We start from the raw sequence: 72,089 nt of genomic DNA on the forward strand, positions 1-72,089 counted from the left end.
CCTAGCATTCAGATTAGGGCCTAGGGGCATGTCTGGTTCAATCTTCTGTCTCTGGGGACATTTGTCTACATGTCTGAGTGGAGGTAGTTGCTCAGGATGTGTCAGAAATGCTTTAGTCCAGGGTGGACTATGCATTTGGGATGGCTTCGAGGACCTTGTAGGTTTCTCCTAATCTGTAGGGTTTTGGCAAATGGAATGGGCACAGATTCCTTCGAGGGAGTATACACAGTCCTGCAGTGTGGCCCCAGAAGCCCCAGCCTGAAGAATGTATGGGCCAGAGTTGTGTGGACAGAATTCTGAAAACAAAAACTCGGCTTAAGTTTGGGGCCAAGGATATGGCAAGCCCGATCTAAAGACTGCGAGGGGAGCTCCTTGGGATATGAAATAAGGGCGAGTGTGAGGCGGTATCTCAGTCTTTTTTCTCTGGATTTTGTGTCAAGGATGGCCATGGAGTGTAGGGGTGGCCTAGTGGGCCACGGACGATTCTCCCTCTCTGGGGATTTGGCCCAGCTTCCAATCGTTCTGGGTCATTCTGTGGTAAGGGAGGAGTCCTGTTTTCTGTCTCAAGGGTCCCTCCAAAAGAGGGATTCCAGAGAAGAGCCCCAGGTATGGGCGACCGGAAAACCCCACCTTTGGTTAAGATTGGGGCTAAGATAGTGTTCGGTTCAGGTCTGAGGTCATGCCAGTTCCAGTGTGCAGTGGATTATTTAAGATCTCAAGCACATGAGTAATGGTGAGTGTCAGAGGTTCACTCATGCTGGAGCTCGTGTTCATGACGGCCAACTAATGGAGGGGTGGCCTCATGAGGCCATGAAGGTTTTCCCCCACTGGGGCTTGTACGATGCTCCAAACAGCACGGTTTCCTTCTGTGGGAAAGTGGTAGTCTGGTTTGATAGCTCTAGCATCTCCAATATAGAAAGATTTTATAGCAGAGTTCTATGCAGGAATGCCCAGAAAGGCCAACTCACCTTATAATTGCAGCCTCGGAACATGACAGCTTACATCTGGTGGCTGTGGGGCGAAGTGCCAAGGGGGCTGAGTTGACATGGAGTCTCATGTTGATTGGTCACAATACTGGTTTGTGTCCAGGGAGACCTTGGAATGTGGCGATGGCTCAGGGGACATCCAGGATTCTCCTACCCTGAGGGTTTGACACAGCTCTTGCTCCCAAGAGCAAGGTTTCCTTCTGGGGACAGGAGATGTTCTGTTTTGTGGATCAGGGACCACATGTTGGAACATATGTTGGTATTTAAGAACAGGCTTCTGGGTACAGATGCCTAAAAACCCAAGCTAGGGTTCCGATGAGGTCTTAGCGGCATGTCTGGTTCAATCTTCTGACTCTAGGGCCATTTACCTCAGTGTCTGCCTGGAAATAGATACTCAGGGTGTGTCAGATTGCGCATTTTTGCTCAGAGCACCCTATGAAATTGGGGTGACATTTGGGGCCTTGCAGATTTTTCCTAATCTGGAAGCGTTGGGCAAATGTAAAGGACACAGTTTCCTTTGGCAGGCAGGCATAGTCCTGCTTTGGGGCTCTTCAGGCCCCAGCCTCGAAGGTGTGTGGGCCAGGGCTCTGGAGACAGAAGTCTGAAAACACAAACTCGGGTTAGGGTTAGGGCCGAGGGTATGGCAGGCCCGAACTGCAGACCCTGATTGTTGCTCTTCAGGATATGAAATTAGGGCGAATGTGAGGTGGTAGCTCAGGCTTTTGTCTCTGGTTTTGTGTCTCAGTTGGACCTGGAATGTAAGGATGGCCTGATGGGGCCATGGAAGATTCTCCCTCTCTGGGGATTTTGCCCTGCTCTCAAAATTTGGTGTCATTCTGGGGAAAGGGAGGAGTCTTGTTTTCTGTCTCAGGAGTCCCCCCAAAAGAGGGATTTCAGAGCAGGGTTCTAGGTACAAGTGCCTGAAAAACCACACTTTGGGTCATAATTTGGTCTAGGGCATGGCAAGCTCAGTATGTGGGCTTTGACCCAACTCCTGAGGGGTTTATTTGAAAATGGGACTCAGGCTGCAGGTCACTTGTGCCTTAGTAATCAAGGCGGCCCTCAAGAGTGGGCGTGGCCTCATGGACTTGCAAGTTTCTCCTACACTGAGGGTTTGACATTCATCCCAACAGCAAGTTTTCCTCCCACAGGGAAGGAGGAGTTCTGTTTTGGGCGGCCGATTACCATATATGCACGGATTTGAGATAAGGTCTGGGGACAGATGGCTGATAATTCAGGTTGGGTAGAGATCATGGTCTAAGGCCATGGCAGGTCCGATCTAATGGATACAGGTCAGCTCTCTGGGTGTGTGAGGGGAAGTCTGGGTTCAGGCCGTGTCAGACAGAGCATTAGTGCATGGGGCTGTCTATGAAACTGGATTGCCATCGAGGGTGGTGCAGTTTGATCCTCATTTGGGGTTTTTGATCAGCCCCATGGGACACTTTTTCCTTCTGGTGGGCAGGATTAGTGCTGCACCGTGGCTCCAAAATTCCGAATCTGGAGGGCTTGTGGGCCAGGAGTGTGAGGATGGAAGTCGGAAAACACAAGCTAGGGTTAGGGTTGGGGCCTAGGGCATGGCAGGACTGATTTGCAGAGGCTGAGGAGAGATCACAGGCATCTGAAATAAAACAAGTCTCAGACGGCTTCTCACGCTTGAGTTGTGTCCATGAGGGCCGCCTGATGCAGGGGTGGCCTCATGACGACATGGAGGTTTTCCTAATCTGGGGGTTGTGTTGTGCTCCAAATAGCAAGGTTTCCTTATTTGGGACCGGCGGAATGTTGTTTGATGGCTCAAGGGTACCCCGTATGGAAAGATTTGAGAGCAAAGTCTACATATGGATGCCTGAAAACCCCACCTAGGGTTTCCATTGCAGCCAAGGGACATGTCAGGTCCTATCTGCTGGCTCTGGGGCGAGCTACCCAGGGGGCTGAGTTGTAAAGGAGTCTCATGCTGAGGGTCACAATACAGGTTTGTGTTCCAGGTGACCTTTGAATGTGGTGGTGGCCTCAGGGCACAAGCAGGATTCTACTACCCTGAGGGTTTGACACAGCTCCAAATAGCAAGGTTTCCTTTGGGGCCGGGAGGCGTTGGGTTCTTTGGCTCAGGGATCCCCAAATATTGGTGTTCGTGTCCAGACCTCTGGGGACAGATACCTGAACACCTAAACTAGTCTACAGATGAGAGTCTAGGAGCATGTCAGGTTCTATCTACTCTCTCTGGATCCATCTACCTGGGTGTCTGATGGGACTTAGTTGGTCATGGTGTTTCAGACAGCACATTTTTGTCCAGGGCATCCTACAAAATTGGGGTGGCCTCAGGGGCCTTGCAGGTTTCTCCTATTCTTGAGGTTTCTTGAAGCTCTAAAGGGCCTAGCTTCCTTCTGGAGGGCAGGCATAGTCCTGTGGTGTGGCTATGGAATACCCAGGCTGGAGGGTTTGTGGGGAAGAACTCTGCTGACAGAAGTCTGAAAACACCATCTTGGCTTAGGATTAGGCCCAATGGTATGGCAGGCCCGACCTGCAGACCCTGAGATGATCTCCTCAGGATCTGAAATGAGGTTAAATGTCAGGCAGATTCTCAGGCTCTTGCCTCTGGTTTTTGTGTCTAGGATGGCCGTGGAATGTAATGATGGCCTCATGTTCCATGAAAGATTCTCCCTCTTTGTTGGGCACCGGCCCAAATCATGGTGTCATTGTGGGGGAAAGGAGGAATCCTGTTTTCTGATTCAGGGCTCCCCATAGGAGAGATTTGAGACCAGGGCTCTGGGTATGGGTGCCTGGGAAACCTATCCTTGGGTTAGGATTTGGGCCTACTGTCATGGCAGGCCTCACGTGCTGGCTGTAGGTCAACATACTGATGGGGCTTAGTTGAAAACGTGGCTCAGGCTGAGGGTCACAATGCAGGCTTGTGCCCAGGGTGGCCCTCAACAGTGGGCGGGACCTCATTTGCCACGCAGGTTTCTCCTACTCTGAGGGTTTTACACACATCCCAGTAGTAACTTTTCCTGCTGGGGGAAGGAGGACTTCATTTTCTGGATAAATAAATAAATAAAGGATGAACATCCTCCTTTATGCAGGGGTTGGAGACCAAGCCTCTGGGGACATGCCCATAAACCAAAGATGGGTAGAGATGATGGCCTAGTGCCACGGCAGGTCTGATAGTCAATAGGAGGCCAGCTACCTGGTTGGTTGACAGGAAGTCAGGGCTCAGGATGTGGCAGAGAGAACACTAGTGCACAGGGCGGCCTATGAAATTGTGGTGCCCTTGAGAGCTGTGCGGGTTGATACTCATTTGGGGTTTCTGTGCTGTCCCATAGGCCACTTCTGCCTTCTGAAAGGCAAGCAGAGTGCTGTGTTGGGGCTCCAGAATTCCCAATGTGGAGGGCTTGTGCACAAGGACTCTCGGTGTGGAAGAATGAAAACACAAGCTAGGGTTAGGGTTAGAGCCTAGAGCATGGCAGGCCCAATCTACAGAGGCTGAAGTTTGTTTCCTGGCTTCTGAGGTTAAGAGAGTGTCAGGCTTTCACTCAGACTATAATTGGTGTTCCCTAGGACCACTGTATGTTGAGGTGGCCTCCCGAGCCCATGGAGGTTTCTCCCGCTCTCGTGGTTTTGCGCAGTTGCAAATTGGAAGTTCTCATTCTGGGGAACAGGTGGAGTCCTGTTTTTTTCACCTAGGTTCCCCCATATTGAGGGATATGAGAGCACGGCTCTTGGTATGGATGCCTGAAAACTCAGCCTCGGGTTAGTCGTAGGACCTGGGGGGCATGGCAGGTCTGATCTGCTGACTCTGGGACCGGGTATGTGGCTGGATAACTGAATTTGGAGCTCGGGCTGAGGGACAGTATGTGTGTTAGTGTCCAGGGCTGGCTTCCGGAATTGGGGGTGGCTTCACAGTTTCATGCAGCTTCCTTGTAATATGTGGATTGCGTGCATCTCCATGGGACACATTTTCCATCTGGGGGGCAGCAGAGTCTTGTGGTGTGGCTCTGTTCTTCTGTATCCAGAGGATTATTTCCTATGATAATAATTACCTATTCATTTTTATTGAACTCACAGTGCCAATAAAAAAAATTTACACATTACTTGTGATGAAAAATGACCACCTACCATAATGGGGGACTCTAGAACAGGACCTTTGGTGAATATTCCTATGGCAAGTGGTATAAATGTCAGACAGTGAACAAGACAAATTATGGCAAATATAGCAAAAGTAATAGAAACAAAATGCTAATACAAATCTTTCCCTTGTATTTTGTACAGAATACTATTTAGAAATGTGTTTGCGAGATGGTTAATACAGCTAGACTTAATCGGGATGAAGTCTTATTAAGATAAATTTTTATTTATCAGCTGCAATTGTGACATACTTTAGTGCTGTTTATTAAAGTATTCCCAAATTTTTGTCTTCTAGGAACAAGTGAAAGTGGCAACCCCCTTGTTCTTTACTTTGGTCAATAAAACGTGAATGGCAGTGTCATGTTCATTCCTAGGGGCACTTCAAGACTCTCCCCCCACTGTCACAGTTAGCAGCAATTCTGCAAAGACTGGCCACTGTGCAGGCTTAAGTCCTTAATGAGAAGAATGCAGGGAATCATAGTGACAATGTTGTTTGAAGCCACCATGATGTGAGTTTGTTTTACTGCAGGTGATTTTGCTTGTACTGTTTGGTAGAGCAAGTGTTCAAAACAAAAGCAGCTCACGCTTGCAAAGCCTGACATGAATGAAGGATGTGGTAACGATGATATGATCAAGTTCTTCATGATGGTGGCTTCATGGCTTAAGAAAATGGCTCTCACCTGCAAACCTTAACTTTTCTACATATTATATATATATATATATATATGGTTGTTGTTGTTTTTGTTTGTTTATTTATTTTTATTTTTATTTTTTTCCATTTTATTTATTTATGTTTATTTATTTTTAATAAACATATAATGTATTTTTATCTCCAGGGGTACAGGTCTATGAATTGCCAGCTTTTTTTTTTTTAATTTTTTATTTCTTTGACAGAGAGAAATCACAACTAGGCAGAGAGGCAGGCAGAGAGAGAGGAGGAAGCAGGCTCCCTGCCAAGCAGAGAGCCCGATGCGGGGCTCGATCCCAGGACCCTGGGACCATGACCTGAGCTGAAGGCAGAGGCTTTAACTCACTGAGCCACCCAGGCGCCCCTGAATTGCCAGCTTTACAAACTTCACAGCACTCACCAAAGCACATACCCTCCCCAATGTCTATAACCCCCACCTTATAGGGGTGGGGTTATAGACACATATCTATCTATCTATCTATCTATCTATCTAGATATACCTGAGGCCAGAAAGACTCTTGGTAATGGAGGTTATTTGTACCTTAGCGGTCTTTTGGTGGGGTGCTTGGGGGAACACTACCCTCTGCACTGACGTCATCATGCAGCATCTTGGTTGGTGACAAACAGTAGGTTCCCAGATTTATGCAAAGGCTGAACTTCACACAACTCACACTTCTAAGCTGTGGGGTCTCTTAAATATAATTAAAAGCAGACATATGGAAAACACTGATTACTGAGGCATTCATAGCCTCAGCAATATTCTCTATGGAAAACCAAGGCTTAGTTTTTTTTTTTTTTTAAGGAGTATTTTTTATTTTGTTTTAAAAGAAGCTCATTGTCCATGCATATGAAACACAAATATTTAGCTCATTCTGAATTTTTTTCTTAGAAATTTCAGAAGCAGAACGATTTCACCAGAAAAGAGCATTTGGCAGATCACAGTAGGCACTGCACCATAGGCAGGTAAAGTTTTATGTCAGTGTTCATTCTGTAAACGTTTTCAGAGAACCTGCATTATGATGGACAGCTGTGTCAATTGCTGAGAATACAAATGTGAATGAGACATTTTCTCCAGTCAAGTGGGATTTAGAAACAACAAATCAGTGGAAACAGAGTGGTGCTCTAGTGGAGGCATACACATTGTTGCTCCAAAGCAAATTTATTGGCAAATTTTTAGGGATAAATTTGATGCCATGCTTGGGTTTTAATAAATGACCAAGAAAAACTGAAAATATCCTTAATTTCTGCTCATTTTAAAATTCTGTTCTTTACATCTACCGTATCATTTCCCTGATATGAAGAAGTGGAGATGCAACATGGGGGGTTTGGGGGGAAGGAAAAGAATAAATGAAACAAGATGGGATCAGGAGGGAGACAAACCATAAGTGACAATCTCACAAAACAAACTGAGGTTGCTGGGGGGAGGAGGTTCGGGAGGGGGTGGGGTTATAGACTTTGGGGAGGGTATGTGGTATGGTGAGTGCTGTGAAGTGTGTAAACCTGGCAATTCATAGACCTGTACCCCTGGAGATAAAATACATTATATGTTTATAAAAAAATAAATAACAACAACAACAACAACAACAAACTCCATTCTTTCATGTCTAGGTAGATGTGTGATAATTGGTTTATGGTAACTTCAAAGCCATCTGAGACCTAGATCTACATCCCCTCTCCCACCCCAAACGGTGGTAGTGCTGCCAATGGACCAAATGGGATATTAAGAAATAGAATACAGCCTGATCTTACTGTGGAGAATAAACATCTTCCAGTAGTGTTAAGTGGATATTAAATACACAAAGCTTATGATTTTCCTGAACTGGTGTCCTTCAGAGATTAAATTGTAGTCTATTTCCTGCCACTCACCTTTGTGTCAAGAATTCTCCAAGCAATGCAATCTAAGAACAGCAACCATGGTAAAGAGTATTCCTGCCATGCTGGTCCTTGAATATCTTTTTGGGGGACATGAAATATGTTGATAATTATTTCAAATGTCCACTTTCCTTTGCTGGTGTTGACCTGAAGAATGTATGGTTCTTTCCTCTAACATCTCAGTGGGTGTCTTTGAGAGCAGGAAACACTCATCTGTGGAATACAGAGCTGAAATGTTTATACTCTGAGTTGGGATAATTGTGCTGCAAGAGCTGCCTGAGCTAGGCTTCCCTCTGTTCAGGTTTATTTCCTGGAGGTGCTGACTAGGTGAGACCCCAACCAGAGTCATTGAAGTGAGTTCCCATTAAAGTGGGAACAACTAGATTGCTTCTCCAAGTATAATGGCTATCAAGAGGAAAGACAGTTCTTTGAAAGTTTAGAGGAAAGCAAACTGAACCCAGACTTCCATCTCAGAGAGAGGCCTCAGTCTATTCCCTTCTGAGTGGCCCAGAGCACATAGACTCCACCTCTGCCACCTTCCTCTGGCAGAGCACGGCCCCAGCCCTTTTCTCAGGTGTCACAGGAGCTCCGGCTTGTGTCTGCACCACAGTGCTACTAAAACTGCAAGCAATATTTGTCCAGGGACACTGCTTTCTATGAAGCCAGAATTACCCTGATCCCCAAACCAGGCAAAGACCCTAACAAAGAGGAGAATTTCAGACCAATAAACCTGATGAATATAGATGCTAAGATTCACAACAAGATCCCAATTAATAGGATCCAACAGGGGCGCTTGGGTGGCTCAGTGGGTTAAAGCCTCTGCCTTTGGCTCAGGTCATGATCTCAGGGTCCTGGGATCAGCCCACATCAGGCTCTCTGCTCCGCGGGGAGCCTGCTTCCTCCTCTCTCTCTGCCTGCCTCTCTGCCTCGTTGTGATTTCCCTCTGTTTAATAAATAAAATATTTAAAAAAATAAATAAAGGCTACGCTTTAAAAAAAATATTGGATCCAACAGTACACTGAGAGGATTATGCACCACGAACAGGTGGGATTCATCCCTGGGATACAGGGGTGGTTTGACATTTGCAAATCAATCATTGTGATACAACAAATCAACAAGAGAGGAGAGGAAAACTACTTGGTCCTCTCAGTTGATGCAGAAATAGCATTTGACAAAATACAGCATCCATTTCTTATTAAAACCATTAAAAGTATAGGGATAGAGGGAATATTCCTCAACTTCATCAAATCTATCTATGAAAAACCCACAGTAAATATCATTCTTAATGGGGAAGAGCTGACAGCCTTCCCTTTGAGATCAGGAACATGACAAGGATGCCCACGCTCACCACTATTGTTCAACATAGTATTAGAAGTCATAACAACAGCAATGAGACAATAAAGATAAATAAAAGATATTCAAATTGGCAAAGAATAAGTCAAACTCTCTTTCTTTGCAGATGACATGATACTTTATATGGAAAACCCAAACTATTAGAACTCTTACAGCAAATCAGCAAGTGCAGGATTCAAAATCAATGTACAGGGGTGCCTGGGTGGCCCACTGGCTTAAAGCCTATGCCCTCAGCTCAGGTCATGATCCCAGGGTCCTGGGATCGAGCCGCACATTTGGCTCTCTGCTCAGCCAGGAGCCTGCTTCCGCCTCTCTCTCTACCTGCTTCTCTGTCTACTTGTGATCTCCATCTGTCAAATAAATAAATAAAATCTTTAAAAAAATCAATGTACAGAAATCATTTGGTTTCTTATACACTAACAATGAAAATAAAGAAGGGAAAATTAGAGAATTGTTTCCTTTTACTATATCACCAAAAACCATAAGATACCTAGGAATACACCTAACCAAAGAGGTAAAGGATCTGTACTCGAGGAACTGCAGAACACTCATGAAAGAAACTGAAGAATACACAAAAAGATGGAAAAGCATTCCATGCTCATGGATCAGAAGAATAAACTTTGTTAAAATTCTTATACTGCCTAAAGCAATCTCTACTTCCAATACCATCCCGATCAAAACTCCACCAGCATTTTTCAAAGTGCTGGAATAACCATTCCTAAAATTTGTAGGGAGCCAGAAGAGACACCATACTTCTAAGGAAAGGTTGAAAAAGAAAAACAAACCTGGGATTTTCACCTTCCTGATTTCAAGCTTTACTACCAAACTGTGATCATCAAGACATCATGGTACTGGCACAAAAACAGACACATTGACCAGTGGAACAGAGTAGAGAGTACAGAAATGGACCCACAGCTCTATGGTCAAATAATATTTGACAAAACAGGAAAAATGTCTAGTGGAAAAAAGACAGTCTCTTCAATAGATGCTGCTGAGAAAATTGGACAGTTATGTGTAGAAGACACTTGAACATGCTCTTACACCATACACAAAGATAAACTCAAAATGATTAAAAGACCTCAACGTGTGTCAGGAATTCATCAGAATCCTAGAGGAGAACATAGACAGTAACCACTTCAACATGGGCCACAGAAACTTCTTTCAAGACATGTCTCCAAAGGCAAAGGAAACAAAATAAAAAATGAAATTTTGGGATTTCATCAAGATCAAAAGATTCCACACAGCAAAGGAAACAGACAACAAAACAGAGGCCACCCAGGGAGCCTGCTTACCCTCTGTCTCTGCCTGCCTCTCTGCCTACTTGTGATCTCTCTATCAAATAAATAAATAAAATCTTTAAAAAAAAAAACAGAGGCAACCTACGGAATGGGAAAATGTATTCGCAAATGACACTACAGACAATAAGCTGATATCTAAGATTTATAAAGAACACCTCAACCTCAACACTCAAGAAACAGATAATCACATTTTTATTAAAAAATGGGCAGAACACATTAATAGACACTTCTCCAAAGCAGACATACACATGGTAACAAACACATTAAAAAACAACAACAACAACAACTGTTCATCCTTATTAGCCATCAGGGAGATTTCATCAGGGAGTTAATCCAGTACAGATCCTTTACCTTTTTGGTAGGTTTATTCCCAGGTATCTTATGGATTTTGGTGTCATAGTAAATGTAATCTATTCTCCAATTTCCCTTTCTATATTTTCATTGCTAATGTATAGGAAACCAACTGATTTATGTACATTGATTTTGTATCCTGCACATTGCTGAATTGCTGTATGAGTTCTAGGAGTTTGCAGGTGGAGTCTTTTGGGTTTTCCATATAAAGTATCATGTTGTCTGTGAAGAAAGAGTGTTTGACTTCTTCATTGCCAATTTGAATACTTTTTATTTCTCTTTGTTGTCTGATTGTTGTTGCTAGGACTTTTAACACTATGTTGAACAAGTGGCGAGAGAGAGTATCCTTTTCCTGCTCCTGGTCTCAAAGGGAAGGCTGTTAGCTTTTCCCCATTGAATGATGTTCACTGTGGGTTTTTCATAGATTTGATGAAGTTGAGGAATGTTCCCTCTATCCCTATACTTTGAATGGTTTTAATCAGAAAGGGATGCTGTATTTTGTCAAATGCTATTTCTGCATCGATTGAGAGGACCATGTGGTTTTTCTCTCCTCTCTTATTGATTCGTTGTATCAAAATCATTTGCGAATGCTGAACCACCCCTGTGTCCCAGGGATAAACCCCACCTGATCATGGTGGATAATCTTTTTAATGTACTGTTCAATCCTAATAGCTAGGATCTTGTTGAGAACCTGGGCATCCATATTCATCAGGGATATTCATCTGAAATTCTCCTTTTTGATGGGGTCTTTTCCTGGTTTGGGGGATAAGGGTAATGCTGGCTTCATAGAACGAGTCTGGAAGTTTTCCTTCTGTTTATATTTTTTTTAAAGAATTTTCAAGAGAATTTGAAGAAAGAATATTCAAGAGAATCGGTATTATTTCTTCTGTGAATGTTTGGTAGAATCCCCAGGGTATCTGTTAGGTCCTGTGCTGTGGGATATCTTCCTATGGGTTCTACTTGCTGTCTAAAGTTGTCTTATTTCCATCTGAAGGATATACTATTTTTTGTGGCGATGTCTGTGGTCAGGAATTTTAGCAGATTTTGTTTATCTGGAAGTGTCTAATTTCTTTAATTGTTCCCTCAAAAATGAAGGACAATTTTGGTGATTATAAAATTCTCAGTTGACAGCATTCTTCTTTCAGCTATCTGAGCATACCATCCCACAGCCTTCAGAACTCCAAGTTTTCTCATATGAAATTGCCTGGCAATCTTCCTGAGGATCCCTTGCATATGATCACTCATTTCTCTTTTGCATCTTTCAAGATCCTCTCTTTGCCTTTGTTTTTTGGTAACTTCATTAGTGTGTTTCAGTGTGACTATCTTTGGGTTTATTCAACATGGAGTTTGTTGAACTTCTTATGCTTACATTATTTATGTCTTTAATCCAATTTGGAAAAAAAATTACATCATTTCTTCAAATGCTCTTTCTATCCCTTTATCTCTCTTGTCTTTTCCTAGGAGTCCCATAATTCTTACTCTGGCTTGGTTGGGACTGTCCCACACAAAATTGATTCTCTGTTTATTTTTCTGTTTTATTTTTCATCCTACTGAAAGTTTAAGGTACTCTCAGATCCTTTCTGAGCATACATCTTTTCTGGGCATGGACATGGTTTTCTAAATTCTCCCCTTATATGTGGTTGCTTTCGAATATCCTAATTTCCAAAAGAGTCACATCCCAGCTTCTCTGGGCCTTAGATGGTCTATTCTATATCTCCGCTTGTAATCTCTTGCTCCAGGCATCTGTGAGTATAGCGCTCCTAGCTTTCAGAAACAGTTCCCATTATTTTTCTTGCTTATGTTCCAAGTTATGCAAGATGGGAATGAATGCCTTACATTCTGAGAATTTTCAGATTACAGCAGATGTATAAAATAACTTGGAAAAAAAGTCTGTTCCTCTAATTTAAGGGGAAAACTGGGAACTAGGTTACTACCAGCTTAAGACCGAGACTATTACCAGGTCAGGCAGGGGATGGGGTTAAGATGACTATTGCTTGTTTTCTACAAACTTTTACTCTTTTCAGAGCTCTTACGAATTGATTCATACATCTTCTGGTGTGAGCATGTGTCTGCGTGTGTGTGTGTGTGTGTGTGTGTGTGTGTGTGTGTGTGTTATGTAGAAATCAGTCCTTGGGATTTTCTACTTTGCCATTTTGCTCATATCATTGCTATATTTTTTAAAACCTAAGAAATTTTTTACAGATAAAATATCTCTTTGAATATTTTTTTCTGCCCCATTTTAATTCCCTTCTATTTGGACTCTAACTGCACATATACTGGGAACTTTGGGTAAGTTCCACGTGTCTCTCCTGTTCTTTTCTATTCTTGGTTTTCTCTGTGTTATACCGTGGACATTTTCTATTGACCAGTTCAATAACCTTATTCTGTCCAATCCGTTCTTAAACCTATCCATAAGGTTCTTAATTTCACATACATTTTTTTTTTCAGTTATAAGCTATGGCTTTTGCTTTTATATAATGTCTAATTCTGTGGTAAAAATACTCATTCATTTTGTGTCTTTCTTCCTCTTTTTTTTCTTCAGCATATTAATCACAATTATTACAAGGTCTGCTAAGGTTATTTTCTGGATTATCTGTCAGACTTGTTTTTTTAGAGTTTTATTATCTTGTTTGTTTATTTCTTGTTGGTTTTAGCCATACTGTATTACCTCTTTGCATGTCTTGTAATTTTTAACTGCATGCAATATATTTCAGACAAAAGAACCTTTGAGGGTCCAGATGGTGTCTTCCATCACTTGTCCATCTCTCCCATTAGGCAAAAACAGTAAGTGGTTGGTAACCTCCATCTAATCACTAAGTTTCAGTTTAGGTAAGATTTTGTTTCCCTCTTTCATTCCTCCTTTTCAGATAGGGCACTCAATAGCTTCTAACTGAAAGATTCATAAGTCTTCCAACAACATAGCCTTAAAGTGGATATTCTAGAATTAAAAAGTACAATGTCTAAAATTAAAACACAGAAGGTGATTTTAAGAGACCCAGTTTTGTCTTCTGAAGATTTTCATCTCAGTCTTTAGTCTATCAGCCAACAGCTTCGACATTCAACAAGTGGAATTTCATCTGATTTTAGACTAGATATAGAGAGAGCTAGAAAGAGCATCACTTCCATCCTTAAAATAAGAAAAAAGGTATAAAGTTGAAAGTTGACTAATTTCTACGAGACCATGAAAGAACCGAAGTCACAGCTACAGAGACAGGTACCTGCAGGAAGAACAGCCCCAGAGCATTTGCTTCCCTGAGACAGAAGTGGCCAAATGTCATAGAAACAAGTAGAAATATAAACAAGAATATTTTTTAACAAGCTGTTGAAGCATGGACTTTACTGAGAGTGTGAAGCCCCTGAGGACCACTACTATAAACGAGGGATTTCACCCTTTTGCAGGTTTTTCCTCTAGGAAACCCACCTAACAACCGCAGGGAAGATGGGGAGAATGCTAAGAAAGTTAATGGCTGAAGGAGAAGCAACCTTGGCCAACGCTCCACACAGATCCATCCCCCCTTATTTTCCCTAAAACGCAATGGTCTTAGCCTACAGAAGAAAGATCAATTAAATCATAGTCTGGGTCCTGGGAAAAGGAAATGGAGACCTCCAGTGAAAATCTAATTTCCCCCATATCTTTCCAAGTGGATAAGAGCCCCAACCTTCAGAGGGCACAGTGGCAAATCCACAGGCTGGGGGTGCATAATGGAAACCCCTTCAATGTAAAGGAGGGAAAAATTAAGCTCTATTTCTGGAAAAAGGGTAGGAACAATAATGACATCCATATTCTTATGACCAAGGTTCCAACTCTTAAAAAAGAAAAGAAGGACCCTTAAAAAAATGTGATTGCCTGAAGCCGAGGTTTAATTAGAAAATCAGAGAATTTCACCATCACCCAAATTTCATCCCCAGCAGCACGTTAACTATCCCAGAGTAAAAATATCAATGGGTATAGCAGAAAGCACCATAGTATTGGTCTTTTGGGAAGTGAAAATTAAAAACACGATGAGATACCACAATCAGCACTGCTAAAACAAAAACAATAAATGTTTTACATGAAGCTTTATAATTGCCGTTCACAGTTGACAAAGAATGTAAACAGCCAAGATGTCCTTGAACAGATGAAAGGATAAACACGCTGTACACCTGTGCACTGGGCTGCTACTCAGAAAAAAGACAGGGTGAGCTGCCGAGTCACAAAACAGCACAGCCGAATTCTACATGCATTTTGTTAAGTGTTCAAATCTTTTCCGATTTTTCTGTCCCCCAGCAGACGCTCTCTGGTAAAAGCCCAGAATATGTTCGAAGAAAACACTGCTGTACTCCTCAGTATCAAATCATGACTCTCTCCATAACTTCCTCAGGTCTCCTTTATCTCCTGGTCCTCCTCACCTTAATTAGGCCAGGGGACGTGGAGGAATGCCTGCTTCCTAAGGATTGTGAGGTTAGTGGACCTTTTACTGCCTTTCAGGAGATTTTGGAATATGCCTTTTACTTTCTGGTGTAGAAACCATCAAATGCTTTCTGGGGTCCCCTATACTCTCCAATTTTATGATTCCAGCTCATGTGACTACTAAAATTTCTGTTAGTTTTATTTTCTTTCTGCATCCCAGCCTTTGCTGACAACAGGGGAAATAACAACTGCTTGTTAGTAGTTCTTTCCCAAAGTTTGCTGTCCTTGAAATTTTAACTCATTCAGTACTGCTGTTTCTATCTGTATCTCATGCCTTCAAACATGTAACTTTTTGTGGTTTATTCTACTTTTCCTAGTTGTGATTAGTGAAGGTCTGCCATGAGTAACTCTCTCACCCAGGAACATACATTTCTATCCTACTTATTTTCAAGAAAAGCTAAATTTTAAATCAAAACACAATCTGTATTTTGATTACAAAATTAAGTTTCCACATTTTTCCAGAGATTTGTAGCTATGATTTCTGTTTACAGATTTATAATATTAGAGAGAGAGAAAGTGTGTGCACAAGCAGGAGGAGGGGCAGAGGGAGAGGGAGAGACAGAATCATTAATCAGACTCCATGCTGAGCACAGAGGCCCAAGCAGAGCTCCAGCCCAGGACAATGAGACTATGACCTGAGCCAAAATCAAGAGTCAGATGCTCCATCAACTGAGCCACCCAGATGTCCCTGTAGCTATGAATTTTTTTAATAACTAAGGAAAATCTCCCTCATTCTCAAATATTTCTGAGGTTATGCTTCATTTTGACTGTTCCTTATTAAAATGGGTCTCTTATGCCTTGGACTCCTATGTTTCTCTCACATTTCAGAGCTTCTATCCTGGGAACAGGCAGGAGGAGAGTTTGAGGGGGTCATAGCCAACTCTTTCTGATCGTGGTTTCAAAGCCACTGCTCCACCACACCCTTGGGATCTTTTCAGCCTGAACTTCTGGTTTTATAAGTAAATTATTATTACATCCCTACGACTTGTGAACCACAAAAGCATAGATGCTTTCATTTTCTTAGAAATACATAGAAATTTTAAAATGTGAAAAGAACTCCCAAATTTATTGAGTTTCCTGTTTGTATTATTTTACTAGAATAAATTCAATGCACCATAGGTAACGGCTTAGAAAAGTTACGTATTCAGGGTAGCAAGTTACATACATGTTCATGGCTATACATGAAAAAGCAGATTGCACAAAATTCACACTGAAATGTAAAGAGAATAATTTTTTAAAAATTAATAATAATATTTTTGAAAAGTTGGTTATTCAGCATTATAGTGCCTTAAAATCATCAATCCATTCATTTATACAATTATTTATTGGATGCTTTTTTTCAGAACCTCACTTGATACCGTACTGTTTAGAGGACACAATTAATGGAGATTATAGTTGGTGGAAAAAGGGATTAGCAGCCATTTATTAAGGAATTTTGAAAATAGCATAGGGAGTTGTCTGAACTAGTTAAAGAATCCAAAATTGGGGAGAAGCAGGGTGACTCAGTTGGTTGTGTCTGACCCTTGATCTCAGCTCAGGTCTTGACCTCAAGGTGGTGAGTTCGAACCCCATCTTGGGCTCCACTGGGTGTGGAGTCTGGTTAAAAAGAAAAAAAAAGAATTAAAAATTGGACTATCTGAGCCAGGGAAAAAAGAGGATATTAAAAATGTAATATGAGCGGCTCACATCTCGAATTATTTCTGTTAAAGTCTAGCAAAAATAAGCCAAAAACAGTTTATCTACTTAATGTATCATAGAAATTGATTAACAAACAACTGCTCGGTGAAAAGCAAATATAAATAACGAGAAGGGGATCAATAATGCCAATATGTTCTCTATACTCACATATTTTTCTTGCTGTGAAGTACAGAAAAAATTTCTTTGATTTACTGTAAGAAAGATGATAAAACCTTGAGCAAAGGGGTAAACGACGTCTCTCGTGCTCGTCACTTGAACCTGCAGCAGGTGTCAGGCCACCTGTGCACTGGGGACATCCCGCTGGAAGGAACGCGCCAGCTGCAGGTGCGAGGGAGCCAGTGGAGTTTCTGCTGCAGCAAGCATGCAGGAGATGGGCTGTGTCTCCACAGAGCCTCGATATGGACTAGTTCCCTTACCCTCTTTGCTCTCATGTGACACCAGCACCCCTGCCATCGCTGTTCCTGGACCAGAACCTCCTGCGGGCCTGGCCCCTGCATGGGGCGAGTAACAGGGCGGTCCCACCTCCAGTAGTCTCTCTCCACCAACAAGTAAGGCATACTCAAGTCAGGACACGAATGTGGACTCGGGAAAACCTACCAAGTGGGATCTGGAATCCGTAGAGGGGGTCCAAGTTTCAGTCCTGCAAGTACCCGACGCTGGTACCTTGGCCACGGTGGAGTCTGGGACCTGTAAACTCTTATATGGCAAACAGTGAAATGTGCGCCCCATTCAGTCACAGGTGGGGACCTGGTCCCATCTGTCTGATTCGGCTTTTTGCTAAAAGATCAAGAACTCTGAAGTAACATGGAGTTTCCTCATCTATAATTTTTAAAACTTTGTTTTTGATTTTAAAAATTCTTCATGGTTATAGGAAAATATTTGGGAAATACAAAATGATTTAGGCAGAAACATATGCCCTTCAAAACCCCAACTCCAGTAAATGAGGAGTTAAAGTCTTAGCACTTTTCCTTCCAAAGTGCTTCAGTTTCATTTCTTTACCATGTTAGCACAGCTTTCTATATTGGACATACTTGTAATTAACACCACCAAAGTCTGAATGCGACAGCATTGAGAAGTGGGCATGGGGATTCAACTTCATTCAGGCAAGCCTCTGTGCTAGCTGAAGGAATTAAGGGAGTGCCCAGGGGACCATCTGCCCCCGTCCCCACTTGCCTGAGCATCTGGGTCAGGGACAGGCGCTTGGAGCACAGTGAGGACACCTAGCTTTGTCCACAGTGAGCAGGAAAGGGTGTGGCGACCCCTCACACCTGCATTCTGGGGTCTCACGCTCTGGGTTTTCCTGGGGAGGACGCTTTCTGCCACCCACCTGGAGTTGCTCATACCTCTGCCTCAGCTGCCTATTGAAGGGAACCCCACCACGTGGGCCACAGCACATGTTTCTAATTAGATTTCCAGACTGCTCCACAAATGTTGAGTCAAAAAGCATAGTCTTAAAATTCCTCTTCATAAAAATTGAGGTCGTGACCACTGGTGGTTCTGACCTGTGCCATGCAGAGTCCTTTCCTTTCCTATCTGCTTCCTCACCTCCACCACTGTTCCTGCCACTGACAGGGCTTCTCTCCCCCCGGATACAGCTCCCTGTCCCAGGGATGGCTCCCTCCTCCTGGAGGACCCGCTCTCCATCATCAACTAACATCCAAGGACACTCAGTGTGGTGTGTCTCAGATGTCTTAGAGGACACATTCAATTTAATATCTTTATCTTAGAAGAAAACATAAAAATATGTCTTCATGATTGGGGCAGGCAATGACTTCTTAGATATGACACACAAAAGAAGTAAAAAAATGGGTAAATTGGGCTTCATCAAAATTAAAAACCTTTGTGCTGCTATCAAATAATTAGTACTATTAAATAAAGTACAGACAAGCCACAGAATGGGAGAAAATATTTACAAAGCATATATCTGATAAGAGACTTCTCACCAGAATATGTAAAGATCTCATACAAGTCAATAATAAGATAACTAAACCAATGGGAACTGGGCAAAGGATGTGTATAGACCTCTCTCCAAGGAAAACATACAAATGGTAACTGGCACACACACACACACAAATGTGCAAAATCATTAGTCATTAGGGAAAGGCAAACCAAAACAATAATGAGATACCAGTGGAGACACACTAGGTCAGCTAAAATAAAGACAGAAGCAGGTGTTGGTGAGGGTATGAAGAGATGAGATCACTCATACGTTGCAGCAGGAATATAACATGATGCATCTGCTTCAGAAAACAGTTTGTTCCTCAGGATGTTAAACATAGATTTATCACAGGATCCACCAGCCCCACTGGTAAACAAGAGGAGTCCCAAGAGGAGTGAGAACAGAGGTCTGCATGTGAATGTTCACATCAGCATTGTCTATAAGGGCCCCAAAGTGGAAACCACCCAGTGTCTGTCAATTGTTGAAGGAATAAAGAAAATACGGTATACCGTGCAATGAAATATTCGGTGTAAGAAGTACTGATGTATTCTTTTTTTAAATTACATTTTATTTATTTTTTCAGCGTAACAGTATTCACTGTTTTTGCACAACACCCAGTGCTCCATGCAAAACGTGCCCTCCCCATTACCCACCACCTGTTCTCCCAACCTCCCACCCCTGACCCTTCAAAACCCTCAGGTTGTTTTTCAGTGTCCATAGTCTCTTATGGTTCGCCTCCCCTTTCAAATTTTTTTTAAATTAACATGTAATATATTTTTCCCCAGGGGTACAGGTCTGTGAATCGCCAGGATTACACAATTCACAGCACTCACGATAGCACATACCCTCCCCAATGTCCATAGCCCCCACCCCCTCTCCCAATCCCACCTCCCCCCAGCAACCCCCAGTTTGTTTTGTGAGATTAAGAGTCATTTATGGTTTGTCTCCCTCCCAATCCCATCTTGTTTCATTTATTCTTCTCCTACCCCCCTAACCCCCCATGTTGCTTCTCCATGTCCTCAAATCAGGGAGATCATATGATAGTTGTCTTTCTCCGATTGACTTATTTCACTAAGCATGATACGCTCTAGTTCCATCCACGACCTCGCAAATGGCAAGATTTCATTTCTTTGGATGGCTGCATAGTATTCCATTGTGTCCGGAATTGTGATGCCACCAATTTTGGCTTTGTTCTTCAATATTCCTTTGGCTATTCGAGGTCTTTTCTGGTTCCCTATAAATTTTAGGATTATTTGTTCCATTTCTTTGAAAAAAATGGATGGTATTTTGATCGGGATTGCATTAAATGTGTAGATTGCTTTAGGTAGCATGGACATTTTCACAATATTTATTCTTCCAATCCAGGAGCATGGAACATTTTTCCATTTCTTTGTGTCTTCCTCAATTTCTTTCATGAGTACTTTATAATTTTCTGTGTATAGATTCTTAGCCACTTTGGTTAGGTTTATTCCTAGGTATCTTATAATTTTGGGTACAATTGTAAATGGGATTGACTACTTAATTTCTCTTTCTTCTGTCTTGTCGGTGTACAGAAATGCAACTGATTTCTGTGCATTGATTTTATATCCTGACACTTTACTGAATTCCTGTACAAGTTCTAGCAGTTTTGGAGTGGAGTCTTTTGGGTTTTCCACATATAGTATCATATCATCTGTGAAGAGTGATAGTTTGACTTCTTCTTTACCAATTTGGATGCCTTTAATTTCTTTTTGTTGTCTGATTGCTAAGGCTAGGACTTCTAGTACTATGTTGAATAGCAGTGGTGATAATGGATATCCCTGCCGTGTTCCTGACCTTAGCATAAAAGCTTTCAGTTTTTCTCCATTGAGAATGATATTTGTGGTGGGTTTTTCATAGATGGCTTTGATAATATTGAGGTATGTGCCCTCTATCCCCACACTTTGAAGAGTTTTGATCAGGAAGGGATGCTTTACTTTGTCAAATGCTTTTTCAGCATCTATGGTGAGTATCATATGGTTCTTGTTCTTTCTTTTATTAATGTGTTCTATCACATTGATTGATTTGCGGATGTTGAACCAAACCTGCAGCCCTGGAATAAATCCCACTTGATCGTGGTGAATAATCCTTTTAATGTACTGTTGAATCCTATTGGCTAGTATTTTGGCGAGAATTTTTGCGTCTGTGTTCATCAAGGATATTGGTCTGTAGTTCTCTTTTTGGGTGGGATCCTTGTCTGGTTTTGAGATCAAGGTGATGCTGGCCTCCTAAAATTAGTTTGGAAGTTTCCCTTCCATTTCTATTTTTTGGAACAGTTTCAGGAGAATAGGAATGAGTTCTTCTTTAAATGTTTGGTAGAATTCCGCTGGGAAGCCGTCTGGCCCTGGGCTTTTGTTTGTTTGGAGATTTTTGATGACTGTTTCAATCTCCTTACTGGTTATGGGCCTGTTCAGGTTTTCTATTTCTTCCTGGTTCAGTTGTGGTAGTTTATATGTCTCTAGGAATGCATCCATTTCTTCCAGATTGTCCAATTTGTTGGCGTAGAGTTGCTCATAGTATGTTCTTATAATTGTCTGTATTTCTTTGGTGTTAGTTGTGATCTCTCCTCTTTCCTTCATGATTTTATTGATTTGGGTCCTTTCTCTTTTCTTTTTGATGAGTCTGGCCAGGGGGTTATCAATCTTATTGATTCTTTCAAAGAACCAGCTCCTAGTTTCATTGACTTTTTCTATTGTTTTTTTTGGTTTCTATTTCATTGATTTCTGCTCTGATCTTTATGATTTCTCTTCTCCTGCTGGGTTTAGGGTTTCTTTCTTATTCTTTCTCCAGCTCCTTTACGTGTAGGGTTAGGTTGTGTACTTGAGACCTTTCTTGTTTCTTGAGAAAGGCTTGTACCGCTATATATTTTCCTCTCAGGACTGCCTTGGCTGTGTCCCACAAATTTTGAACCGTTTTGTTTTCATTATCATTTGTTCCCATGAATTTTTTCAATTCTTCTTTAATTTCCTGGTTGACCCATTCATTCTTTAGAAGGATGCTGTTTAGTCTCCATGTATTTGGGTTCTTTTCAGGTTTCCTCTTGGATTGAGTTCTAGCTTAAGAGCATTGTGGTCTGAAAATATGCAGGGAATGATCCTAAACTTTTGATACCGGTTGAGACCTGATTTGTGACCCAGGATGTGATCTATTCTGGAGAAGGTTCCATGTGCACTAGAGAAGAATGTGTATTCTGTTGCTTTGGGATGAAATGTTCTGAAGATATCTGTGATGTCCATCTGGTCCAGTGTGTCATTTAAGACCTTTATTTCCTTGTTGATCTTTTGCTTGGATGATCTGTCCATTTCAGTGAGGGGAGTGTTCAAGTCCCCTACTATTATTGTATTATTATTGATGTGTTTCTTTGATTTTGTTATTAATTGGTTGATATAGTTGGCTGCTCCCACGTTAGGGGCATAGATATTTAAAATTGTTAGATCTTCTTGTTGGACAGACCCTTTGAGTAGGATATAGTGTCCTTCCTCATCTCTTATTATAGTCTTTGGCTTAAAATCTAATTGATCTGATATAAGGATTGCCACCCCAGCTTTCTTCTGATGCCCATTAGCATGGTAAATTGTTTTCCACCCCCTCACTTTCAATCTGGAGGTGTCTTCGCGTCTAAAATGAGTTTCCTGTAGGCACCATACTGATGGGTTTTGTTTTTTTATCCATTCTGATACCCTGTGTCTTTTGATTGGGGCATTTAGCCCATTAACATTCAGGGTAACTATTGAGAGATATGAATTTAGTGCCATTAGTAGCCTGTAAGGTGACTGTTACTGTATATTGTCTCTGTACCTTTCTGATCTACTACTTTTAGGCTCTCTCTTTGCTTAGAGGACCCCTTTCAAGATTTCCTGGAGACCTGGTTTGGTGTTTGCAAATTCTTTCAGTTTTTGTTTGTCCTGGAAGCTTTTGATCTCTCCTTCTATTTTCAATGATAGCCTAGCTGGATAGAGTATTCTTGGCTGCATGTTTTTCTCGTTGAGTGCTCTGAATATATCATGCCAGCTCTTTCTGGCCTGCCAGGTCTCTGTGGATAAGTCTGCCGCCAATCTAATATTTTTACCATTGTATGTTACAGACTTCTTTTCTCGGGCTGCTTTCAGGATTTTCTCTTTGTCATTAAGACTTGTCAATTTTACTATTAGGTGACGGGGTGTGGACCTATTCTTGTTGACTTTGAGGGGGGTTCTCTGCATCTCCTGGATTTTGATGCTTGTTCCCTTTGCCATATTAGGGAAATTCTCTCCAATGATTCTCTCCAATAGACCTTCTGCTCCCCTCTCTGTTTCTTCTTCTTCTGGAATCCCAATTATTCTAATGTTGTTTCGTCTTATGGTGTCACTTATCTCTCGAATTCTCCCCTCATTGTCCAGTAGCTGTTGGTCCCTCTTTTGCTCGGCTTCTTTATTCTCTGTCATTTGGTCTTTTATATCACTAATTCTTTCTTCTGCCTCATTGATCCTAGCAGTGAGAGCCTCCATTTTTTATTGCACCTCATTAATAGCTTTTTTTATTTCAATTGGTTAGATTTTAGTTCTTTAATTTCTCCAGAAAGGGCTTTAATATCTCCAGAGAGGGTTTCTCTCATATCTTCCATGCCTTTTTCGAGCCCGGCTAGAATGTTCAGAATCGTCATTCTGAACTCTTGATCTGACATATTACCCATGTCTCTGTTGATTAGGTCCCTTGCCTTCGGTACTGTCTCTTGTTCTTTTGTTTGTGGTGATTTTTTTCCGCCTTGTCATTTTGTCCAGATAAGAGAATATGAAGGAGCAAATAAACTACTAAAAGGGTGGCAATGTCCCCGGAAAAATGCGCTGTAACCAAATCAGAAGAGACCCCAAATTGTGGGGGGGAGAAAGGGGATAAAAACAGCTTCTGAAAAAAAAAGAAAAAAAAAAAGGAAAGAAAAAAATTTAAAAAATAAAACAAATAAAAAATATAAAAAAGAAAGAAAAAAATATATATTTAGATGAACTAGTCAAAAAATGTTAAAAAAGAAAAGGGTAAAAGTTTAAAAAAAATTTAGCAGAAGAAGAAAAAAGAAAAAAGAAAAAAAAATTGAAAAAAGAAAAAAAAATTGAAGTAGCCGCAAGACTAAAGAATCATGGGGAGAAAGCCATGAGTTCTGTGCTTTGCTTTCTCCTCCTCTGGAATTGCTCTGCTGTCTTAGGAATTGAATCTGCTTTCTCCTTGATAGATGAACTTCGTCCTGGCTGGATATTTTGTTGATCTTCTGGGGGAGGGGCCTGTTGTAGTGACTCTCAAGCGTCTTTGCCCGAGGCGGGATTGCACCGCCCTTACCGGCGGCCGGACTAAGTAATCGGCTCGGGTTCGCTTTTGGGAGCTTCTGTTCCCTGAACGCTTTCCGTAGAGTTCTGGAGGACGGGAATGAAAATGGCGGCCTCCCAGTCTCCAGCCCGGAGGAGCCGAGAGCCTGGGGCCCCACTCCTCAGTGCGCCCCCAGAGGACAGCACCCAATTACTCCCGTATCCCCAGCCTCTAGCCGCGCTCCGAGCTCACCCAGCCCGCGACCGGTTCAAGGTAACCCCGAGCTGAGAGTTTAATTCCTTGGCTCTGTCTCTCCAGCCGGCTTCTCTGTTCTAATACCTGCGAGCTCTCCGACACTCCGACACCCCCGATCCTTCTGTGACCCTGCGGGGCCTGGGGCCACGCTGGCCCCGTGTGGGCTTCACCCCGGTTTAGCCCCTGGAGCAATGTCCCTCAGTGGAACAGACTTTTAAAAGTCCTGATTTTGTGCTCCGTTCCTCCGCCGCTTGCCGGGAGCCGGCCCCTCCCCCCACGGTCTATCTTCCCGTCCTTTTAGATTCACTTCTCCGCCAGTCCTACCTTTCAGAATGTGGTTGATTTTCTGTTTCTAGAGTTGCTGTTCTTCTTCTTTCGCTCTCCCGTTGGATTTGTAGGTGTTTGCAATGTTTAGATAAGCTATCGAGCTGATCTCCTGCTACCTGATGTAGTCTCAGGCTGCTACTTCTCCACCATCTTGACTCCTCCCCCCGTCATTTGGTCTTCTATATCACTAATTCTTTCTTCTGCCTCATTTATCCTAGCAGTGAGAGCCTCCATTTTTGATTGCACCTCATTAATCGCTTGTTTGATTTCAACTTGTTTAGATTTTATTTCTTCAATTCCTCCAGAAAAGGCTTTAATATCTCCAGAGAGGGTTTCTCTAATATCTTCCATGCCTTTCTCGAGCACGGTTGAATGTTCAGAATCATTATTCTGAACTCTTGACCTGACATATTACCAATGTCTGTGTTGATTAGGTGTCTAGCCTTCGGTACTGTCTCTTGTTCTTTTGTTTGTGATTTTTTCTGCCTTGTCATTTTGTCCAGATAAGAGGACATGTAGGAGCAAATAAAATACTAAAAGGGTGGCAAAGACCCCAGAAAAATGCGCTGTAACCAAATCAGAAGTGACCCCAAATTGTGAGGGGGGGAGAAAGGGGATAAAAACAGGTTCTGAAAAAAAAAAAGAAAAAAATTTAAAAAATAAAAGAAATAAAGAAAAAAATATAAAAAAGAAAGAAAAAATATATATATTTAGATAGTCAAAAAACGTTAAAAAAGAAAAGGATAAAAGTTTTAAAAAATTTAGCAGAAGAAGAAAAAAGAAAAAAGAAAAAAAATTGAAAAAAGAAAAAAAAATTGAAGTAGCTGCAAGACTAAAGAATCATGGGGAGAAAGCCATGAGTTCCGTGCTTTGCTTTCTCTTCCTCTGGAATTGCTCTGCTGTCTTAGGAATTGAACCTACTTTCCTTGATAGATGAACTTCGTCCTGCCTGGCTATTTTGTTGATCTTCTTGGGGAGGGGCCTGTTGTAGTGACTCTCAAGTGTCTTTGCCCGAGGCGGGATTGCACCGCCCTTACTGGCGGCCGGACTAAGTAATCGGCTCGGGTTCGCTTTTGGGAGCTTCTGTTCCCTGAACGCTTTCCGTAGAGTTCTGGAGGACGGGAATGAAAATGGCGGCCTCCTAGTCTCTGGCCCGGAGGAGCCAAGACCATTGGGCCCCACTCCTCAGTGCGCCCCCAGAGGACAGCACCCAATCACTCCCGTATACCCAGCCTCTAGCCATGATCCGAGCTCACCCAGCCCGCGACCAGTTCAAGGTAACCCCGAGCTGAGAGTTCAGTCCTCGGCTCTGTCTCTGCAGCCGGCTTCTCCATTCTAATACCTGCGAGCTCTTCGACACTCCAACACCCCCGATCCTTCTGTGACCCTGCGGGACCTGGGGCCACGCTGACCCCGCGTGGGCTTCACCCTGGTTTAGCCTCTGGAGCAATGTCCCTCAGTGGAACAGACTTTTACAAGTCCTGATTTTGTGCTCCGTTGCTCCGCCGCTTGCCGGGAGCCGGCCCCTCCCCCCGCGGTCTATCTTCCCGTCGTTTTAGATTCACTTCTCCGCCAGTCCTACCTTTCAGAAAGTGGTTGATTTTCTGTTTCTAGAGTTGCTGTTCTTCTTCTCTTCGATCTCCCATTGGATTTGTAGGTGTTTGCAATGTTTAGATAAGCTATCGAGCTGATCTCCTGCTACCTGATGTAGTCTCAGCCTGCTACTTCTCCGCCATCTTGACTCCTCCCAGGACTTCTATTTTAATTGCTGTAATGATAAATAAACACATACAGATTGAACAGTTCTAAAATTCCCAGAAATTTGGGAAATTTAACTTTTAATACTTTCATATGCTTTAAAAATATTCTTATACAACGTGACTCAAGGATTTTCAAAATTAAAGTTTCCATAATTTGGGTAGGTCTTTAGCAATCAGGACTGGTTTGATATTGTTGGTTGAAACAGTGGCATTTCTAGCATCATACATGTCTATTCTATTTGGGTATATTCTTCCCAAACTTACAAAGGTTTTCTGATTAAATAAACCCGCCTGTGGCAACAGCTGTTTCAGACTATCAAAAATGCGAATTTTTCCTTAACCAAATTGAACCTTCTGACCAAAATTTATTGGATATTTTAACAGTATTATTTCAACAGTGCTTATGATTTGTAGTATAAAAATAGTTTCCAAGCTCTTTACATAACTTAAAACCTTAAACTTATGCTAACCTGAGTTAATAGTTTTCTTCAGACACCCAGGTCACTTATAAAGAAGAGAAAATACTGAAACTTAATTACTAAGCACAATTCTAATTCTATATGCTTTTTGTCTCTAATTTTTACATGGTACAGATGGGAATAAGATTTCAGAATTGCATTCAGTCCAGATTCTTTCTCCTGGAGAGAACACTTCTGTTCTATAGAAAGCTCTGGACATATTTCCAAATAATTCCTATGCCGCAAATACTTCCTCCCCTCATTCACTCCCCTCCAAAGCCACAAGGGCACCTTTCTCCATCCTCACCATGAGAACCTACGGGGGTCTTGATGGAGAAGGCCCCAAAATGGTGGCCCCAAGGATTTTCCCAATGAGTCACACCCAGCCTCCAGCCATTTGTGAAAAGTATCATGTAAGTCTCCCCATGTGTCTGTGGCTTCAATGTGCTTGCTACGGGCCTCAGGAGGCAGTCACAGGCTCAGCTCCTGTCTCTCTGGATATGCCTGCCTCTCTAAATTTCAGGGTGGCAACTAGTCTTGAAGCCTTAGTTCTCTGAGGAGCCCAAGAAAAGCTACTGATTTCCAGTTTTTCCTGATTTTTCTTACTGTAAGTCTAAAAGTGATGACTTCTGGAAGTTGCTTCCCTTATACAACCATGTTATGTTTGTAATACTGAGCAGTGAACACCAGTACCACTGTTAACTACAGATTTTATTCTGATTTCACCAGTGTCTTTGTCTCTCCCAGAATCCACATAAGAATAACACATAGAATTTAGTTATGTATCAGCTTAGTCATCCTCAATCTGTTATACTCCCACAGCCCTTTCTTCTTTTTCAAGACTTTTTCACATTTGAAGTTCTCTCATTTTGGATTTTTCTGATATTTTCTATTAATTAGGCTGGGGTTATGTTTAGGGGGAAGTATAGCACAAAGGTGAGTACCCTTTTTATGCATCATATCAGGATGTACATGACAGAAGCTTGACTAATCACTGGGGATGTTAGCTTGATCACAGGGTTTAGATGGCACCTACCAGATTTCTCTGCTGAAAAGTTACACTTTTCCCCCTCAAATATCTATCAGCTAGAAACCAATCACTAAATTCAGTGCACACTCAAGGGGAAGGGAATTAAACTCTACCTCTTGGTGGCGGGAATATCTGTATCTATGTCATGAATAATTTTTCTGTTATTTATTTTTTCATATGGACTCATGGACATTTATTTTATTCTTTGGAATTTGATCCAACATGTGCTTGTTTGTGTCATTGCTCAACTTGTTAAAATTTCCTGGTTTCATCTTTGTTTGAGCTTATAACTTCTTCAGTCTGTGTCTGCCCTGAATAATGCTGCGTTCTTACTTCTCCCAGTGAGTGCCTGTCACTCTCTAGTTTTCATGTTGCTTCTTATTCCTTTGACATCAGTTCTCTGCTGGGTTCACAGAAAGTAACTTATTTCCAACAATGCTCTTTCCAGCTCTCTATGTCTCTGAAGCCATTTATTAGACTGATATCTGTCAAAAACACTTTCCATTTACCCATAAAAATGTCTCCAAAAATCTCTGATAAATCATGATCCAAGAGCTCACATGAAAATAATGGATGTATAATTACAATATGAGTTCTGACTCACTGGTTCTGTGTGCTCTGAAATTTTCCAATCCAGGCTGGTGCCATTAGAGAAGATAAAAATAGATTACTTCTTCGTGTCACTTCAGTTCTCTCCCTTCACGTCACTCCCATCTGTCCCTCACCTACATAACCCATTATGCACACAAGGCCCATGACTTGGCTTGTTCTATATCCATACTATCAATCATGCTCTTTGGCCTTACACCACTAGACTCACTCCCGTCTTTGTCCTCAGGAAAGAATGCAGTAAATTATCAAAAAGAGAAGGTTTACATTAGTCTCATAAAGTGTAGTTAACAAGCAGGGAGGACATTCATACAACACCCCCATCAATCAGTGCCTGTGCTGAGACATAACACTAAATGTCAATGGTAATAATAATAATAATAATAATAATAATAATAATAATAGAATAAATAAAGGCTTTTAAATGGGTACACCTCCCAGGATCTTAGAAAGAAATGCAACATGAATTTAGGACTCAGAGAGTTTAAAGGTCAGAATAGGTCAGGAAAAGTAAAACTAATACCATTTCATAGATTTGAGCAATTACTTTAGGAAAACCATTACATAATACACCTGTTAGATGCTGAGGAAGTAGTATGGAAAGGGACTATCTTGTCTGATAAAACACTATCAAAATGTATTCTGGAAAGGGATTCAAGATGGCAGCAAAGGAAGATCCTGAACTGATCTCCCATAAACATAAAAACATCAAATCTATAGCTACATATGGATCATTCCCTCGTGAAAAAGACCTGAAATCTGGATGACAATCAATGGATAAAAGAATGTCATTGAGACAGGTAAGAGAGGCAGAGATGTGGTCTTCACAAAAAACTCAAGCCCCAGAGCCCAGCACACAATAGGGAAGGGTCTCAGCAGTCTGGCGCTTCCTCTGGAAAAGTGAGGAGTTGGTGCCTCATATCAGGCAGTCCAACCCTGGGGATCTGCACCAGAGAGATGAGTTACCAAGAGATTCCTGGCTTAGAAAAACAAGGGATATGAGGGATCCAAAGTACTATAGGAAACTGAGGTTCTCCTTCTAAAGAGCTCATGTTTGGTCTCACTCATCCTGGGATCCTGCTCAAAAGCACCCCTTTTTAAAGTGCCTAGGCTGTATGGCAAGAAAATTCATTTGTTCATCTGAAGGTATCTGCCCGAGGGGCAGGGGAGAGACAGGGGCCTCTCTGGAGACAAAGACTCTGGCAGACACCATTTGTGTGTTCTCCACCTTCCCTGCTAGCCGAGGTAGGCACACTGTGACATAGCACCATCCTGTTGCCTCACAAGAAGGGTGAGGGCTCGCAGTCGCAGCATGGTCCCACCGCCTTGCTGAGGCTAGAGAGAGTGGGTGGAAGCAGCAATTCTTCACTCCCACAAGGGCAGACTGGTGTGAACAGTCATGGCATTTACCTGCCCCCAACCTCGGGCCTGGAATAAGGCACTCTCTCGCAGCAGAGCTGAAAATGATGAGTGCATGCAATCAAGGCATTTTCCTGTTCTCATTCTGAAGCCAGAGGGCGTGCCTTGTCCCCTGCACATACTAGCTTCCCTGCTAAAGCCAGTAGGCATGTGAAAACCACACAGGGGATGCCCTTTATTTTTATGGCTCTGGTGGCCAAGGGGGCTGGCATTCCTGAGCTCCAGGGATCTATAACAAATGTAAAGACGCTTCTTGGCAGATCAGTACCCCCAGGACACTGCATAGACAGCAGGCCGAAACACAACCCCTATTCTTCTGTGAAAAAAAAATGTATTTTTATTTACCCAGGAGCGTCAACATGAGGGACAAGCTTCATGTCTCCCAGACATCTAGAGACTACAGAGGTGCTCCCAGGGAATGTAATCAGAGAGAAACCATCCATGCTCACTCCCTTTGCCTCAATACAGCTCTACCAAACATCCCAGAAAGGAGCTTATACACTTATCTGTCGCCCTGATTTTTGAAACTGTCACCAGGGACACACCCAGATGTCCCAATCTGGAGTCCAACTGGGATTGCAATTGTCACCCCACAAGACTATATATATTTGCACACTTTAAAAGCTTCTTCCTGAGGGGCACCTGGGTGGCTCAGTGGGTTAAAGGCTCTGCCTTCAGCTCAGGTCGTGGTCCTGGGGTCCTGGGATCAAGCCCCACATTGGGCCCTCTGCTCGGCAGCTCCCTCTCTCTCTCTCTGCCTGCCTATCTGCCTACTTGTGATCTCTGTCTGTCAAATGAATGAATAAAATCTTAAAAAAAAGGCTTCTGCCTGAGAGTCTGACTTCCAATCAGCCTAAAACGAAGTGTTAGATTAGATTCCTCTCCTTGGAAAACTGACAGGTCTTGGGGACAGATCAGAAATAAATCAGACTGTTTAGACAATCACAAAGGTTAGGAGACAACTAAGAACCAGGACAAGGGTAAGCTAGAAAGTTCATCTCCCACACATGGCAACTTTTCATCACTGGGAGAAGTAGTTGTTTTGCCAAATATATAGAAACACAGGAAGTCAAGCAAAATGAGGAAATAGAAATATGTTCCAAATAAGAGAATAAGACAAAGCTTCAGAAAAACATTAATGATATGGAGATAAGTAATCTACATGTAATGAACTTAATTTGATAGTCATAAAGATGCCCATGGAACTTGGGGGAAGAATGGAAGAGCACAGGGAGAACTTCACCAGCAACAGGAAGTGTGTGAAAGAGCCAACCAGGAGTGACAGGGATGAAGAATACAATAATTAAACCGAAAACTACACTAAAGGTGTTCAGCATGAGACTGGATGAAACAGAAGATAGAGTCTCTGAAGTGGAACACAAAGCTGCCCAAACAGAGCAACAAAAAGAAAAAATGAGTTCAAAATGTTAAAGATAACTTAAGAAACTTAATGTGACATCAAGCAGGATAACACTCAATTAAAGAGGCCCTAAAGGGAGAGGAGAAACAGAAAGGTGCAGAAAATTTATTTGAAAAAATCATGGGTGAAAACTTTCGTAACCTGGGGAAGAAAACACCACACTGGGATATTCAAATCAGAAAAACAAACAAACAAACAAATAAAAAACACCTCAATGACCCCAACACCAAGCCACATTATAATTTGAGTGTCAAAAATTAATGATAAAAAACAGCAGCAGAACAGCCGTTTATTACGTGCAGGGAAGTGTACCCAGTAGGCTACCAGCAGATTATTCAGCACACGTTTCACAGGCCAGAAGAGAGCAGCATGACGTATTCAGAGTGCTGAGGGTGGCACCTCAGTAGCACAATTGGTTAAGTGTCCAACTTTTGGTTTCTGCTCAGGTTATGATGTCAGGGTTGTAGGATTGAGCCCCATCTTGGGCTCCCTGCTCAGTCTGCTTCAGTTTCTCTCTCTTTCATCCCTCTTCCGAACAAATTGTTAGGGTCGTGATCAAAGGAATGAGACTGATGCAAAGCGAAAGTCAAGCAAAGCTTTATTTCGTGCCAAGCAGTGAAAACCAAACCGACCAGTAGGGGCCATCTCTTACGAAGAGGTGACGATGATGAACCCGACGAGGCTGCTCCCCAGATGAGGCCACTCTGGACGGCACTGCTCCAGGTGATGCCACTCCCCAGATGACGACCCCACAAGACCAACGACTACCCCAACAACTACCCCAATGACTACCCCAATGACTACTATTACTCCCACATCCAGCCTAACAGACCACCTTTATAGAGGTGGTTGAGCCTGGCCCACACACAGGTGGCCAATGAGATTGCAACACACAGGGAAAACAGCATAGTCATGCTCAGTCGGCAATACGGGTGACCAATTGAATTTCAATTCACCACAGTAAATATATGTGCACCCCACTGATTGAATGTCTCCATCTGGCCTGACCTGCCCCTATATCCAGGGTTTGCAAGTAAGATCCTCTGGCTAACCAGGCCCTCATACAGGCCCTCACATTACCCCCTTTCCTTGGAAATTAGTCAAATCCTTGACTTTTCAGCCAGTTCTGTTCTCCTGTTGTAAGGGGTTATATTGAGCATGTAAGACTAACATTTTTATCACTCTAATTTTCTCTTGTACAAATGGCATTAGGGCATTTATAATGCAGGGGCCAAAAATTAACAGTAGTGCACAGTCTGCTGATGAGTTAGCCATTCAATGCTTTGTATAAACTTTTGCATTTTTCCTAATTCCTTTCATCTAATTTCCTGTCTATACTTTACATAAAAAGGTAAAAATAAGAGAAACAATAAACTCACAGTTCTTTTAGTCTTAGCTTTAGTCCACCATCAATGGGGTCTGTCAGCTGTGGCTTCCATCTCTGGGGGGGGCATCCTCATCCTCAGCTCATTTGACATGACCTATATGAATCCAGGTCCTAATGCCTTCTACTTTTACTGCCTTGGTGGTGGTCAGGATGACAGTAAATGGTCCCTTCCAGCGAGGCTCCAAGTTTCCCACTTTAGAGCGACACATCCAAACCAAGTCCCTGGATTGGTAAGGATGTGGTTCCACCTCTCCCTGTCCCAGTGTGGGCAGTCTGGATCACTGCGTGGGATTTTTTTTTAAATATTTTATTCATTTACTTGACAGACAGAGATCACAAGTAGACAGAGAGGCAGGCAGAGAGAGAGGAAGGGAAGCAGGCTACATGCTGAGCAGAGAGCCAGATGAGGGGTTCGATCCCAGGACCCTGAGATCATGACCTGAGCTGAAGGCAGAGGCCTTAATCCAAGGAGCCACCCAGGTGCCCCACCCCCTGCGTGGGCTTTTTTAAAGACAGACTGTAATGCCTGCAGTGACTGGAGTACAGACTGATCAGTCATTTCTGCTAGGGCAACCTCTTGCAGCCGAGGACAGAGTGGGGGGAGGGGGGTCTCCCAAACATTATTTCAAATGAGGTCGCCTTGTTTAAATAGGGTGTACATCGTGCCCTGAGGAGGGCGAAAGGAAGGAGATCCACCAATTCACTGCCAGTCTCCAGAATTAGTTTTGTCAAGGTCTCTTTAAGAGTCCAGTTCATTCTCTCTCCTCGCCCAGAACTCTGGGGCCAGTAGGCACGATGTAGTTTCCAATTAGTGCCCACGGACTTGGCCAATGCCTGTGAGACTGAACTCACAAATGCAGGGCTATTGTCTGACCCGATTGTGAGAGGCAGCCCAAACCTAGGAACTATTTCTTCTAGTAGCTTTTTGGCTACCATTCCTGCCGTCTCAGGTTTGGCGGGAAAAGCCTTTACCCAGCCTGAAAAGTTATCTACAAAAACTAACATATACTTGTGCCCATATTTTCCAGGTTTCATTTCTGTAAAATCTATTTCCCAATAAATTCCTGGTTCCTTACCTCTTTCTCTTTTTCCTCTTCCCATTTTCGTTCTTCCCACATTAACTGTCTGGCATTGAGCACATCTATCAACTACATCCTGAACCATACGCCTTAATTTAGAAACCTGGAACTGCTTGCCTATAAGCTCCTTGAGTTGCGTATCCCCAAATGAGTACCATGATGTATGTGGTCTATTAACTTTTTGCCTAGTCTTCGAGGAAGAATTATTTTTCCTGATTCAGTCTTAGTCCAGTCCCCTTCATAGTCCCATTTAGCCCATTTTTGTAAATATTTTAAATCTTCTTCTGAAGAGTTCGTTTTTTCTGGTAGGGCTGGAGCTGGGAGTGTAACCAGTTCTTACACTGTTTCTCGGGCTGCTTGCTTTGTGGCTTGATCTGCTAATTGTTTTCCTTTTGAAATCAGATCAGTCCCCTTTTGGTGTCAGGGGGAATGCATAACGGCCACCTCTTTTGGGTCCCAAATAGCCTGGAGGAGAGCCAATATTTCTCCTCTGTTTTTAATTCCTTTTCCTTCTGCTGTTAATAGGCCCCTTTCTTTATAGCCCCATGTATATGGAGAGTAGCAAAGGTGTACCTGCTGTCCATATAGATGTTGGCGGTTTTACCTTTGGCCATCTGCAATGCCTTAGTGAGTGCAATCAACCCCGTTTTTTGTGCCAAAGTTCTATGTGGCAGGGCTGCTGTCCAGAGTTTCTGCTCAGGAGAAACTACCGCAGGCCCCACATACCTCTTTCCATTGACCATGTAGCTACTCCCATGTGTGAACAGAGTCATCTCAGCATCTGGGAGGGGAATGTCTCTGAGATCCGGCCTTATCCCTGAAACTTAGGTTAGGACCTCCCCGTAGTCATGTGGGTGGTCAGCCAGCTCCTCTGGCAGCAGCATGGCTGGATTTAGCACCGCTGGGGGCCAGAAGGTCACTCGTGGTTAGTTGAGGAGGAGGGCTTGATACCCCGTCACTCAAGCGTTCGTCATCCATTGGTCTGGTGGAGACCAGAGAAGGCCCTCAATAGCGTGTGTGGTGGTTATGATGAGATTTTGATCCAAAGTCAATTTACTTGCATCCTTGACCAGGAGGGCTGTGGCAGCAATTATGTGGATGCAAGGGGGGAACCCAGCTGCTACTGGATCTATTTCTTGCTAAGATAGGCTACTGGCCTTTGTCAAGGCCCTAGATTTTGAGTCGAATCTCCTTTGGCCACCCCTGCTTTCTCATCCACATAAAAGTGGAAGGGCTTGGTAACATCTATGATGACCAATGCTGGGGCACTCAGTAAGGCTGTTTGTAATTCCTGAAATACTCCTTCAACCTCAGCTGTCCACTTTACATAGTGAGCCCCCCTTTTGCCAGTTGGTAGACAGGTTGGGCAATCTCTGCAAACCGCAGTATCCACAGCCTACAGTAACCCATCATCCCAAGAAACTCCCTCACTTGTCGGGATGTGAAGGGATGGGGGTAATGGGTGATCACCTATTTCCTGGACTCAGACAGTGAATGCACTCCCTCATGGAGATCAAAGCCTAGATAAGTGGCATGGCTCTGACAGAGCTGTGCTTTCTTTGCTGACACCCGATACCCTTTTTCCTGCAGTGTCTGTAAGAGAGCTCTTATCCCCCACAAACATGACTCATAGTCCTCAGCGGCTACTAGCAAGTCATCAACATACTGTAACAGAGTGTCTCCTGGGTTGGAGGTTCTGTACTCACACAAATCCTCATGTAAGGCCTCGTCAAAAATGGTGAGTGAATTCTTGAATCCTTGGGGAATCTTGTCCAGGTGAGTTGGCCTTGAAACCCTTTCTTTGGGTCGGACCACTCAAAAGCAAAGAGGGGCTGAGATATGCGGAAAAATGCATCCGTGAGATCTAATATGGTATACACAGTTCTTTTGGGGCCCAGGAGGGAGAGTAGGGTATAGGGGTTAGGCACCGTCGGGTGGATATCTTCAACCCATTTATTAACTTCCCGCAAGTCCTGATGGGCCGGTACTCCCCAGTCTCAGCCTTTTTGACGGGCAGCAAAGGTGTGTTCCATGGAGATTTGCAAGAAACTAGGATCCCATCTCTTCAGAGAGGGTTAATGTCTTTTATGATCCCTTCCTTTGCTCCCCGGGGGAGGGGGTACTGCCAAATGTGAACAGCCATAACCATTGCCTTTAATTGCACCACTGGAGGTTGTCCCCTGGCTAAGCCAGGGGGCTTCCCTTCTGCCCAGACCTTGGGAAACTCGACCTGTAGGGTTTGGAGAAGGCTCCCCCCCTTTGTTTCTTCTGGTTTTGAGGCTGGCTTTAAAGGAGGTATTCATCTACTGCTGCCATAACACCTGTACAGTGGGTTGTCTCAAGGTTACAGCCATGTCTCCTTCTGAGAACTGAATGTCAGTTTATAACTTGTGGATATCTCTCCCATCAAGTTATATGGGGAATTAGGGAGGACCAAAATTGATGTTTAACTACTCCTGAGGCCAAATTTAAAGTTCTTTCTGTTGTCCATTTATGTCTCTCTGTTCCATTTGCTCCTTGTACCCAGACTTCTTCTCCAGATAGTTTTCCCATAGGTTTTAGTAATGATGAAAATTGGGCTCCCTTGTCCACCAAAAAATCAATTTATTTACCCTCCACTTCCATTTTTACCCGAGGTTCGAGGAGGGCCTCTGAACCATGGCCCCTTCAGTCTCTGATGGCGAACACTGCTGTCTTCTTTTTGGGGCACTCCCTGGCCCAATGTTCTTTTTCCTTACAGTTAGTGCACTGATCTGAATCTAAGTCTTCCTGCCTGCCTTCTCTGTGCTTTGGCTTTTCGTTCCATTTACTATCCCCTACTTGTCTCCTCCCTACCTCATGTAATGTCAAAACCTTAACCAATTTTTTTTTGTCTGTTTTTCATCCTCTTGTGCATCCCTGTTTTTAAACACCTTTTCTGCTATTCCTATTAATTCAGTCAGATTCTTCCTTTCAAATCCTTCAATTTTCTGAAGTTTCCTCCTTATATCTGGGGCTGACTGACTGGCAAACATAAGATTCATTGCCCTCTGATATTTGGGTGACCCAGGTTCGATTGGGCTATACATTTTATAGGCTTCAACAAGCCTTTCTAGGAAAGCTCCTGGAGACTCATTATTACCTTGAGCCAATGTAGTAATTTTAGATAAATTTATGGGTCTCCTTGCAGCTGCACGGAGGCCTCCCAGTAGAGCCTGGCAGTAGAAACATAAGCTCTCCTTGCCTTCATCAGAGTTTGGATCCCAATCGGGGGATTCCCTCGAGCAGTAGTCCTCATTCACCAGGGATTGAGGTCCCTGCCAAATCTATCGCTTATCACCTTATGGGTTTCTCGCATGATGCGATCTCTCTCTTCCACGTTAAAGAGAGCCATAAGGAGCTGTTGAATATCCACCCAAGCAGGTTGGTGGGTAAGAAAAACAGCCTCTAAGAGACTAACTAAATCCTGAGGGTGGACAGAAAAGGATTTGTGCTGGGCCTTCAGTTATAGATGTCAGAACAGGAGAAAGGGATATAGGTTAGGTGGGGGCTCCCTCTCCCATCGGTAGAGCAACTTCATGGAGAGGCAGCATTGGCACAGACAGTACTGATGAGGTAAAGGGAGGCAGAGGGGGATAGAGGAAACGGGAAAGATCAGGGCGGTATCTCTGCTTGGTGATCCTGTAGGCAGACCCCGACCACGTTGAGGTGGACTGGTAAGGCCATCTTGGTACCGAGAGTCAGGATTAGGGGACAGATAAAGGGGGGGATTCCACATCCTCCACATCCGATGGAGGTAGGACGGTCTTCTTCCCCTGTTCCCCCTCATCTGTCTGTTTTGGTTTTGGTGCTCTGACCTGCCTTAGAGGGAGAGAGATAGTTTCATTAGCAGGGGGAAGGTGAGACTTGAGCCATGATGGTGGTTCTTCTATCAGATATTGCCAGGCCACAATGTACAGTATTTGGTCTCAATGTAGATTGAAGACCTCACTGAGTGTGGAATATATCTGAGCCTAGGCAAATGTTCCTTCCAGCTGCCACCCTGTAGAAAAAGTGGGCCACTCTAATGGGCAGAGTGTTTTTAGTTTTCCTGGGTAAACATTGTCACCCGACTGGGTGGCTTTACCTTGAAAATCCTTGAATTGTTCGAGAACAAGACCTAGGGGTGTCACAGGTCCCTTACTCCCCACTTGTCCCATTTCTCCAAATATAACAAACAACACAACAGACAAAAAAAAAAAACCAAAAAAAAAAAAAAAACAAGGCAAAGACAACCGCAGGCCCAGTGATCCCCATCCAGAGCCTGTTGCTTATGGGGATTTCCTTGGTCCCCAACAAACCAGAAAACAGACAACAAAAAAACAAGGCAAAAACAACTGCAGGCCCAGCGATCCTTACCCAGAACCTGCCACTGGTGGGGAATTTCTTTATCTCCTGACTGCCTAGGGGGACTCGAACCCCCTGACAGCCTAGGGTAACTTGAAACCCCTGGGGACCTCCTAGGGGGACCAGAACTCCCTGACCATCCAGTGGGACTTGAACACCCTGGTAACCACCCAGAGGGACTCGAACCCCCTGACCATCCAGGGGGACGAACCCCCTGACTGCTTAGGGGGACTCAAACCCCCTGACCATCCAGAGGGACTCGAACACCCTGGTGACTACCCAGGGGGACTCAAACCCCCTGGCCATCCAGGGGGACTTGAACCCCCTGGTGACTGCCCATGAGGATTCGAAACCCCTGACCATCCAGGGGGACTCAAACCCCCTGACTGCCCAGGGTAACTCAAACCCCTGACCATCCAGGGGGATTCGAAATCCCTGGTGACCATCCAGGAGGAATCAAAGCCCCTGACCGCCCAGGGGTACTCAAAACCCTGGTGATTGCCCAGGGGGACTCTAACCCCTTGTTGATTTACCAGCAGAGGGATGGGGCATCCTTGCATCCACTCCAGCCCTGGGGAGCATGGCTGCATCCAGCTTCTCCCCTGGTGGACTACACTCTGGAGTTCTGCAACCAGTCAGACAGACAGGATCCCAGAAATTCTGATGCTGGCTTAGTTCTTGTCATTTGATCTCAGATAAGCCCCCGATGTTAGGGTCCGTGATCAAAGGAATGAGACTGATGCAAGGAGAAAGTCAAGCAAAGCTTTATTTAGCGCCAAGCATCGAAAACCAAACCAACTGGTAGGGGCCATTTCTTACGAAGAGGCAATGACGACGACCTTGACGAGGCAGCACCCTGGACGAGGCCGCTCCCTGGACAAGGCCACTCCCTGGATGACGCCACTCCAGACGACGCCACTCTAGATGACACCGCTCCCCAAATGATGATCCCGACGAGGCCGACGACTACCCCAATGGCTACCCCAATGACTACTACTACTCCCCCACCACCCAGCCTCACAGACTAACCTTTATAGAGGTGGTTGAGCCTGTCCCACACACAGGTGGCCAATGAGATTCCAACACACAGGGAAAACAGCACAGTCATGCTCAGTGGGCAATAAGGGTGACCAATTGAATTTCAATTCACCATAGTAAATATATGCATGCCCCACTGATTGGATGTCTCCATCTGGTCTGGCTCACCCCTATATCTGAGATTTTCAAGTAAGTTCCTCTGGTTAACCAGGCCCTCATACAGGCCCTCACAAAATAAGTTTTTAAAAACAAGAAAAAAAAATGCTGGCTGACTGCAACCTGCCTTTCTTTCCAGGGTGCAAAGAGAAAAACATTCAACCAAGAATGCTCTACCCAGCAAGGTTGCCATTCGGAGTTAATAGGGAGATTAAGAATTATCTAATTATACAACTAAAGGATTTTATTACCACTAAACTGGCCTTATAAGAGATGTTGAAGGGACTTGTTTAAACTAAAAAGTAATGACATAATTAACAAGAAAATACATAAAAATAAAATCTTAAAGGCAAACGCAACATACAGTATATGTACAGCAGAGGTAATGGGTAAATCACTTATAAAGCTAGAGTGAAGACAAAAATAGTATGTTTAACTAAAACTACAATAATTAGTTAAATTTATATTTTTAAAAGGTCGTGACATCAAAAACATTAAACATGTGGTTCGGAAAAGTCATCCAAACAGAAAGTCAATAAGAAAACATCAGTATTAAATGAATCATGCATACTGGGGTCAATGGATAAAGATATAACACACATCAATACTATTCATCCATAAAAAATAATGAAATGTTGATGGTCGTGGTAACATGGAGAATCTTGAGAGTAATATGTTAAATAAAAGAAAGACAAATACCATATGGTTTCACTTGTATGTAGAATTGAAAAAAAAAGAAACTCAGATTCATAGATACAGAGAAGAGATTGGTGTTTGCTGAGGGGAGGAACTTGGAGGCCTGGGAGGGCGGAGGGATGGAGCCACAGGGTGGGGGGAGGGGCTACTTTTCTTCTGTCCCCTCCCCCTCCCTCAGTAGCCCTTTGTGACCAGACAATAGCTCTGTGATGTGGGCGTGGGGCTTGTGTCTGCACCTCCACACCCAGGGCTCAGTTGCCTGAGGGCAGCAGTGCGATTGGACACTAATGTCTGATAAGGAAAGAGATGGATAATTATCTCTTCCCTCAGGAATTTTTTATTGATGGTTGGCTGAGCTCCAGTCCCACTATCTGGGCAGTTAATGCCATCCTTGCCTTCGTGTGTGGACTGGGGCTCTTCATCTTCTTACTTTCCTATTTCCAGCCTGATCCATCCTCACCACCAGGCAAGAAACACAGCAAGAGCAGGAAGGTAAGGAACCTTTGGCCCAGACCCGGCAGAGTGTGATTCTATCTTCTTTTCTATTATTCTTTCCACTTTTCTGAGTCACCGGAGAGACTCCTGAAATGGGAAAGAATAGAACGGGTATTCTCAGGAGAGAGTAGACCACCATCCATCCAGGACAAGCCAGACTCGGCAGGGGTTAGAGGGACATGAGGATTTCTCCCTGAAGATCTTGGGCCGGAGTCCAGGTGTGGTGGAGGGTTCCAGGACAGTGTACCTAACACAGTGACCAGTGGCGGAGGACCAGAGGCTAAAAGCTGCCTCGCTAGCGGAGGTCAGGCCCCTGAGCACCGGGTCACCAGCCACTGTCCCAGGACAGGTATTTCAGGTGAATCTTCCCCCTTCGGGGCTGATTGAGTGCAGTACTGAGCCCAGGAGGTTCCAAGCAGCAGCTAGAGTGGTGGCTCTGGCCTTGGAAAGTGGGGTCCTATGAGAAAAAGTCCAGCTGTGCCACCAGGTCTGGGATTGTGTGTGTTTCTTGAGCAGAAGAACAGTGGCAAACTTCTCACATAGAATATCCTTCTGTACATTCTTCCAAGAAGGAAAACTGGAAATATTTGTATCCATTTTGAATAGGAAATGAGTAAAACTAAAGAAAATCACAGTCCACCCCCCTTTAGTTAAATGTAGGAAGTCACACTACTCATGAGCAGTGAGCACCTGCTGCTGGAGTGGGTGTCCCAGCCTCCCTGTGTTCTCTTATCTCAGTACCAAGCAGAACCATGGAGAAGGAGCAACAGAAGGCAGAAAAGCCAGACGCTGAAAGGTGAGCATCCGCCACAGCCCTGTGGGCCCCAGTTACACTGTCGCCCCAACTCTGATGGGGCAGTTCCACTGTCTCCAGGACACCAGGGCCTGAACCCATCCCTCAGGAAACAGAGCCCTGTGTGGGGGGCTCCGGGGAGGAAGAGGGGAAAACTGGAAGCTTCCCAGATTTTGCACCAGAACAAAGCCCTGAGGAGCTGGAAACTGGTGTCGCCCAGCAGGGGCCCCAGGGCATAGACTGGGGGCGGAACCTCCCGTTCCCACTGTGGACAAGCTGTTCAACTCCACTCAGATTCTTCTGTGAGGCCACATGGTCCTTCCTCCTCCAGCAAGGTCATGAACGAGGAAGCACTTTGGAAAAGACAAAGACATGATCCACATCATGACCCTATAATCACTGTGTGGGCACGTGGCCTTGAACAGTGCTGTTTGGGGCTCCCGAGTCCAATCTCCCAAAGGTTTCCCATAAAGGGACATTGTACACAGCCTCCTATAAGACCACTGGGCCCCGCCTTCCACTGTGACCTGGTCTCCTGTTTCCAGTTTTCAGAGATTGCCTACATGATCTGGAAGAGGTTCAGGACCTGTTCTCCCTTCTGCAAAGGTAAAGAATCTGCCCCCTTCTCCCCTGGGTGGGCCTCCCCAAGTCTATGGTGTGGACACCACACTGTGGGAAACGGCCTCTGGGGCTGTTCGGTGGGCTGGGAGGAGCCGTGGGACAGATTGTGACCAAAACCCCAGGCTGAGGGACAGCAGGAGCATTGTGACGTGGGTGTGGGGCATGGAGGGCCATGGGGTCCCCTCCCAGCCTCGGGCTGCCGCAGGGGCAGCTCATGCCTCCTGTCTCCTGCAGCCACCTGGCAAGGGTCTCTGACCAGAGGGGCTTTTACCAGTCCTTACGGCAAGCAGTCCCTGGGCAGGTGTGCCGAGTGGTGCCAGCTGGAGCCCGTCAGCCATGCAGGGAGACTGTGGAAGACGCTGCTCCCACCGTGGCCTCATCACCTGCTCATGATCCACCGACAGGGCCCCCTCAGCCTCTGGCCTCCACCCTGCTAGCAATACCTCAAGAAGAGCAAACTAACTTAAAAAAATCCTCCCAGACACAGTGAGAAGGAACTTTCTTCCAGGTAATTCCTACTGGGCCTCTCTCGTTCCAGACATCTCAGGCCTTGGCCATGCCAGCTACCCCATTTTATCCTTTTCCTGGTGGTGGGAAAGGACGAAGTCCTTGTTCTTGTCTGGCACATTACAGCACAAGTGCCAGCATGAACACATCTCCTGCCACCCACCAGATGCCTCTTTCTGGGGTGGCCTTACTAACAGGCAGATAGAGACTCATAACCCTTTGTCTGTCAATCCGGATGTCCAGAAGCTCCCTGAACTACTAATCAGCAAAAGGGTAGAACTGAAGAGTTGGAAGGAGAAATAAAAGTTTGGGTCAGTTTTCAAACAGTGGTGCCCAGATGACCACGTGAGCTTCTGGGGGACTCTGTGGAAGCTGCTGGGTGCTGAGCAGAACACCACCTCCACGCAATCCTCTGGAACATGAAAAAAAAGCAGAGCCACTGGCCCAACCTCAGCTGTTCTCATCTCCCAAGGTCTTGGAAGACCACTTGCAATGGAAATGCAGCCAGCTCTTCTGGGGTCTCCCTCTCTGCACAGTGAGTCGCTGGTGGCCACTGCCTTGTTCTCTACTCAATCTTCTCCATTACAGGCTCCCTCTGTTTTATTCAATGGGACCTCTAATTGCTTGCCAGTTCTAAACCAGGATCAAATATCTTCACAGTTTTCCCATGCCCCACCATTGCTCCACTGTGGGATCCAACCCCAACCCTCAAAGCTAAACTTGCTCCAGCCCCAGGTCCCCCTTGCACTATCTGTCCCAATAAGACCACCTTCTCTCCCATCCCAGAGGAGGAGCAGTGGAGTATCTTGTGCTGCATCCCAGAATAAGACACGATCCTTCATCCCAACTAAAATGCAACATCTGGAGTGGCCCTTGTTGCCAAAGCAACAAGGAAGGGGGAAGCCTTTACCCACTATGGAGAAAAGATCTCCAAAATTCTTTAGCTAAGTCCCTCCCAAGCTTCTGGAGGACCACAAGGCCTCTCAGGCCCACAGATCAGGTTCCACCTTTCAAGGGGACTTTGTCATCTTTAATATCCAGAAGCCACAGCTTCAGAGGAAGCTCAGCAGGGATAAACAGCAAAGCAGCTTGCCCCACAAGGTTCAGATGACTCTGGAACTGAGGTGGCCTCAGGATGAATCCCTGTGGGTGAGTCAGGCACAGAGAGAGCAGGAGCTCTCAAGGCCCTTTGTGTTTAAAGGCAAAAGCAGCCAAGCTACATGGAGGATCAGGTCCAGATACCACAGGAAGTATCAAGCAAGATTCCAACTAGAGAAGAACTTTGGTAAGGGTGTGTTTGGTACGGCAGTGTCTGAAGAGGACACCAACAGGTCTCTCCAGGATCTCAGCTAGGTTCCCAGTGAAGGTTCTGGGAACCAAATCTGAGGAGTTTGGAAGACCCTTGATAAGGGCCTTGGAGGGTGATCCAGGAAAATACTTAGCCAGGGGCCCAGATAAGAAACATCTAGAAAAAACTTTAAAGGTTCATTTGCACAGGAAATTGGGACAGATCCGTAAAGGTCTGATCCCTGTGACTGTGCGTCGATCCTCGTTTGTGGCCAGCCATGCTTTTCCCAAGTCCCAACCCCACAAGGCTCTCAGAAATCTAGCACCCTTGAAGGATTGGAAGGACTGTGTAAACATCTCCCATGAGCTGTCCTTCCTTTGTCCTAACACTCAGCAGAATCTGGAAACACACATCATAAGTTTTCAAGTGAGGCGTAAGTGGGACCTACCTCTCCAAACTGTTGAGCCCATAGATATCAAACTACATGAAGCTCAACACTTGCCCATTCCCCAGTCCCCCTCTCTGTGCTCAGCCACCTTTGTCCCTGGGGCCCCCTCAAAAGCCGAATTTTCCAAGTTCTTGGGGAAACCACCTCAGACCCATCCAGGAGAGAAGGGTATAACTGAAAAGTCTGATACCACTTCTGGGAGCTCACTGCCTGTTCCTTCACCCATATGCGAACAAACCCAGCAGGCCCTGGGAGGGACTTCACCTGGTGATGGTCATCAATCCTCAGAGACGTCTTTATTATGACAGGAGGGCAGATCTCTTTCTCAGGTCTCCATTCTCAGACTCGGAAACAGAACTCTGTACAGCAAGAGTGTTATGGGGGCCAGGAAAGACAACCTAGAACCAAGTCCAAGTTTAGCAATGGCCAGGAATGAGCTAAAAGAGGGGAGAGGGGACAAAGAAGACATCCAGATGGCCAACAGACACATGAAAAAGTGCTCCACGTCAGTCGGCATCAGGTAAATACAAATCAAAACCATAATGAGATATCACCTCACAGCAGTCAGAATGGCTAAAATTAGCAAGTCAGGGAATGACAGATGCTGGCGAGGATGCGGAGAAAGGGGAACCCTCCTCCACTGTTGGTGGGAATGCAAGCTGGTGCTACCACTCTGGAAAACAGCATGGAGGTTCCTCAAAATGTTGAAAATAGAACTACCCTATGACCCAGCAATTGCACTACTGGGTATTTACCCTAAATATACAAACATAGTGATCCGAAGGGGCACGTGTACCCAAATGTTTATAGCAGCAATGTCTACAATAGCCAAACTATGGAAAGAACCTAGATGTCCATCAACAGATGAATGGATAAAGAAGACGTGGTATATATACACAATGGAATACTATGCAGCCATCAAAAGAAATGAAATCTTGCCATTTGCGACGACGTGGATGGAACTAGAGCATATCATGCTTAGTGAAATAAGTCAATCGGAGAAAGACAACTATCATATGATCTCCCTGATATGAGGACATGGAGAAGCAACATTGGGGGGTAGGGGGATAGGAGAAGAATAAATGAAACAAGATGGGATTGGGAGGGAGACAAACCATAAATGACTCTTAATCTCACAAAACAAACTGGGGGTTGCTGGGGGGAGGTGGGATTGGGAGAAGGGGGGGCTGTGGACATTGGGGAGGGGAGGCGAACCATAAGAGACTATGGACTCTGAAAAACAACCTGAGGGTTTTGAAGGGTCAGGGGTGGGAGGTTGGGGGAGCAGGTGGTGGGTAATAGGGAGGGCACGTTTTGCATGGAGCACTGGGTGTTGTGCAAAAACAATGAATACTGTTACGCTGAAAAAAATAAATAAAATGGAAAAAGAGGGGAGGGGGGGTCAGGCCTCACCAGACATGGTAGCAACACTGAAAATGAATCTCGGGTCCCAAACTAAAAGGTCTGAGGGGGCCATAGAGGTGATGGAGGCCAAGAAGGTCCCTGCTTGGAAAGTTGTCTTAAGACCCAGTGGGCTGGCCAACAAACCAGCCATTTATGTGTATCTGAGGAGATCAGGATATCCAGGTGCTAGGAAAAGCCCCTCACGATCTACAGTGTTGGTTGATCAAGATCCAGAGGGGGTAAGCTTTAAAACAAAGGTTAGTAAGGTTGAGCTCCACGAGAAGAGAGAGTCGGAGAATCAGCCTGAAGGCCATACCACTGCTGTGCTTCCTCAAGATTCTCCTAGTGATATCCTCCTTCCAGACTTTGCCACTTTTGTGCTTGTTGAAGACAGTGGCACCATTGTGCTCCTGCCAGACTCTCACACTAATGCTGTCCTTTCTGCAGACAGCTTGACCACTCAAGAGTCACCATCCTGTTCCCAAACTGAGTGTGCCAGTGGAGAGACACCAGCTTCCCCAGTGTCACATAACCTTAGCTCAAGTGGATCAAGCAGTAAGGGGTAGCAAGAGCCCTGTGGACCAATGGTTGATGAACCAAGTGACAGCCAGAGAAACAGTGAGACCACTGATGAGGGAAAGGACCAGAAGAGACACGTGTACAGACAGGTGTACAGAACCTTTGGAAACCAGGACTTCCCAAGCTAGTGAGATAGGCCACCCTCCCCAGGTTCGAGGATCAGGAGAGAGCCTTAGGAGCAAATACCTCTGGCTCGTGCCACCAGAAAAGGGACATGTTTTTTCCAGAAAGCCATTTTAGACAAAGGATGAAAAATTTTCTGCAGTGCCTTAATCCCAATAAAAAAAGGAAAGGACTGGAATGCCCCCTTCAAAAAGGCAAGCCTGCACCAGCTCCTGCCCAGAGCTGGGTGCCAGTCAGAAGCAGATTGGTTATGGACAACAGGGCTGCCAAAACTCAGATGATCGTGACAGCTGTGGGACAAATGCTGGTGGAAAAATTGGGACTCCACCAAGGAATTCGGGCCTCAGAGATATATCAGCACAAGGAATTGCAGGCCCCAGTACACAGGCATTCTTGCCGCCACAGGGCTTTCGCCTCCACAGACCAGAAGAGAGTGATTGGAGGGATAGCCTCCAATCAGCAAGGTACCCCCAAGGGTCATAGCTGTCCCAGCAAGAGCCAGCTGACCAGAGACAGGAATGGCGAATGGGAAAGCCTCCCCAGGGACCTGGGGCCCCCAGGCAGACACAACCAGCACCAACAGATGGCGGCAGATGTCTCAGGTCGACTTCACCATTATCCTACATGCAGGCTTTGAAAATATGTCTCAACTTATCAGGCAGAGAACGCTTCACACATCTTTCCTGGTCAGAAAGACGTCTTTCAAGAAAAAAATCGAGTATATGCAAAAAAAGCCCATTTTTTCTCACATTAGCACATCTTCTGTGTGCTAATGCCTTCCCCATGCCACGATTTTTATTGTTTCCCAAAAATATATGTTTGGTTTTTTTTTCTCATAAGTGGTGCTGGACTTTGTGTGTACCCTGCTTGGGAGGGGGGTGGAGAGGATCAGGGTTTTCTCTCCCCGAGTGCCTGCTTTGGCTTCCCCAGAAGGAACAGGGCCTTGGAGGGCCAGTGACCTCGGGGTTCACCTCCACCCCTTTCCTCACACAACTTCCATTTCCACGACAAAGTGAACAAGACCCAGAATGGAAACTGGCTCTGCCCATCCTCTCCTGCTTTCCTTCCACCTGTAATATGTGTGGCTGTAGGGAGGGTCTGCTGAGGCATAAATCCCGCTTAGGCTCCAGGAAGACAGAGTCCTAGATCAGAGTGGGGCCCACAGTTGGGAGACGCAAGGCTGGCCCTGAGGGCAGAGGTGAGAAGTCCTGCCTCCACCCCTGTCTCCTGTGGGGAGAAGAGGACGGCCACCCCAGGAACCTTCTCTTCACAGAGAATCCCATCTTAGCTCCATGCAGCACCTCTTACACTCAGAACAGCAAGGGACAAGCTTGTTCCTGGAGCTAAGGGTGTGTGGGGTACCAAAGAGACCCCCAGGCACCAGCCTGCCCAGCCCCAGGGCACTGAAGGGGCCTGCTCACCAGCACCCCCCTTCCCCTTCTGGGGGTGGAGGCGGTGTGGCTGTAGGCAGGGAGACCCTGCACTTAGGGTGGGAGGCCAGGAAGGAGGTCAAGTGACAGGGTAAGCCCATGCCTGGTGTGACAACTGAGGACCCTTGGTGTCCCACTGCCACCTACGGGCCCAGAGGGGAGAAGTTAGAGGCCCTGGGACTGTCCCCACAGGGTTTCCACCCCACTCCAGCTGCCAAGTCCAGGGGTGGGATGGTGGAGGGGTTGGGGTGGGGTTGTACAGAAGCCACCTGATCTCCCACATGGAGGGCCAGGTTCCCAGAGGCAGCAAGGCCTTCAGGCAGAGAAGTTAACTTCTACACAATTTGATAAGCCTGTAGGACTGTGGGCCCTGGGATGGACTTGTGGTCTGTGACCTTTACATACACGTGTGGCCCAAGGATGGCTCCCAGGGGTCTGGTAGGGACTCAGAGGCCAAGGGACTGGCCTGGCTCCTGGTCATGGTTACCCCAGAGCCCAGATGGGTAGGAGGACAGGATGGGGCGTGTCCCACCCCCGGCTGGAAGGGACGTGTCCAGAATGAGGGTGCAGTCCAGGAGGGCCTCCCCCTGCGTGCCCCGCTCCCAGCCCAACATCGTCCTCCAGAGCTCCCCATACATCACACACATGGTGGAGAGTCCCACTCCAGGAGGGATCCCCCATCCAGATGGCAGCATACATGGCCCCACACTCATGCTGTCAGGATACCCCATGTGGGAATGTATCTGGCGTGGGGCCAAGGTGGGTGCAGTCCTGCTCTGTTGCAGCTTCTCCATGGAGCCAGGTCCTGCCTCTAAGTCCCCAGGGTGGGCCAGCAGTGACAGTGTAGTCAGGACCTGGGGCAGGTGGTATAAGGACAGACAGTGCCCCAGACCCCTGGAAGCTCAGGAGAGTGTGGCCCAGAGCAGAGTCCTGAACCTGGCTGCTGCTAGGTCCTCCCAGTGGCATCAGTTCTGGGAGTGGAGGAGTCGGATGTGCACACCACGCTCCTGCTGGTAGAAGTGCCGCAGACAGGAGGCTGGTGGAACAGCCAGAAACAGGAAGGAGCAAGTCCCCTTGCCGTTCTCCTGCCAGATTTTACAAGAAGGCCAGAAAGGGAAAGCCCCATGCCAAGAGACCTTGTGCAGAGACCTCTGAAAAAGACCCACACCTCCCACAGAGACTCATACAGAGACCCACACTGAGACCTCCCACAAAGACCCACACAAAGCCCACACAGATCCTACACAGAGACCTCTGATAGGGGCCAACATCAAGAGCCCTTATGAACACCATGTCCAGGGATGATACTCAAAGACCTCCCACACATACCTTATGCAGAAACTCACAGTGGCCAACACCAAGAGACTTCACAGAGACCTGTGACAGAGATCCACACAGATTTCTCTCAGACACACCTCAGAAACCGATATGAATACCCACACACAGCTCTGTAGAGCCCACACAGAGGCCTCCCAGTGCCCTGCAGACACCAACGACATACCTTGAACAGAGGCCTCACCTCCATTCTTAGGAGCCCAAGTAGCCACCTAGTGACAGGCCCCGCATGGATCTGAAGCCACTTAGCAAACAGGCAGTGCAGTTGTGCTCTACAGAGAAAAGGCTTGTGTATTTTTCATTACTTATGTAAAGACTTAGATTCCCCACGTAAACCTGAAAAATCCTTTCCTTCACAGATTTTCATTAGCTTGAGCTCCTATGCACAGTTTAAAGAATCAGAAACTAAAAACAAACAAAACTTTGCCATCGTCTAATGGGGGAAGAACTCTAATTTGTCCAGTTTTAGCTACAGTTTAGTGAAATGGCCTCAGGGGTCACGTTCTTTATTTTGTTAGGGACAAGTCCCTCCACCAAAAGTGACTTCTTCATGTCAGAAACGCTGTAGGGAGGCCTGAAGTCTTTGGAATATGGGATGGAGTGAACCAGCAGAGAGGCCACTGACTCAACTGTATAGACACCACGTTCTTTGGCCCAGAGCAGCTTGTGGTAGGTTTGCGAGGTTTGCTTTATTTTTAAATCAAAGAACTCACAGTGTCAAACACATGAAGCTGTTTTAGAAATGAGACAGTTCAGCAATATTTCTGTTATTGCTTTTGTTTTGTTTATATTTACTGTTAACAACATAAAATAATTATATCTTTTTCTTTTTGTTCCTTTTAAAATATGAGAGTATCCTTAGATGATATCACGTATATGTCCAGAATATGAAAAAAAATCACAGGCTAGTGCTCAGCTATGATAGCTTAAACTTCTGGAGTATTCAGAAGGTTTCATATTTTACACAATCTTAAGGGACTTTCAGTTTCTATGGCTCGGGAAGTCAGGCTCTGCTTTATATTATCAGCTAAAAAAGGGCACAGTGCTTAAATAATTTTGAAATCTTAGAAAATATTCCATTTAGTTGCTGCTTGAAATATATATTACCTCAATTAAATTACATGGAAATTGGCAATTTAACATCAGTTAAATTTAAAAAGTATACATTTAATCAGCATTTCATTATAATAACAAAGAGCTCACCATCTACCTAGTATTTTCCAAACTGGGCAGTTAGTTGAGACTCCATATTTCTCACTGATCTTAAGAGTCCTGCTGCCCTGACTTGATAAGCTCTAGATAACAGATCTCAAGTGTATGCCTAAATCTCTCAGGTCACCCATTGAGGTGATGATGCCACAATCTTTTCTCTCAGAAGAGAGGAAGAGCTGGTGTCAGTTCTGTGGATATATGTACGTTTTTTAATTAAGAAAAAACATAGGCAGTAAAATATTTTATGGACTCACAGTTGTTAATGTTATTAACATTTTGAAATTTTTCCCCTTGATGATACTTCCTCATGTTATTGAATCACAGAAACTATGTAAAGTGGCCCTGGATAGCCTATAATGTCCAATCAGTAGTATTTAATAACCAGGACAACTCATAATTTCCCTATAGATACCTGCATCCACGATATCTCACAATCATAAAAAAAATACTTTCTTTTTTAAGTTTAAGCTACTTCTAAACCATGGTTTTAGTCAGAATGAAATTAAATTCTTATAAGAGGTATAAAATAATGTAACTTCTAACAAGATAGACGGGAATTTTTGAAGTGCTACCATCCTTTGAAGGAAAACATCACTGCCTCGTCTCATCCTGATAACAAAAAAATGAGATGGCACAGTTCTTTGCTCTCAGCAATTTTATGTGTGTGCATTAGTTGGTTCTGTGTATCAGATGCACTAGTATTATTTTTTTTAAAGATTTGTGGGACAGACTATTTTTATAGAAGCAATAAATAGGACATGTGTCTTGTTAGCGTCTTGGAATAAGGGCAAGCGAGGAACCGACACAAACATTTTCTGGGAAGTGATTACATTACTTTGAACCTTTCTCAGTAGAAGAAAAGATGGGAGTTCTCAGGTAGGAGGCTGAGACACTTTTGCCCCACAAATAAGTACACAAGTCATAGGCTATTAAAACTGGGAGGGCTACTGCAGGCTGTTGGCTGGAAGGATTTGCAGAGAACAGATGAAGAAGGACAGGCAAGTTTAAGGTCTCTTGGCCATGGCCAAGCCACCATTTACAAAATGTTCCCATAATATAAGTAGGAAACAGGACTTGACCAAAGCATGCTGCATGTCCTACCTTCCCTCCATTTACACAGGGAAGACACTTCCCTCCACCACCACCTCCCCCAGAACATTTCCTCATTGTCAGACACTTAATGCAGACTTCAGATGAAGAAGTAGGTAAAGAAAGGAAGAAGAGGAGAAGAGGAGACAGAGAACCATTACCAACACACACACGCACACACACACACACACACACACACACACACACACACACAATAGTGGTGGTCTCTGCTTTATCCCAGCCACCTAGTTAACAAATGGGGACCCCATGGCACGTAGAGTCTCCCCAAGCCACAGGGATACTCAGTTTCCACATCTGACTTTAATCCAACGCTTCCTCTGCTACACGACTTGAGCAGTGTGAATGGATCCCTTTCCAAGTCAGACAGATGATATCCCTACAGGAAATTATTTCCACCACCATCAAATAATAGTACATATCACTATTTCTTAGAGAAAAAAGGGAAGAAAAAGTCATCTTGCCATTTAGATAATGAAAATTTCTGAGAATAGAAACCTCTCTGGATCACAGTCTGGTTTTTCGTTTGTTTTTTAAATATTTTATCTGACAATGAGAGATAGTGAAAGAGGGAATACAAGCAGGGGAGCTGGAGAGGGAGAAGCAGGCTTCCTTCCCAGCAAGGCTCCCAATGTGGGGCTCAGTCATGGGATTGAGCCAGAGCCAAAAGCAGACACTTAATGAATGACTCACCCAGGGGTCCCAATGACAGTCTGTGATTTTTCTTTAAAAAGAAAAGAATGATAAATAGGAATTTAATTTGGATAACTTTCATGAAAATCAGTACAACGGAGTGTTTCCACTTCTCCTTCTGGTAGACTCCTTCGTGAGAAGTGTACCTTTCTCCACATCTTGAATCCACCCATCATTCCAGGTAGTCCTCACAGATTTTGAGGATTGGAGGCAAAAGTACACAAAACCCAGTTCCTGGAGATACCATTCCTGCTTTGCTCACCTGAGAGGCATGGGAGTCAATTAGGAGTGAGACCCTTTGGTGGAGGGGCTCACCAGGGGACTGGACAAGAGAGTATACAGGGGTGCAGAAGGAACACATTAGAACTTCCATTTGGAAACTTTTTCATCTCATTTTTTTTAATCCCTGTATTTACATAAGCTTTGCCATGGATATAAATTACAGACTTATGGTGTATGTAGTTAACTTACAAATACATAAACACACACACATAAGAGGCTGCATACTCTGAAAGATTTTTATGGGCTCAAATAATGGTAGAAATGTAGAGAGCACTGGCATGAACAAGATTCCTGGTCTTTTCTAAGAAGATGATCCAGAATCCCAAACAACCATGGGTTCTGGACTCCATCAGGCAAATTATGTATATGGCCGTCCAGAAAGAATGAGGACTGTGGAACTCCAGAAGAGCTGTTTCTCCAAACTTGGCAACCTTGAGCATCCTCTCATAGGCAGAGGGTGGGTGACACAGAGGTGAAAGAACATTCTGCCCCAACTCACCTGTAAACCCCACACAGCTGTGCACAAACAGAACCCCAAGCCTGTGGTGAGGGCTGCGTTGAGGGGAAATGAAAGGGACCTGAGATTCAGTTAGAGTGCAGTGAAGGAACCTCATGCCCTTCCTAGACCATCAGACTTCCGGGAGGTGTGGGGAGAGTGCAGAAGCCATGGGGACCCCTGACAACATTTAGCAGAGGTCGCACATACCATAAGAATGCAATGGTTTGGGCGCCGGGGTGGCTCAGTGGGTTAAGCCGCTGCTTTCAGCTCAGGTCATGATCTCAAGGGTGCTGGGATTGAGTCCCACATCGGGCTCTCTGCTCGGCAGGGAGCCTGCTTCCCTCACTCTTTCTCTCTGCCTGTCTCTCTGCCTACTTGTGATCTCTCTCTCCCTCTCACTGACAAATAAATAAATAAATATATATATATATATATTTTTTTAAAAGAATGCAATGGTTTGCATTTCCATTATATTTTTGCAAGTATCCTATTGTTTTCAAGGTAAATTTTTGAAAGTAGTACTTTTATTTCCCAATGTAAAAAAATGGAAAATCCACTGGGAGATGTTATTTGTTTTGGGTCATATGAATAGTTCTGGGGACAGAAAGGAATGGATTCCTGCAGTCAAGCATATGGACACAGTGATTGGACTAGGAAGCAAGGGGGCTAAATACATTGGACCAAATTAAACATATTGGATATTCCTCAGGCACACAACCACTGATGGTGCTCACAAGCTGGTGTATTAAGGCAGACCTTTAGCTAACAGGCCAAGCAGCTGCTGTGAGTGCACTTAAGCCCGCACAGCCCGGGAAACACCCCAAGGTAAGGGCTGCAAGTGAGGATGCAGCGAGGTCAGCCAATGACTCAGTTCTGGTGAAGGCAGAATCTGCGCTGGTCAGCTCTCGCCATAGGGGATGATGTGAGAAGCACAAGTGGAGAAAGAGAAGTATTTAAACTTCGATGCCAGAATCAATCACCTGAATGTATCACTAGATGTAGAAAACGGACTGAACTGAGAGTCTAACTGGTTTGTCCACGACGGGCTGTCTATGTTACCTGCTTGACTTCTGCAGAAAGGACGTCATTATTTCTCAGACTCTCTGATCCCCACCATGCAGGGAGAGTCCGATATACCTGTCAAGGTGAAGCCAGACATCAGGGGACAAACTCACAGGAAGTATGAACATCATGCAACTCCCCAAGGGACAGGTACCAAATGAAACATTTCACGGCATGATGTCATAAGATGATATATGATGGATGTATCGACAAAGGAAAAGTTAAAAATACTATAAATTATAAATGTGAAAAAAAAAACCCGACTTCTGCCATCTCAGGAGAAGTACTCTACTTTTAACTTCATTTTGCAGCTCTCAAGGGCTATTATGTCTGTGTTCTTTTTATTGGGGTGATATTTTTGCCTGTACTCAGCATATGGATTATTTATCCCTGAACAAATTCTTATCAAAACCTTTTGTAGACTGGTCTGACGTTATTCTGATGGGCTTTCCTCTGTAGGTAAGGAGCCTCTTTATCCTAGCGGCTTTCAAGAGATTGTATCTACAATTATGATTTCTCTTAAATTTTTTTAGAATCTATAATCTTGGGGGGAGATAGTTCTGCCTCTAGTACATGAACACTGGTTCCATTTGCGAGATTGGGAAAGTTTTCATGTTAAACTTGTTCCACTCTATCTTCTAGACTTCTTTCTTTCTCCTCCCCTTCAGGGATTCCAATAATTCTGATTTTGGAATGTTTCATGGCATCATTTATTTCCCTGATTCTGTTTTCACGGCTTATAAGCTGTTTGTTCCAGGCTTCCTCCTGATCTTTTCTCTCTATCTCTTTGTCCTCCAGATCACTAAGTCTATCTTCTGTTTCCATTACCCTAGCTTTTAGAGAATTTAGATTCGATTGGAACTCATTGAAATCTTTGTGAACATCATCCCTGGGGCTTTCAGTTCTGCCCTAACATTGTGAACATCATCTCTGGTGGCTTTCATTTCTGCCCTAATCAATTCCATTTGGTCATCCATGGCTTTCTCCAACCTAGCTATTGCCTGGATAATTGTTAGCCTGAATTCCTTTTCCGACATATTTTCTATGTCGATAGCCATTAGCTCTGTTGCAGAAGGCCCATCCTCTGTATTTTTCTTCTGTTGGGCATTCCTTCTCCTAGTCATTTTGGTGAGAGATGACTGAACAGATGTAGCTGGATGTATTGACTGTGGTGCTGTCAAGGTGCACCCTAGAACGCTTCTGAGCAATCAGTATTCCCACCCAAAGGAGAGAAAAAAGAAAAGAAGAAGAAGAAAAGAGACAGGGAGAGAGAGAGACAGACAGACAGACAGGAAAAAAAAGGGAAGATAAAAGAGAAGGCTCAGCCCCAATGGACCCCAAGGTAAGATTTATGATGTATACAAACAAAAACAGACAAAAACACTGATAAAAGTATATGACAAGAGAATATATATATGTGTGTGTACACACACACACACACACATATATATATGTGCAAAAAAAAAAAAAAAAGAAAAGAAAAACCTCTTCAAAAAGAACCCCAAGTATAAGATTTATATACTATCAGGACAAACACAAATACACAGAAACACTGGTGGAAGAAAAAGTTGGGAGAGTGGTTATAAATTCTCAGTATGTGCGAGGAAGGTTATTTTGATTCCTCCTGGATGTATCTTGATATCTTTGTTAAAGGACTCAACTTTCCTAAGATAAAGGGGGATTAAAAATTGGTTTACCTATAGGGGTAGCATTGATTGGGGAAAGGGAGTTGCCTTGAATTTTAACTCTATATGAATATTAGAAAATAAAAATAAAAGGAATAAACTAGACTAAACTATACTAAAATTTAAAAAAATTAAAAAATAGAAAAGCAAAAGAAAAACATGGGTGTATGCATCAAAAATTTCAGGTTAGAAGGTTATTATGGAATTTGATGTACTGGACATCTCACTGTGATGGTAAATAGGTTAAAAAATTAACAGTATATATAAAAAATATGAACCAGAATAGTGGGAACGAGTTAAAAATAAAAGCTGTATCTATGAAGTAGTGATGGTTGTTCTCTTGCCGTCTTTTTTTTTTTTTTCCTTTCCTGGTTGGTTTTTTGGGGGGAGGGGCCTGCCACGTGGGTTTTCAGTCAATGATGTCCCCTGTATTAAGTCCTCTCGCCCCCCTCAAGAAGGTGGGCTCTGAGGAAACCGGTTTTTCAGACTTTTGTTTTTTTATGTTTGTTTGTTCATTTTTTTTCTCTCTCTCACCTTGACAACTTTTGATGGTTTTTGGAGGTTTAGAGGAAAGAAAACTGCACCTCGACCTCCTTCTCAGAGAGAAGCCTCAAATTGCTCCCCTGTGAGTGCTGCAGAGCTGCTGGCAGAGTAGGTTCCAAGTTGCAGTCCCTGGGGATGCAGGATCTTCTCCTTGTACCCAAAACCATGGTGATGGCGGCTGTCTGGGCAGCTCCAGACCACCAGAGAGGTTCCAAGCAGCGATTGCACACTGATATTTTCCTGCTGGCCCAGGCGCGCACCTCTCCCGGGGGAGGGTGTGGGACGTGGGCGTCTCAGGCTCTGATAGTGCAGCCCGGCGTTATGCCGTCTGGCGAGGCTCCCAGTCCCACACAGGAACCAGACCCCATGTGTTCTTGGGTGCACTGGCGGCTCAGGGACCAAGACCTCGTTTCTCTGCCACACTCTCTCTGGCTCAGAGCCAGGGGAGGCTGTCCTGGGTCCGGGGACTTAAGTCCCTGTCCTTAACTGCCCCAATTCCCACAATTTTCCCCTGTGATCTTTTGCTTGTTTGGAGTGCTTTCAACCAGACTCCAAGTTAATGCTGGTCCCCAGTTGCAGGGCACTCTCGTATTGGGGTATTACTTTCCAGTCTGTCACCTCTGGTGGCTCCCTTCCCCTTTCGTTTATCTTCCAATATCAGTCCAACATTCCCACTCCACTTTACTTGCCCACTGGTGTCTTCTGCCCCCACAGAGATCCAGACGTGTGTAATTCTGATCTCAGGCTGATTTCATGGGTGATCGAGGTTCTTTGGTAGGTAATCAGCTCACTTTAGGGTACAGGTTGAAACGGCGGCTTCTCCTTAGACCTGGTAAGCCAGAAAGGGCTGGCAAGATATATTCAGGGTACTAAATGAGAGGAACATGCAGCCAAGAATACTCTATCCTGCAAGACTGGCATTCAAAATGGATGGAGAGATGAAGAGTTTCCAAGACTGACAAAGCTTAAAAGACTATGCAACCACCAAGCCGACACTGCAGAAAATATTAAGGGTGGGTTCTATAAAAGAGAAAAAATCCTAAAAATATCATTGAACAGAAGTATAGAGACAATCAACAGACAGAAAGAATTCAAAGGTAACACGATGTCAATAAAAACGTATCTATCAATAATCACTCTCAATGTGAATGGCCTAAATGCACCCATAAAATGACACAGGGTTGCAGATTGGATTAAACGACAGGGCCCATCCATATGTTGTCTACAAGAGACCCATTTCGAAACCTAAAGATACACCCAGACTGAAAGTGAAGGGATGGAGAAGCATCTTTCATTCCAGTGGGCCTCAAAAGAAGGCTGGGGTAGCAATTCTCATATCAGATAAATTAGATTCTAAACTGAAGAGTGTAGTTAGAGATACAGAAGGACACTACATAATTCTTTTTTTAAGTTTTTATTCATTTATTATAGAATAAAAAAGTTGTTGAAATAGAACAAGTAAAAACAAGATCATTATGAAGTGTGTATTGACTAACAATGAAATTATAGCTTATCTTTGCATTCTGGTATACCAGCTCTCTTTTTACTTTAATCTGATTAGCAAAAGATAGCTATTCCTCAGAAACAGAATAATGGCCTGGAAGAATACCAGCCTCAAAATCTTTTAAGAATCCAACAGGGTGAGAGATTGGCAGCTCTGTTTTAAAACTATGTGCATTGTTGTTTTCCAGATAAGTTCATGAAATGTTACTGCTACAGTTTTATTTTTTATTTATTTATTTTTTTTTATTTTAAACTGGTAACATTTTTTTATTTCTTATTTTTTATAAACATATAATGTATTTTTATCCCCAGGGGTACAGGTGTGTGAATCGCCAGGTTTACACACTTCACAGCACTCACCATAGCACATACCCTCCCCAATGACCATAACCCCCCTCCCAGACACTACATAATTCTTAAAGGGACTATCCACCAAGATGATCTAACAATTGTAAATATCTACGCCCCCAATATGGGAGCAGCCAATTACACAAGAAAACTATGAAGGTAGACGTCCTTGGGCCTGGACACAAGTGCACTGTCTTATGTCATTTTGCATCAATCCACAGCACTCAGAGCAGACCCCTGAGCAGTGAAAAGACACCAGTAATCTTATTTTTCATTTGAAAATTCTAAAATTCTACCCATGTAGCATGACTAATAAATTGGTAAAATAAACAAACATATATATTCTTTTTTTTCCAAATAGTGCAATGTTCTAGAATAATTTATTATTATTTTTTTAAAGATTTTATTTATTTATTTATTTGACAGAGAGATCACAAGTAGGCAGAGAGGCGGGTAGAGAGAGAGAGAAAGCAGGCTCCCTGATGAGCAGAGAGCCCAATGCAGGGCTCAATCCCAGGACACTGGGATCATTACCTGAGCTGAAGGCAGAGGCCTTAACCCCTGAGCCACCCAGGTGCCCCTAGAATAATTTTTATAGATTTTATTTATTTATTTGACAGAGAGATTGAGAGGGAGCAAAAGCAGTCAGAACAGCAGGCAGAGGGAGACAGAGGAGCAGGCTCCCCGCTGAGCATAGAGCCTGATGTGGGGCTCGATCCAAGAACTGAAGGATCATGACGTGGGCCGAAGGCCAATGCTCAACCAGCTGAGCCACCCGGGAACCCCTAGAATAATTTTTAAAAGCAAAATTCCTCCCTCTTTGGAATCTTAAATAGATGGTACACTCCTGTAACCACTCTTTAACATGTAAATTGACAAGACATTGGTTATCAGCTTGAGTTGAAATAACAACATGCTCTAAATTCAGACTTGAGCACAGGTGAAAAGCTCAACTTTGGGGCCATTTCATTTTGGAAATTGAATTCAAGTAGAGCAGAAGCAGCAGACGTGTGGTGGGGGGAAGGGTAGAAGTGAGCAACAAGTCCTAGCAATGCAGAGGTGGAAGAGGTTCCCACCTGTCTTGCCCTGTCCCCTCTATCCTCCTCCAACACACCTGGACCAACTGAGTGCCACCATCCCACAAATGCCTCCTTAGTTGATGCTCAGTGCCACCATGTGTCACATATTCACCATGTCCTATTCACCCAAGTCACGGGTACCCTCTGCTTTATGTGATCTTTTCGTATTCTTAGCAATCCTACATGCAAGTCAGTTTTATTGACAATTTAGGATGAACATGGAACTTGGTGAATGCCCAACAATTTCTAGAGATGATTCATATTCTCAGTTAATTTTTTTGTGTATGTATTCTATAAACATTCTACCTACCGGGGGGAAAAAAAAGCAGAAATAATCCCCAAGCCCTTTGTTGGCTATCTGGTGGTCTCCACTGAGGACTGTAATTAAGGAGAGTCATCTGCTTTAAGGGGATCATGGGACTTGCATTTCAATATGCCCTCATCTAGGCAGAAGCATATATCCCCAATGTCAGAGATGCTGTAACACAATTCAGAGACCTTTCCTTCTGACAGCATAAAATTGGTAGTCAGTGCTCAGATAGAAGTGTTGATGAACATGGTCTTTTTTTTAAGGATTGAATAAAATGACTTATGACAACAAGCATTTGGGACGCAAAGAAACAGCTCAGAACATTAACCATGTGAGTAGTGAGAAATACGAGCATTTTCTGATCACTGCTGAATTATTCTGCTTCAGTTTCCCAGATTTTTGTTTCCTTCAGTCCTTGGCTGGACCATATGGTAATTCTATTTTTGAAGATCCGAGGAACCTCCATACTGTTTTCCACAATGGCTTTGCACTCTCACCAACAGTGCACAAGTGTTCCCTTTTCTCCCCACCCTCACTTTCTGACACTTTAATGCAATCCAAAAACATCATCCTTGCACTGTGTGTATGTAGTTAGGGTAGCGGTGTTAGGAATGGAGGTAGAAACTACCTCTTTCAATCAGCGTCTCCATCTGGAAAGTGTGAGAGGGAATGCACCTGCCATATTATTTTAAAGAGCAGTAAGTTTGCTCATCACCCACAGGAGGGATGCTTAGAGAAAACACTGTGTGCAGACTAAGAAAGAAGGAGGCTTTGCCTGGCACTTGTGTGGAATTTATCACGAACCATGTCCTATCCCTTAGGTACTTGTCTTCCTAACCTGGCAGGTTCAGAGGCAGTTCCATGAAGCAGAAGAGCTATCCGATGCTTACTCCTCTGCTTCACGCTCAGCCAAAGCCTTAACGACATGGGAAAATACTTTAAGTAAAAGAATTTATTCTAAGATGACTGTCATCATCTACAAATGAAATGTCAACATCTCATCAATCCATTAAATAAAATACACAGATTGGAAGCAGTTCCAAGCAGTTGTGAGAATACAGTCATTCTCTAAAATGTGAAAGATGGAAGATGGCTTCTTCTCCATCTAGAATGTGCACCACCAGCCTTCCTGGCCGCCCTTCCCAGAGATCTGTGGGCAGCTCCCCTACTGCCCCAGAGCCCTAAAGCCAGAGGAATCACATCTAGTGTAAGAATGAATTTTAATCAATTTTACCACTTCCACACTTCATTCAGTCATTTCTTTGTTGAACCCTTCCAAAGGCTGAGCCATATTTATGGAAGACTGTGACATTAGCACAGACAACCAAATTACCATTTATTCAAGGAGACAAAGATTTTCCTCCAATACATTAGTTTAAGCAAAAATATTTCCACAAAGAACATTCATCCACGCTTTCATTCCTTGGAAGTACTCTGTACCAGTGAAATCGCCTCTAGCTTCACTGGGATATCATTTAATTCCAGACATCATGGAGTTGTCACTCAGCACCTGGGGCAAACCATGCACTGGAGAGGACTAGAGAAGAAGAAAAGATTTGTAGGGTATGGGCTGAATGAAGCCGAGGTAGCACTGTTGTCACATTAATGATCCTGCATTTTCCTAGCAAACTTTTTTTCTAATAACTTGAAACTTTTCATGAATCTTTGCTGAAGGAAGACCATGAGATACAGTTTATGAAGGGAGAAGACATCAGGATCATCCTAACCCCAAGATTCCACCTGAGCTTTGGCTCCTGGTCCCCTGACAGACAACTGTATGAGAAGGAAAGAGGTAACAGCCATGCACTGGGCACCTCAGAAGCCCACATGTTTCCCCCAGGATCACCTCACTTAAACTCTCCCCTGTGAGGCAGTTTCTGGGAACATTTTATGGAGGTTCCCATGGGTCAACAAAATGGCCCAAGGCATTCTGCCTTGAGGATGTTGGAAGAGTAATGAGCTCCAAGTGAATGCCTATTCCCTTGTCCATTCATGCCCATTCCTCAAATGAAATATAAGAGGGGTCTCTGGATTTTGCAGTTGGTTGAGAGTTTGACTCTTGGATTCATTTGGGGTCATAATCTCAGGGTCCTGGGATCAAGCCCCGCATCAAGCTCCTCACTCAGCCTGGTGTCTGCTTGAGATACTCACTCTCACTCTCCCTCTGCCTCTGATCCTCCTCCCACTCATGCTTGTGCTCTTTCTCTCTCAAATCAATAAATAAAATCAGGAAGGGAGGGAGGGAGGGACACTGAACTGACATTTGGGGAAGGTGGAAGGCAACAGGCCAAAATGACAATGCTCTTGGCATTACAGAACAGTGATTTATAAGACAAACAATATTCTGAAGTATATGCCGATTCCAGAAGAATTAGAGGGACCCGAGAGAACGCCCACACTGACCAGCCCAAGGTGATCTGGACACCTTTGTGCCATGGGTCAATGTGGAGAAATGGTATCACAATGTTAATACATGGTATTATGGTACCAAAGGCAAGGACTAGTGACTCCTTTCCACCCCTCACCAGCTCCACATGTCCATAAGCCCCTCACACAACAGTTACACAAAGAACTTGTGAAATTTCCTCAATGAATTGAGAAATCTGGAATTGATGAGAATATTTACTGTCAAGCAGAAATGAGATTTTATGATGGAAAATGAAATATTTATAAAAATCACACTTTTGCCTTCTTTAGTAGATTTTTCAGATTGCCACTATGAAACTTTAACATGACTTTAGACCTTATTTTCAAAACAGGAAAGTTTTTAAAGCATTGTGGAAGTAGAGTTGATTTTTTTCCAGCTGCTAAAGGAAAGTATATGATCATCTCCTTATCCCTTTGTTTTTCTGTTTTCACCTTGAAAACTGGAACCCCCTAAGCTTGAGGACTAAAGCATTGTACTGACCAAAGCAGAAATCATTAAAAAAAAAAACTTATCTCTTTTAATATTATAAGCTTATGGTTATTGCAACTTTTTTTGGCTTGTCAGAAAGCTTTCCTGTACTATTCCAGGTCCTCAGATGTGGGAACAGGATATCGTATCAAACAGCCTCACAAGGAGCCAGGACATTCATTACCAAGACAGGAAAAATCCTGGCCTAATTATCAATTAATCCTTGTCCATCTCTGTTCTAGAAAAGCAGGGGGATATGAAGGACAAGGAGCATGGGTATTTACAACATCGTGTCCCTGTTAAGCAACTAGTGACCTATGTCAACTGTTGTGTCCAAAGAAATATTTTCTGGTTTCTACCAAATGCCTGAGGTGGGGGGATAATTTTTCTCCTATTACTTTTATTTTTATGGCCCTCAGAAAATTCTATCATATTAGGCAAATATGATGGTATTTTGAATTCCTCTGCAGGGTCTTTCTATGACATGCACTTCCTGTGAGGTTTAGGAGCTCATTACTGACTGGTGAGTGAAATTGTCCAAAAAATGGATGACACCCCCAGGCTGACATGAGCTTGCTGTTCCCCATTACTTCCATCATTTGGCAGATCCTCTAAAATAGGTTTCCTTCTGTTTTTCCAGTATTCACACCATAGTTAAAGAAAGGATAATCAGTGCCAAACTTTTCATTTGCTTTAGTTAAGAACAAAATCAGGGACAAATCTAACTTTTGAGTAATATTTTGTTCTTCTTTTCTTTTTTAACTTATGTGATATTTATACTAATCTTCTCCCATGGATGGTGATTGTTTCTGCCCATAATTTGGATCATTTACACATTTCAAAACAAATAAATGGAATCTTAGCTTTAAGATAAGTCTTGGGTTTAAATCCAAACACTGATGACCACCTAATGGTAGTGATATATCCACAGAAACTCTCTGAGTTGTGTTTATTCTTCCACAGAATATTATGATACTGCCTATTATAAAGCTCTATGAGGTCAGGTAACTTGGGCCATTTTGTTCACTACCATATGCCTGGTGTCAAGAATTGTGCCTGATGTATGTAGGTACTAAATCAGTAATAGTTGAATACAAGTAACAAACAGCAACTATAATAATATGATCACCTTTATATGATTTACTATACCAGGCTAGTGGATCAGCGATAGTACTTAACTCTCCATTATTCAGAAAAATATTTTACCTGGAAGAGAGAGAAGTAAATTATGCTTCTGCCACTGGAGAGTTTGGAGGGAATGACTTCCAGGGTACCAAGACCCTGGGATCACATAATCCACATGAAAATCTATCCCAAGGAAGTAAGAATTGTACACATCATCTTTTTCAGTTGTCAAATAACCAAGAGCCACTCCTCAGGGAATGACCCCCAAATCCATTATAATAAAGCAGTCAGGACACAGGCCTTGAAGCAATGTCCAAATCAACCAATGCGTGGCCGGAACCATAACTGAAATGTCTTCCCAATTTGGGGGTAGAATTACTTATAAAGATGGAAAGAAGGGAGCACAGAGACATGTTCAGGAAAAACAAACAAACAAACAAACAAACAAACAAACAAACAGAATGAAGCTATGAGGTGGGTCTCGCTTGGCATAGGAGTTTCTAGGTAGAAACATGGTGCCCATTGAATGAGTTTGTCCAGCATCTTACTGCTTCGTGTAACTCCTGTCAGTTCTCTAGCTCATACAGAGAGTAGTGGCTCATAATGTGCAATGGACCCAGGAATCAACAGAAATCATGGCCCCAACCCCTCACTGAAGAACAAGGCAGCAGGTACCAGCACCTTGAAAAGTCTAAAATGCCTTCCTGAAATTCAGCAGGATGACAGCTTGGAATCAGCTTCTGATAATGCATATTCTTCTTCTTACCTGTTGTTCTGGGGGCATTCTATTTGTAAAACCATGGAATAAGGAACAATGAAAAGATATGATGAAAAGACCAAATCAATAGACCAAGAACCCTGGTTCCGTCACCGGCCTGAACCCCTGAACTAGGAAATTTCTAGTAGAAAGTTATGCCTAGATATCAATGTTGCTGTTAGAATAGAAACGCATTTGAGGAAGACTCCTCACCCAGATGAATCAGAAAGTGCCAGAAATGACCACCAGTTCCCTCAGCCTCATTTTAATGTTAAAATCCGCTCCTGAATAGTCATCCCTGACTCCAACAAAATGAGTCTGCTTTCCCTTGTTTGGGGCTTTGGAAATGAGGATCTCCTTGTTAGTACAAATCAAGGCAACCTGGTGAGGCCTGAAGACTCCGCCTGTAGTTCATCTGAGAGCACATTCTCCCTGACCCTTGTTCCCAAGACAAAGCCTGGAGAGCTGCACTGAGTGTTACAGGACAATGGTAGGTCTCCAGGCTCCCAGGAGAAGTTCTGCCTACAGCTGACACATTTCCCAGCACTTCTCATACGCCAAAACTTGGATCAGCTCTGGCCTGGTTGATTTTAAGGCAGTCTTTTTACTCTATATACCTCTGAGGGACACAGACTCTATGCACAAGTGAGATAAAAGGGAAAAACAAAAACAAAAAGAGGAGGCTCTGTCTCCTGAAAAACTACTATTCCTGGTGCCTGCCTTTATCCCCCGAAGATCAGAGAACCCAGTCACCAGGGGCACCTTACAAAGTAAAGTGCCTTCTGAGATGCCTCGGTGGCTCAGTTGGCTAAACAATTGCCTTTGGCTCAGGTCATGATCCCAGTGTCCTGGAATGGAGTCCCACATCTAGGCTCCTTGCTCAGCAGGGAGCCTGCTTCTCTCTCTGTCTCTGCCTGCCACTCTGTCTGACTGTGCTCTCTCTCTCTCTCTCTCTCGCTCACTCGCTCGCTCTTTCTCTCCCTCTGACAAGTAAATAAATAAAATCCTAAAATAAAAAAAAGTAAAGTGACTTCTATTTTTATAGAAACGTTTGAAAGACATTTACCCTTCTAGGTTCCCTTTGGCTCTCTTCCCACCTTCTCTCCCCTGCTCAGGGTGTCTTCCCCCATGTGCACATGTTCCAGAAACAGAAATGAGGGGAGCCAAACCCCCTGTGTCCACAGTGCTGCAGGTTGGGCCCAGATTAAGCCTTCCTGCATGAAGACACTGATCACGCAGCCATGTTCACATGAATCCTGATGAAAGCCAGGATTCGCTTCAAACCTGAAAGTGTTTTTTTAAGTTTTTTTTATTATTGTTATTTTTAAGTTCCCTTTATTGTTTTAGTGATCTCTACACCCAACATGGGCTCAAACCCACACTCTGGGGTCAAAAGTTGCATGCTTTTTTTATTGAACCAACCAGGCGTCCCTAGTGTTTCTTCTTATCAGGCACCTTATTTCCTCCCTGTGTACATGGACCACTTTTGCAAGGAAAGGCAATTCTTTCTTGATTACTGTGTAGCAATCTCTTTGTACGTTTTCTGTTAACGGGGTTTAACGCATACCAAACATCCAAGGCAAATACTATTATTTCTATTTTAAATATGCAGAGGCTAAGGCTTGGGGAGATTAAGGGAGTTTTCTGTGGACACTCCAATGATAAAGAAGAGAACCAGGTAGATCCAGTTCTAAAAACCCCCAATCTTTCACTATGCCAGGCTCTCTCTATGAGCAGGTATCACAGGCATTTATCTACTAAATGATCTAGAACACAGCACAACTAAGCCAGGACAGAAAAGGGCTTATAAATGGACTAAATAAATATCTCATCTATATCGTATGGTCATAATTGGTAGAGAAAGAATTTTAATGTCACAGGAATAGAACTTCCCAAAATAACAAACTCATAAAGCCAGGTAATAAGTTTAAGGAAAGTTTTCCTAGCCAAAGTATATTGTTATTTGGAATTTTTTTTTTCTTCTGAAGAAATTACATTCAGTCTCTTAATTAGTGGCAAACAAGATAAGAGATCATCATAAAGACGTCATACACCCTGTCCCTTCAAACTTTAAATCCAGAAGTGTTTTTTATCTTCTACTCTAATAAGCAAAGTGAATAATATTGACATTCTTAGTCACACCGAAGGAAATGAAGGCAAGTCGGTCAATTATGTCTAGAGCTTTATATACAGTAGAGTTGATGAAATAACTCATAAAATAATCTAAAGCGAAGGGGAGTCAAGATGGCGGAGAAGTAGCAGCCTGAGACTATATCAGGTAACAGGAGATCAGCTCGATAGCTTATCTAAACATAGCAAACACCTACAAATCCAACGGGAGATCGAAGAGAAGAAGAACAGCAACTCTAGAAACAGAAAATCAACCACTTTCTGAAAGGTAGGACTGGCGGAGAAGTGAATCTAAAACGACGGGAAGATAGACCGTGGGGGGAGGGGCCGGCTCCCGGCAAGCGGCGGAGGAATGGAGCACAAAATCAGGACTTGTAAAAGTCTGTTCCACTGAGGGACATTGCTCCAGGGGCTAAACCGGGGTGAAGCCCACACGGGGCCAGCGTGGCCCCAGGCCCCGCAAGGTCACAGAAGGATCGGGGGTGTCAGAGTGTCGGAGAGCTCGCAGGTATTAGAATGGAGAAACCGGCTGCAAAGACAGAGCCGAGGACTGAACTCTCAGCTCGGGGTTACCTTGAACTGGTCGCGGGCTGGGTGAGCTCGGAGCGCGGCTAGAGGCTGGGGATACGGGAGTGATTGGGTGCTGTCCTCTGGGGGCGCACTGAGGAGTGGGGCCCCAGGCTCTCGGCTCCTCTGGGCCGGAGACTGGGAGGCCGCCATTTTCATTCCCGTCCTCCGGAACTCTACGGAAAGCGTTCAGGGAACAGAAGCTCCCAAAAGCGAACCCGAGCCGATTACTTAGTCCGGCCGCCGGTAAGGGCGGTACAATCCCGCCTCGGGCAAAGACGCTTGAGAGTCACTACAACAGGCCCCTCCCCCAGAAGATCAACAAAATATCCAGCCAGGACGAAGTTCATCTATCAAGGAGAAAGCAGATTCAATTCCTAAGACAGCAGAGCAATTCCAGAGGAGGAGAAAGCAAAGCACGGAACTCATGGCTTTCTCCCCATGATTCTTTAGTCTTGCGGCTACTTCAATTTTTTTTTTCTTTTTTCAATTTTTTATTTTTTTTTCTTTTTTCAATTTTTTTTTCTTTTTTCTTTTTTCTTCTTCTGCTAAATTTTTTTAAAAACTTTTACCCTTTTCTTTTTTAACGTTTTTTGACTAGTTCATCTAAATATATATATTTTTTCTTTCTTTTTTATATTTTTTTATTTGTTTTATTTTTTAAATTTTTTTTTCTTTTTTTTTCAGAACCTGTTTTTTATTCCCTTCCCCCCCCCCCCACAATTTGGGGTCTCTTCTGATTTGGTTACAGCGCATTTTTCCGGGGTCTTTGCCACCCTTTTAGTAGTTTATTTCCTCCTTCATACCCTCTTATCTGGACAAAATGACAAGGCGGAAAAAATCACCACAAACAAAAGAACAAGAGACAGTACCGAAGGCTAGGGACCTAATCAACACAGACATTGGTACTATGTCAGATCAAGAGTTCAGAATGACGATTCTGAACATTCTAGCCGGGCTCGAAAAAGGCATGGAAGATATGAGAGAAACCCTCTCTGGAGATATTAAAGCCCTTTCTGGAGAAATTAAAGAACTAAAGTCTAACCAAGTTGAAATCAAAAAAGCTATTAATGAGGTGCAATCAAAAATGGAGGCTCTCACTGCTAGGATCAATGAGGCAGAAGAAAGAATTAGTGATATAGAAGACCAAATGACAGAGAATAAGGAAGCCGAGCAAAAGAGGGACAAACAGCTGCTGGACCATGAGGGGAGAATTCGAGAGATAAGTGACACCATAAGACGAAACAACATTAGAATAATTGGGATTCCAGAAGAAGAAGAAACAGAGAGGGGAGCAGAGGGTCTATTGGAGAGAATCATTGGAGAGAATTTCCCTAATATGGCAAAGGGAACAAGCATCAAAATCCAGGAGATGCAGAGAACCCCCCTCAAAGTCAACAAGAATAGGTCCACACCCCGTCACCTAATAGTAAAATTTACAAGTCTTAGTGACAAAGAGAAAATCCTGAAAGCAGCCCGAGAAAAGAAATCAGTAACATACAATGGTAAAAATATTAGATTGGCGGCAGACTTATCCACAGAGACCTGGCAGGCCAGAATGAGCTGGCATGATATATTCAGAGCACTCAACGAGAAAAACATGCAGCCAAGAATACTCTATCCAGCTAGGCTATCATTGAAAATAGAAGGAGAGATAAAAAGCTTCCAGGACAAACAAAAACTGAAAGAATTTGCAAACACCAAACCAGGTCTCCAGGAAATCTTGAAAGGGGTCCTCTAAGCAAAGAGAGAGCCTAAAAGTAGTAGATCAGAAAGGTACAGAGACAATATACAGGAACAGACACCTTACAGGCTACTAATGGCACTAAATTCATATCTCTCAATAGTTACCCTGAATGTTAATGGGCTAAATGCCCCAATCAAAAGACACAGGGTATCAGAATGGATAAAAAAACAAAACCCATCAGTATGTTGCCTACAAGAAACTCATTTTAGACGCGAAGACACCTCCAGATTGAAAGTGAGGGGGTGGAAAACAATTTACCATGCTAATGGGCATCAGAAGAAAGCTGGGGTGGCAATCCTTATATCAGATCAATTAGATTTTAAGCCAAAGACTATAATAAGAGATGAGGAAGGACACTATATCCTACTCAAAGGGTCTGTCCAACAAGAAGATCTAACAATTTTAAATATCTATGCCCCTAACGTGGGAGCAGCCAACTATATCAACCAATTAATAACAAAATCAAAGAAACACATCAATAATAATACAATAATAGTAGGGGACTTGAACACTCCCCTCACTGAAATGGACAGATCATCCAAGCAAAAGATCAACAAGGAAATAAAGGCCTTAAATGACACACTGGACCAGATGGACATCACAGATATATTCAGAACATTTCATCCCAAAGCAACAGAATACACATTCTTCTCTAGTGCACATGGAACCTTCTCCAGAATAGATCACATCCTGGGTCACAAATCAGGTCTCAACCGGTATCAAAAGATTAGGATTATTCCCTGCATATTTTCAGACCACAATGCTCTGAAGCTAGAACTCAATCACAAGAGGAAAGCTGGAAAGAACCCAAATACATGGAGACTAAACAGCATCCTTCTAAAGAATGAATGGGTCAACCAGGAAATTAAAGAAGAATTGAAAAAATTCATGGAAACAAATGATAATGAAAACACAACAGTTCAAAATCTGTGGGACACAGCAAAGGCAGTCCTGAGAGGAAAATATATAGCGGTACAAGCCTTTCTCAAGAAACAAGAAAGGTCTCAAGTACACAACCTAACCCTACGCGTAAAGGAGCTGGAGAAAGAACAAGAAAGAAACCCTAAACCCAGCAGGAGAAGAGAAATCATAAAGATCAGAGCAGAAATCAATGAAATAGAAACCAAAAAAACAATAGAAAAAATCAATGAAACTAGGAGCTGGTTCTTTGAAAGAATCAATAGGATTGATAAACCCCTGGCCAGACTCATCAAAAAGAAAAGAGAAAGGACCCAAATCAATAAAATCATGAAGGAAAGAGGAGAGATCACAACTAACACCAAAGAAATACAGACAATTATAAGAACATACTATGAGCAACTCTACGCCAACAAATTGGCCAATCTGGAAGAAATGGATGCATTCCTAGAGACATAGAAACTACCACAACTGAACCAGGAAGAAATAGAAAACCTGAACAGGCCCATAACCGGTAAGGAGATTGAAACAGTCATCAAAAATCTCCAAACAAACAAAAGCCCAGGGCCAGACGGCTTCCCAGGGGAATTCTACCAAACATTTAAAGAAGAACTCATTCCTATTCTCCTGAAACTGTTCCAAAAAATAGAAATGGAAGGAAAACTTCCAAACTCATTCTATGAGGCCAGCATCACCTTGATCCCAAAACCAGACAAGGATCCCACCAAAAAAGAGAACTACAGACCAATATCCTTGATGAACACAGACGCAAAAATTCTCGCCAAAATACTAGCCAATAGGATTCAACAGTACATTAAAAGGATTATTCACCACGATCAAGTGGGATTTATTCCAGGGCTGCAGGGTTGGTTCAACATCCGCAAATCAATCAATGTGATAGAACACATTAATAAAAGAAAGAACAAGAACCATATGATACTCTCAATAGATGCTGAAAAAGCATTTGACAAAGTACAGCATCCCTTCCTGATCAAAACTCTTCAAAGTGTAGGGATAGAGGGCACATACCTCAATATTATCAAAGCCATCTATGAAAAACCCACCGCAAATATCATTCTCAATGGAGAAAAACTGAAAGCTTTTCCATTAAGGTCAGGAACACGGCAGGGATGTCCATTATCACCACTGCTATTCAACATAGTATTAGAAGTCCTAGCCTCAGCAATCAGACAACAAAAAGAAATTAAAGGCATCCAAATTGGTAAAGAAGAAGTCAAACTATCCCTCTTCGCAGATGATATGATACTATATGTGGAAAACCCAAAAGACTCCACTCCAAAACTGCTAGAACTTGTACAGGAATTCAGTAAAGTGTCAGGATATAAAATCAATGCACAGAAATCAGTTGCATTTCTGTACACCAACAACAAGACTGAAGAAAGAGAAATTAAGGAGTCAATCCCATTCACAATTGTACCCAAAACTATAAGATACCTAGGAATAAACCTAACCAAAGAGACTAAGAATCTATACACAGAAAATTATAAAGTACTCATGAAAGAAATTGAGGAAGACACAAAAAAATGGAAAAATGTTCCATGCTCCTGGATTGGAAGAATAAATATTGTGAAAATGTCTATGCTACCTAAAGCAATCTACACATTTAATGCAATCCCTATCAAAATACCATCCATTTTTTTCAAAGAAATGGAACAAATAATCCTAAAATTTATATGGAACCAGAAAAGACCTCGAATAGCCAAAGGAATATTGAAGAACAAAGCCAAAGTTGGTGGCATCACAATTCCGGACTTCAAGCTCTATTACAAAGCTGTCATCATCAAGACAGCATGGTACTGGCACAAAAACAGACACATAGACCAGTGGAACAGAATAGAGAGCCCAGAAATCGACCCTCAACTCTATGGTCAACTAATCTTCGACAAAGCAGGAAAGAATGTCCAATGGAAAAAAGACAGCCTCTTCAATAAATGGTGCTGGGAAAATTGGACAGCCACATGCAGAAAAATGAAATTGGACCACTTCCTTACACCACACACGAAAATAGACTCCAAATGGATGAAGGACCTCAATGTGAGAAAGGAATCCATCAAAATCCTTGAGGAGAACGCAGGCAGCAACCTCTTCGACCTCAGCCACAGCAACATCTTCCTAGGAACAACGGCAAAGGCAAGGGAAGCAAGGGCAAAAATGAACTATTGGGATTTCATCAAGATCAAAAGCTTTTGCACAGCAAAGGAAACAGTTCACAAAACCAAAAGACAACTGACAGAATGGGAGAAGATATTTGCAAATGACATATCAGATAAAGGGCTAGTATCCAAACTCTATAAGGAAATTAGCAAACTCAACACCCAAAGAACAAACAATCCAATCAAGAAATGGGCAGAGGACATGAACAGACATTTCTGCAAAGAAGACATCCAGATGGCCAACAGACACATGAAAAAGTGCTCCACGTCACTCGGCATCAGGGAAATACAAATCAAAACCACAATGAGATATCACCTCACACCAGTCAGAATGGCTAAAATGAACAAGTCAGGAAATGACAGATGCTGGAGAGGATGTGG

The 72,089-nt window shown here is 43.7% G+C and overlaps 1 pseudogene; it reads left to right on the forward strand.

Moving 5' to 3' along the window:
* The first annotated feature begins 13,848 nt into the window (after positions 1 to 13,848).
* On the forward strand, positions 13,849 to 47,079 carry LOC123925697 (annotated as a pseudogene).
* The last annotated feature ends 25,010 nt before the right edge of the window (positions 47,080 to 72,089 follow it).

Source organism: Meles meles, chromosome 15 (genome assembly GCF_922984935.1).
Source record: "Meles meles chromosome 15, mMelMel3.1 paternal haplotype, whole genome shotgun sequence".
NCBI lineage: Eukaryota > Metazoa > Chordata > Mammalia > Carnivora > Mustelidae > Meles > Meles meles.